This window comes from Asparagus officinalis, chromosome 6 (genome assembly GCF_001876935.1).
Source record: "Asparagus officinalis chromosome 6, Aspof.V1, whole genome shotgun sequence".
Taxonomy (NCBI): Eukaryota; Viridiplantae; Streptophyta; class Magnoliopsida; order Asparagales; family Asparagaceae; genus Asparagus; species Asparagus officinalis.
Window position 1 is genome coordinate 16,584,089 of NC_033799.1, and position 72,089 is coordinate 16,656,177.

At 38.5% G+C, this 72,089-nt stretch overlaps 1 protein-coding gene across 1 annotated transcript; it reads left to right on the forward strand.

Annotated features, from left to right (window-relative positions):
- On the forward strand, nucleotides 30,688-56,653 carry LOC109845808 (kinesin-like protein KIN-14K). Its single transcript, XM_020415075.1, is given in 24 exon segments — nucleotides 30,688-30,837; nucleotides 30,912-30,987; nucleotides 31,086-31,243; nucleotides 31,332-31,442; nucleotides 31,641-31,902; nucleotides 35,167-35,294; nucleotides 35,404-35,487; nucleotides 35,626-35,703; nucleotides 35,771-35,863; nucleotides 35,973-36,002; nucleotides 36,683-36,775; nucleotides 36,810-36,918; nucleotides 37,007-37,102; nucleotides 37,198-37,377; nucleotides 37,537-37,645; nucleotides 38,774-38,950; nucleotides 40,749-40,913; nucleotides 40,988-41,241; nucleotides 41,606-41,677; nucleotides 41,680-41,768; nucleotides 53,574-53,818; nucleotides 53,820-54,068; nucleotides 55,685-55,779; nucleotides 56,334-56,653. Coding segments are annotated over 23 exon segments (2,976 nt in total). The 5' UTR covers nucleotides 30,688-30,837; nucleotides 30,912-30,956; the 3' UTR covers nucleotides 56,402-56,653.

Here is a 72,089-nt window from a genome sequence, read left to right on the forward strand (position 1 = left end):
CATCGAGCACGTGCTATGTTCTAAGAACACACACGTAGATGTATTAGCGTTATTGGAGGCTAACCTGGCCCAGTCACTGGGGACAAGCCAACACGTCACCGTCGCAAGCCGATAACTCTACCAACCGGAGTATGCTCTAGAGGTGAACGCAACTCACCAAAATTTAGGTCAATTCGAATCAAGAGATTAATGCTTTTCGATCATCGACTACATCTTGTATGCTATACTACCTGAAGACGTCAAGGAGCAAGATTCTGTTCGTAGACGCGCAACAAGATTCTACTACGATGCAACCACAAAGGCATTGTATCATAGATCGTACGACAGCATGCTACTTCGATGTTTCTCAACGACGGAAGCATAGGAAGCCCGACGGGAAGCCCATGAGGGCACTTGCGGCGCTCACCAACCCGGACCCAAGCTCTAGGACCGCTTGCGAAGAATCTACTACTATTGGCCCAAAATGATCAACGACGTTGTGTTCGCGGTGAAAATCGTAGCTTTCTTCATTACTGATTCCATTGCAAATTCTTGTAATAGTTTATCGATTACAAAGATCCGGTCTTTTTTTAGATCCGGTTACAACGAAAATCAAATAAAAAAAGAAATAAAAATTACAACTTTCTCCTTGTTTGTCGAACGAATCGCAAGATCCTGTTTTGCGGTCTCTTGCTTGTGTGGGTTCTTTCCGACGCCGGGGTTAATCCGTGGACCACCGCGCGATCTAGATCCGGTCGGATCTACACGACTTGACGGGTATTATTCCGCGAAGGGAATAATAGCCGGGGAGGATTAGTTCACCAAGGAAATATGGGTTTGCTGTTTTCCGTCGTTTTGCGCTGTATCCGTTTCTCGGTTCTGTCCGTGATTCGGTTGACTTAGATTCTGATTTTGTTGATCTGATTTGGCAGTAAATCCGCTTCTGATTTGGCAGTAAGCCGAGCCACCTAGAGGTGGCTCGGTTTCGGCCGAGCCCTCTGGGTTTGCTGTTTTCCTTCGTTTTGTGCTGTATCCGTTTCTCGGTTCTGTCCGTGATTCGGTTGACTTAGATTCTGATTCGTTGATCTGATTTGGCAGTAAGTCGGATTCCTGATTTGGTAGTAAATCCACTTCTGAGTTCGAGTCCGAAACCGATCTTGATTCGGTCGTGATTCATCCGAGTTCTCTCTTGTTTGGATGAGTCGTTGACTCCCCGAACCGTTGGCTTGATTCCGCACGCAAATGGATGCATTCCGTTGCTCGCGTGCGATTCGTTGATCTCGTCGCCTCGTCATTCGATGATTCGTCGGTTTGTGCCGAATTGTGCTAAGGGACCTATAAGCAATTTTATATGCCTACAGATACCCCCTCCAAAGTATTTCAGCCTCGTTCTTTTATAGAAGAGTCTGGAATACTTTGGATATGATTGTCCCAACCTTCAGTTTCTGTTCTTGATTCCTTCAATCCTCCAGGCTATTCGGTGCTTTGTCGAATGTCTGTAAGAGTTCCGGTGCTGCATTTATTGTCTGACTGTTGTCGGAATTTTAAACTTGAAGTCGATTCCTGATTTTCTAATCTTCAGCTGACCATCGAGTCTTTATTTTGCGACGCGTTGTCCGGCGTAGTATTGTTGAGTTATCCTTAAGAATATTTATAAAAAATATTCTCCAGGAACTTCTCAATCAAAAATAGGGAATAGTTTATACTCATATACCTTATTGGAGTATTTTCTGTGCCCAAATGAACTGAACTGGTCTGACAATGACCCAAAAAAGATAGTAATTAGGCTCAAAAAATCCTCCGACTCTTCCGAATATATGGGAGAGGAATGAATAAATAAGGGACTAAATCGTCGGTCGATTTGAAGTTATTTCGACACTCGGTTCAGCTCCAATTTGAATTTTGGTCCAAATCTGGTTCAAACTGGTTCAGAACTATTGCATGCGAGGGTTATGATTATGATTTAGCGCCTCGAGCTTATCTTTCAGGGGGGTAGGATTGCAATAAAAAGAGGATTTTTTCTAGATCTGACCTCTTGATTTATTTTGTAGGTCATTATGTCGCGAGTCTCGAGAGGTCGTTCCCCTGCTGCATTGGCCGATGGTGCACCTCCCTCTTATGCCGGTGAGCTATTTTTGAAAATTTACAAATTAGTCCATTTTTTCTTAAAAATTTGCAAATCAGTCCATTTTAACCCCACGTTGTTCTCCTTGGTGAGGCAATCGGGAAGAGCCTTGATTCTCCTTGGCGAGGATCGACGCTTTAAAGATATGTTTTGCTTGGTCAAAACCATATCTCAAAATCAACAAAAAGGGGGCGTTTTGACGCTGCATTGTGCCTTATAAGGCAGGGATATATAGTCGATATACCCTATCTTATAAGTGCATAATGTGGCCAAATCGTCTCACCCTTTATAAGGCAGTGACTCTATCTTACCCATTCGTAGGATGAGTTCAACTTCCTTTTATAATTGAGGCTAACAACTATTTAAAATTTTTCTTTTAGTGGAATATCCTTCTGGAGCGTTTTCATCTCACGCAGTGTATGGGCGTCGAGGCGAGTATTATTCGACTTCCGACGATTTTCCCCTATCCCAGTCACTCCCCAGTTTGCTTCGGGCACGTCGACAGAGGTTGCCCAAGTGGTGAAGGAAGGTGGACATCGAGCTCTTCGCCAGTTGATCACAGATGCTCCCCTCGTGAAGCATGTCGGTTCGATTCAGCCTCTCAGGAAGACCGATTTTTTATTTGGCGACTCTGCCGAAGATCCGGATGCAGTATTTATTGATGCCGAGCAGTGGCTTCATAGAACCGGCGGTGGTTTCATATATTTGCCGAAGATTCCTCGGCATCGCTCGTTGACTGAGCTCAGGCATCAGGCTGTGACACGGGAGATGTCGTGGCGCTTGACGGAGGAGCATGAGAGCATTCACTGCGGTTACATTACTCATCAGGCAGCTCCTGGTTCGAGCAGGAGTCGCATCACTGGATTGCATCCTGGAGTATTGGGGCTGGATGCACCGCCGCGTAACGAGCTTCTCGCCACTGCTTCTACTTTGAAGAATCGCCTCGCTGCTTTAGGACGGGAGATGCCTGCAACTCGTCACAGATTTTATGGTTGGGTCCATTCTTTGGACAAGCTTTGGTGGACTCGCATGACGAAGTACGTCTTGAGCCGATGGAGCGAGGAGTTGCACGCTTGTGGTTTATATGCAGCCGTTCGTGCCACCATGCATGGTTTGCCTGTCAGCGCTAGGCATTTCTTCGCCTTGTGCGAGCTTTATAATCCAGATTCGAACACTTTTCTGACCCGGCAATGGGAGTTGGGTTTGGCTCTCCACGAGATGCACAGGATTTCTGGTTTGCCTATGGGGCAGATGCTATATCAGGAGTACTTCCCTTCCAACCATGAATTAAGTCAGCTGAAGGATCGCATGCCCGACCGCTACGAGACCTTATGGGACCTCACATGTCACTATCATATCACTTTGGCGCAGTCTGAGCCTTTAGCGAAGAGGGCTAAATCCCATGTGAGCCAGAAGCAGTTTGCGTCTTATTTGTTCAGGAATCTAGAGAGCACTTCTGGTGAGGCTATTTGTGAGCTGGCACCACTCACTCCTTCAGAGGTTAATCGTCTACTGAAGAAGATTGACGCTCATTCCCACACCATTAGCAGTCCTGAGAGTGGCTTTCCTGCAGGGACTAAGTTCATATCATTCTTGTGGCATGCGACCGCGCCGATTCGACCGATGACCCTTCTTGCCGGTTACCTCGCTATCTGGTTGAAGAAATGCGTGGTCTCGTATCAGTCCAGTGATATTCTTCCATTGGAAGTGCTCTATCCAGCGGTTCAACTTGCTTATAAGAAGGAACTTTCACTTCTTCCGGCGATGGTAGCTAACATTCATCGAGGGCTTCGTCAGATTTCTGGTGCTTTTAGACGGAAAGAAACTGATACGCCGGGTCAGATTCCCACTATTAAGGTGGAGCTTCCGTACACTTACTTGATGGCTTGGTTCGTCCTTCATCGTTCTGATATGATGTCGGTACCGAACGCCACAGACCACTCCGTTCCCCTATTACAGTTGCTTGAGAATGGTAGGTGGGAGGGACGAGGATTTATTGACATCAGACAGCAGTTACAGGTCCACAAGTGTTGGACGTTTTCCACCTGCTTTCCACAGTTCTCCGGCCGATATGGCGAGTGTCTGATTGATGAGGAGAGGCCGAGGGAGTATCGGACTCATTTGGACATCGGCTGCTTTAACTGGCTGGTGAACATCAGGCCGGGTTATCTGACTTTCCGGGTGAGGAATCAGTGTTTCATAGAGCCATACCTACCCTGCCGATTCGCTCATGATCAGCTTTATGTCGGGAATCCACGACAGCAGCTTCGGACCCGCGGCGGTTTGGTGGACGGTCTTCGTGCATGGTTGTGGACCGTGACAAGCTGTACTGATGTTAAGTTCAGCCTCCCGAGCACTGAGCGGCAGTTGAACCTCACCTTCTTGAGCTGCAAGTGGTTGTTAGCAGCTAACAAAACCGTCCATGTGAAGCCGATTGCAGAGCTAGAGGCTGAGGAAGCTTCTCGGGCTGATTCTCGTAGGATTTGGGAAAATGCTCGATCACAAAGGACACGGAGCAAGACTCGTCGGATTGACGAAGAGGGAAAGAAGATCCTTCGTTCTGCTGATGAGGCTTCAGGCGGAGATCCTGAAGATTACGAGGACTGTTCCGAGCGAGGTTAGTTACTTACTCTTCCTTTCTATCTTCCAGAATTATTAAACCTGACAATGGTTTGATGTTTCAGGGACCACAGCTGACCAGGATGACGAGTTCCGTCCTTCTCCCCAGGCGAGACCTTCGATTGTCGTCCCCGCTGTTAGGCGGAAGAGATTAGCCCGCAAGCCGCGTGCAGTTTCGCGAGCATCTGACATGGATTTGGCCGGTGACGATCCTGCTAGTGACGGCGGTAACATCTACCCTTTAGACTATCCTCTTGATCATTTAGAACTTCGACTCATGCTTTTCCATTTCTATATAGGAGAGCGTGATGAGAGAGAGATGAGTCCTGATCCTTCTTTTCATGATTTTGGATCTCCTGGTGAGCCTGACTCGCCGCACCAGGTGGAAAGGCCTGCAGAAGCTACTGACATTAGGGAGGATGTCAATGTAGGACCCGATTCAGCGAATCCAGGTACATCTACCATTGACAATATATCTTTTAGGTGGCACACAGAGGAGTCGAATGATTCAGAATTTGTGCATTCCTTAACTGTCTCTGTGCTTCTCGCTCTTTTAGATAATTTGCAGGAGGCAAGCGTGGATCTTGGGAATAGAGAGGCTAACGCACCTATCAGAGGTAACTCATTTCCATTGGTTGTAGTCTCTTTATTCTTCTTTCGTACTTATATTCTCCTGTGTCAGATTTCTCGATTGAAGATTTTGACGAGGAAGGCTTGCCTGTAGACACTCCTACGCTCCACTTTATGTATGACTCTTCTCAGATTGATGACCAATTGCCTGGAGATGCATTTCCTGAGTATATGATACCCGAGGATCCCGAGGATGGTTTTTCTGAAGGTACGTAGCTCTTCTCAAGTTAATTATAGGACTAGCCAATTTCTGACTTATGCAATTATAATGTGATGCATCTGAGAATTTTATTTTGCATCTGACAGGAGCTTTTGTCGAGACTGATCCTGTTGAGCCGGCTGTGGGACCAACTACACCAGTTGATACACCTGTTCGCGGGAAAAATCGTAGCTTTCTTCATTGTTGATATCATTGCTATCTCAGTTAACAACTTTATGCGTTACAAAGATCCGGTCTTTTTATAAGATCCGGTTACAATGAAAAATCAAAGAAAACAAAGTAAAGATTACAATTTTTACTTATTTGTCGAACTAATCGCGAGCTCCTGTTTTGCGGTCGCTCGCTTTGGTGGGTTCTTTGCCTGCGCCGGGGTTATTTGCCGTGGACCACCGCGTGATCTCGATCCGGTCGGATCTACACGATATGACGGGTAATATTCCACCAAGGGAATAATAGCCGGGAGGGATTGTTTCACCAAGGAAACAACCGCTCGAATCTCGGGATCTAAGAACCAAGCTTAGATCCGGAGTGTGATCGTGTAGATCTCAAATCCAATCCTCTCGAACTCCTGCCTTATTTGGCGTTGGTGATCGCCGAGCACCGGATCTGAAAGTCCAAGTCTCCAAGCCTTCAAAGTTGTGATCTTTTTTAGATCTGAGTCTTCAATCCAGCAGGGCTTCGCCTCTCTCCAAAATTTCCAACCTCTGAAACAAATGAGCACAAGGCCTATTTATAGGCACTCAGAACTGTGCCCGCGCACAGTTCTGAGCCTAGCCACCCATGGGTGGCTCGGCCTTGGCCGAGCCACCTCAGGGTGGCTCGGCCTTGGCCGAGCCACCCTGGGGTGGCTCGGCTTTGGCCGAGCCACCTCAGGGTGGCTCGGCCTTGGCCGAGCCACCCTGGGGTGGCTCGGCCACCGAGCCACCTCAGGGTGGCTCGGCTTGGGCCGAGCCACCCTGGGGTGGTTCGGTTTCGGCCGAGTCCCCGGGTGTTTGTCCGTTTCGTCCTTTGTTTCCGGTTCTGGTTCTCTTGTGTGGTTGATTGACTTGGCAACGACTTGTTGACTTGATTCCAGATATGGCAGTGAGTCGGGTTCCTGATATGGCAGTAAACCAACTTCTGAATTTGAGTCCGGAATTGATGTTGATTTGATCGTGATTCATCCGAGTTCGCTCTTGTTTAGATGACTCGGTGATTCACCTAAACATTGGTTTGATTCCGCGTGCGAGTGGATGCATTCCAATGCTTGGGTGCGATTTGTCGCCTCGTTAACCTGCTCCGTTGCGTATAGCTTGGCTTCAGCGTTGGCGAGCTAACGGTCTTGTTTGGATACGTCGCCCGGTGGTCCGTTTGTTAAATCGGCGTCGAGCTGTGCTAAGGGACCTATAGGCAATTTTATACGCCTACAGATACCCCCTCCAAAGTATTTCAGTCTCATTCTTTTATAGAAGAGTCTGGAATACTTTGGATGTGATTGTCCCAACCTTCAGTCGGTGTAACGGGACTCTGGAATGACTTCTGTTCTGGATTCCTTCAATTCCTTCAGGCTATTCAGTGCTTTGTAGAATGCCTGTAGGGGTTCCGGTGCTGCATTTATTGTCTGACCGTTGTTGGAATTTGAACTTGAAGTCGATTCTTGATTTCTTGACTTTTTGGCTCGAGTTTGCTGCTTCAACACAGAACTTATCATCGATTGACTGCGTTGAATCTTCATCTATAACGCGTTGTCTGGCGTTTGAGCTTCATTGCGACGCGTTGTCCGGCGTCCAGGCTTCATTATGATGCACTGTTCGGCATTTGACACAGTTTATACTCGTACGTCTGCTGGAGTACACACGGTTTAAGCTCTTAAGGAATTGGAGCATGGATCTTATCCCAAGGTCGTTGGATGCTCGAGTCACGAGACCAACTCATAAAGTTGATGCGTCAATGACTCGCATATTTATAGGATTTTTGGCAAATCCTCAGCCATCAACGGGTTTGATGCGCCTTTACCGACTACCGTTTGAGTCGGGCTAGCATGCGGATTGTTTTAAGTCCGTTCCGCATGTGACGTTATGCTAAAAGAGTTAACTCTTTTAGTGCTACGATATTGAATACGTAGACTTCGTCTTTCTCCTGTGAAAAGACTAAACAGCAACGTGTATCAGACGTTGACTTAGGATTTTTGGCAAATCCTCAGCCCTCAACGGATTTGTCATGCTTTTACCGATTACCGTTTGAATCGGGCTTACATGCGGATTGTCTTAAGTCCGTTCCGCATGTGACGTTGTGCTAAAGGAATGAACTCCCTTAGACTTGATGCTACGACTTCGAATACGTAGACTTCGTCTTTCTCACGGGAATAGACTACCCGGCGACGCGTGTTAGGCGCTGACTTTAGGATTTTTGGCTAACCCCAAGCCTTTAACGGATTTGATTAACCTTTACCGACTACCGTTTGAGTCGGGCTAGCATGCGAATTGTCTAAATCCGTTCCGCATGTAACGTTGTGCTTAGAGACTGAATCCTCTAAGACTTGTTGCTATGACTTTGAATACATAGACTTCGCCGTTGTCATGGGAATAGGCTACCCAGCAACGTGTATTAAACGTTGACTTATCCCTCCTTAGGCTTCGGGATAAAATACCCCAGAATCGAACTCTGGTGTCTTTTTCTACGGGGAAAGACTAAACCGGCGACGCGTGTTAGGCGTCGGCATATCCTTTCTTAGGATTCAGGATGAAATTCCCCATGCGTGTAAGGCATGGATTTTGGTGTTATTAATAACAACCTGTCACAATGTTGAATATGTGAACGGGTGTTCTTTTTAAACGGTTAAGAACTGACCGGCAGCGCGTGTCAGGCGCAGACTTATCCTTGCTTAGGTTTCAGGATAGAATACCCCAGAATCGAACTCTGGTGTCTTTTTGTGCAGAAAAAAGACTAAACCGGCAGCGCGTGTTAGGCGCAGACTTATCCCTGCTTAGGATTCGGGATAAACTTCCTAGGATGAATCCTGAATTCTTCGAAAAGGATTGGTATGGGGAAGGAAGAATTTTATATTCTATTCCCCGAACAAAGAAGGAAAGGAGACTCGAGGTGGGATCTCCACCCCCAGAATCCGGAAAGGTGAAACTAAGAGTGGGATCTCCACTCCGAGAATCAAAAAGATTCGGATAACCCTAACTGTCGGAAGGTTTGATTATCGAACTAAAGATGAATTTCTCGTTTATCGAGAATGAATCGTGGTTTTGGTCCTAACTGTAGGAAGGTTTGACCAAGTGGGAGGTTTGAGGTGACCCTAACTGTAGGAAGGTTTGATCACTCGATTTGAAAGTGGACCTCTCGTTCATTGGAGGAATCGAGAGGGGTTTTTGGTTTTGGTCCTAACTGTAGAAAGGTTTGACCGAATGGAAGGTTTAAGACGATCCTAACTGTAGGAAGGTTTGATCGCTTGATTTGTGGACCTCTCGTTCATTGGGAGAATCGAGAGGGGATTTTGACTGTGGTCCTAACTGTAAGAAGGTTTGACCAATCAGGAACTTTACGTCCAGACTCTAACAGAGAGAGTGTTGAGTGCACAGACACAGTGAGAACTTGAATGGGAGTCCTTATTCATTACATTGCTGTGGTTTTGGGAACTTCCCGTTACATAAATCGTCCACCCCCAGTTTCCTCTGCGGAACTGGTTCGGACATTATTATCAGTTAACTAACCGGGTTATCCTTAAGAATATTAGCTTAATATTCTCCAGGAACTTCCCGTCAAAAGTGGGGAAACAGTTTAGACTCATATACCTATTGGAGTATCAGGGAGTAGTTTAACCTCTTATACCGGTCGGAGGATTGAGAAACAGTTTATACTCGTATACTCTTTGGAGTGTCAGGAAGCAGTTTATACTCTTATACCGGTCGGAGTTTTGCCGTTTTTATTTGGCTTACCTTAGCGTTATAACGCCGGCTTCGACCAAGGTCTGAATGCTATTCCTGAGAGCAAAGCAATCCTTGGTGGGATGAACAACCCTTCTGTGGTATGCACAGTACTTTGGGTCCGTAGTGTTATCAGCTTCCTCCTGATTCGTGATAGGTGGTAGCTTGATCTTGTTGCCTTCGAGGAGCGATTCGAAGATGGTTGGAACGTCTTCGTCCTTGAAGGAATACTCTCTCTGGAGTCTCGGACCCGAAGTCTTCTGCTGCCTTCGGGATTGCTGTTGTGACGCTTGATTAGCACCACCAGCAGCTGCAGGTGCTTTGCCCTTACCACGGGAAGCGAAGTTTGAGTCCAGCAGATTAACCGTCGGTTGGTTCCTTTCGGCCTTCTTCCTTTTAAGGAAGCGTTCGGCTTGTTCACCGCGCACCTTCAGATCCTTCCAAGTGTCAGACGGTGCTGTCCCCATTGCCTCCAATACGTCCAATGCGAGGTTGTTGTGGCAAGTCTGGAGAATGAATTCCTCGGTGATCGGGTCCCGGCAATTCATCGCCTTGTTCCGGAACCTTTTGACGAAGGTGTCGACTAACTCCCCGTCTTTTTGTTTCTCGTCGAGCAACGATCCGATAGAGATCTCGGTGTCGTCGTCGAAGAAATTTGCAAGGAACTTCGTCTCCATGTCATCCCAGCTGTTCACGCTTCCTGGCTTGAGGCGACGATACCAATCGAAGGCAGCTCCGCGAAGAGTGCCGACGAATGACCGCACCATCAGAGGCTCGTTCCCAGAGATAGCACCCAGGTGCGATTTGAAATAAATCAAATGCTGGGTGGGGGAACCCCTTCCATCGAACGGCGTGAAGTTGATTAGACTAAACTTCGCCGGATAGGGGATTGATTCCCATTCCCTCGGGTATGGACAAGGAATGCCCGTTTTCTTTACCTCTTGAGCAGACAGCAACGTATTGATTTTACTCTCGAGGCTTTTGATCTTCAAGTCTTCACTTGTATCCCCGTTGGCATCCTCACTACCACCCCCTGCATTGATGGGAGGGTTATTGGCATTGTGAGCTTCATCCCCATCCGCGTGCTCCTTTTCCTGAGCAACCTGGTTACGGTGGCTTGGTTCACCTTGTTGGTTCCTGAATGCTTGGATTTGCTGTTCATGCATCTCTCTCATCTGCTGCATGGCCGTCTCCATCTCGAATTTAAAACTTTCTTTCTGCTTAGCCAAAGCGTCTTCAAGCATTTTGGCCATTTCTTCCGCGCCTATCATGAATGACTCGCGGGGTTGTCCTTCGCTGGACACTGTATTGTCCGATGCGACAGCAGAGCAGGAATCCGATTCTTCATCTTCCGAAGGCAATCTTATCCGAACCCTACCATAAGTTCCTCGTGCGATGGCTCCGGACTGCAGACGGGTTACACGCCGGGACGCTTCCAGAAACGATTTGAGATCAATCTGTGTCGATGTCTCTTTGCTGGTCATGTTGGCGGTGACCTTCGGAAATTCTCCATCCTTAACCACTGTTCTTCTTTGCCGGAAGCGCCTATGCCTTGGTTTTGGCGTTTCGGTGCCGAGCCTTTCGAACACTGAAATTCTCTCGGGGACTCCCTTGATGCAGTTGCATTGAGACAGTACTACCCGAATGAGCTTGGCACATGGGCACTGAGTTTCGAGCCCTTGAGGGCTTCTTTTTCTTGTTTTGTTCGTACCCCCAGCACGATAGTACAACTCGTCCATTTGATCGGAGTAACCTATCGCGTGTTGGCATGATTTCCCAGGTATAACGTTATCATCCTCGGATGACAACGTTTCCTTCTGAGAGCAAACTGCCTTATTTGGACTTCCGAGAGTCACTCGCCTCGAAACACGCCTTTGTAGACATGAATTCTCAGCGGGCTCCCGAACTTCGATGCGCAAGGTAGTGCGCTTGGGTGCCGTAAACTCTTTGTCATGTTGAGGGTTGTGTCGACCCCCAGCATGTTGATTAGTTCGGAGCCTCTTCATCGGGCCCGAGCGTTCATGGACTTCGTTGCGCTCGTCGGGAATTGGACCGAGGCGCTCCAAGATTGACCTCCTTCCTCGGGATGGTTCGGGAGGTTGAACTCGTTTTGAAGGCTGTAAAGGTCGATCCTCGGCCTGACTCACCACTTTGGACTTTGGCCTCCATATTTTGTGAGTTAGTGGTGATTTCTTGGCTACTCCATTCTGCCACCTTCTACGGGCTTCTTGAACTTGAGCTCGTGCTTGTGCTGAGAGTGCGCGGCGCTTCTGAATGCGATCCTCCAGCGTTGAACGGTTCCGTTTGACACGGATCCATTCGTTCGTTGGTGGCTTGGAGGAGTTGCCATTCATTGGTTGTTGAGGTCGTTCGCCTCTTCTGTTCTTCAGATCCGTGTTGTAACGGATCCCGTCCACAGATTCCATTGCCTTTGCGATTTGTTTCGCAAGGCGCTGACGTTGCCTTTGGCGGGCTCTCTTTGAGAGAGTCACTACGCCCTCGGCAACGGAAGATTCGGCCAGAGCAGATCTGACCTGGTTGGAAGGAGAGATCTCACCCGATGCAGCTTCGGCATCAAACGGGGCGAGATCTTCGTTGGCAGCTTCAACTTCTTCGTACCAACGAAGTTTTCTCTTGGAAGAGAGCTTTGGAGACTTGGACTTGCGAGGGGAGGTGGATTCGGACGAGGATGACAGATACTCCTCGAACTTTTGTTGGTCGAATTCGTACTCGACCTCCTCCTCGACCGGGATCGGGATCCGCGGCTGCGACGCGACAGCTTCGGCAGTAAAGCTGTTGGCTCCCACTGTGGTCGCCAGATTGTTCGCGGGAAAAATCGTAGCTTTCTTCATTGTTGATATCATTGCTATCTCAGTTAACAACTTTATGCGTTACAAAGATCCGGTCTTTTTATAAGATCCGGTTACAATGAAAAATCAAAGAAAACAAAGTAAAGATTACAATTTTCCTTATTTGTCGAACTAATCGCGAGCTCCTGTTTTGCGGTCGCTCGCTTTGGTGGGTTCTTTGCCTGCGCCGGGGTTATTTGCCGTGGACCACCGCGTGATCTCGATCCGGTCGGATCTACACGATATGACGGGTAATATTCCACCAAGGGAATAATAGCCGGGAGGGATTGTTTCACCAAGGAAACAACCGCTCGAATCTCGGGATCTAAGAACCAAGCTTAGATCCGGAGTGTGATCGTGTAGATCTCAAATCCAATCCTCTCGAACTCCTGCCTTATTTGGCGTTGGTGATCGCCGAGCACCGGATCTGAAAGTCCAAGTCTCCAAGCCTTCAAAGTTGTGATCTTTTTTAGATCTGAGTCTTCAATCCAGCAGGGCTTCGCCTCTCTCCAAAATTTCCAACCTCTGAAACAAATGAGCACAAGGCCTATTTATAGGCACTCAGAACTGTGCATTTGCACAGTTCTGAGCCTAGCCACCCATGGGTGGCTCGGCCTTGGCCGAGCCACCTCAGGGTGGCTCGGCCTTGGCCGAGCCACCCTGGGGTGGCTCGGCTTTGGCCGAGCCACCTCAGGGTGGCTCGGCCTTGGCCGAGCCACCCTGGGGTGGCTCGGCCACCGAGCCACCTCAGGGTGGCTCGGCTTGGGCCGAGCCACCCTGGGGTGGTTCGGTTTCGGCCGAGTCCCCGGGTGTTTGTCCGTTTCGTCCTTTGTTTCCGGTTCTGGTTCTCTTGTGTGGTTGATTGACTTGGCAACGACTTGTTGACTTGATTCCAGATATGGCAGTGAGTCGGGTTCCTGATATGGCAGTAAACCAACTTCTGAATTTGAGTCCGGAATTGATGTTGATTTGATCGTGATTCATCCGAGTTCACTCTTGTTTAGATGACTCGGTGATTCACCTAAACATTGGTTTGATTCCGCGTGCGAGTGGATGCATTCCAATGCTTGGGTGCGATTTGTCGCCTCGTTAACCTGCTCCGTTGCGTATAGCTTGGCTTCAGCGTTGGCGAGCTAACGGTCTTGTTTGGATACGTCGCCCGGTGGTCCGTTTGTTAAATCGGCATCGAGCTGTGCTAAGGGACCTATAGGCAATTTTATACGCCTACAACACCCCCAGCCGTTGCACCTCCACCACCCCCGGTGACTCAAGGGGAAGAAGGTATAGATTGAGCAACTGAGAAACGTCATTTATTTCTTCTTTTAAGGCTTTTGACAGTCCCTTTTTGCGTAGGGATTTCTTCTCGGCTTCATATCCTTGTGAGGGAGTTATTATCAGACGATGACCCTGAGAAGATTGTCATTTGCATAGAAGTCCGCTCCTTCTTCTCCTTCTTGAATGCCATGATTGGCACACTCTTCCACGGCGGAGTTTCCCTTCATCAATTTAAGCCTTTCCTTGATTCTAAGATCAGCTTGATAAGGGATGCAGGATACCCAGTTTCCCTTCATCAATTTAAGCCTTTCCTTGATTCTAAGATCAGCTTGATAAGGGATGCAGGATACCCAGATCTGGCGAAGGCTATAGTTGATGACCTTGATTGCCTAGAGCATGAGCTTCAGATGTTTCGCGAGCTCCGGGATGCAGGTGTCTCTTCATTTATTGCTGCCGAGTTAGACACTCGCTTACAGACATGGCGCGATACTCGGCTTTTTGTTGATTTCGAGATTCAGATGCAGCGGGATCGAGTGGACCGAGCCAAGGCCCACCTTGCTGCTAGATCATCTTCACTCACCGAGATTGACTCTTCTCTTGCCTCCTGTGCGACCGAGATAGACCAACTCAGAAGAGCACTCCGTGAAAAGGAGGAGACTTTTAGTATTCTTCAGATGGCGAAGGCACAGGATCAGCAAGCCCATGCTACTTTATCCGAGGAATTGACATCTTTGGAGCAGAAGCTGACTGAGACGGAGGAGGTTGATGCGGAGACTTTAGCCACCACCGAGGAGTCTATCAGAGCTGAGCTTAGACAAGCTTATGATGAGAAGCTGTCCAAGCTTAATCAGCAGATTTTTGGCCATGCACTTGATGTGTAATTTTATTCGTTGAATGTTTTGACTTTTGATCTTTTTAGTGGAACTGGTTTTCATTTTTGTCTTTATTATGATTTCTCATCCCGTTTGAGATGATTGACCATAATACTCTTAGGATTTTTGGCAAACCCTCAGCCATCAACGGGTTTGATAAGTCTTTACCGATTACCGTTTGAATCGGGCTAGCATGCGGATTGTCTAAATCCGTTCCGCATGTCACGTTGTGCTAAGAGAGTGAATTCTCTGAGACTTTGTGCTATGATGTCGAATACATAGACTTCGCCATTGTTACGGGAATAAGCTACCCGGCGACACGTGTTAGGTGTTGACTTTGGGATTTTTGGCGAACCCTCAGCCCTTAACGGATTTGATTAGCCTTTACCGACTACCGTTTGAGTCGGGATAGCATGCAGATTGTCTAAATCCGTTCCACATGTAACGTTGTGCTAAGAGAGTGAATTCTCTGAGACTTTTGTGCTATGATGTCGAATACATAGGCTTCACCATTGTTACGGGAATAGGCTACCCGACGACACGTGTTAGGTGTTGACTTTAGGATTTTTGGCCAACCCCCAGCCTTCAACGGATTTGATTAGCCTTTACCGACTACCGTTTGAGTCGGGCTAGCATGCGGATTATTTAACCGGCGACGCGTGTTAGGCATCAGCATATCCTTTCTTAGGATTCAGGATGAAATTCCCCATACGTGTAAGGCACGGATTCTGGTGTCATTAATAACAACCTGCCACAATGTTGAATATGCGGACGGGTGTTCTTTTTAACGGTTAAGAACTAACCGGCAACGCGGGTTAAGCGCAGACTTATCCTTGCTTAGGTTTCAGGATAGAATACCCCAGAATCGAACTCTGGTGTCTTTTTGTACAGAAAAAGACTAAACCGGCAGCGCGTGTTAGGCGCAGACTTATCCCTGCTTAGGATTCGGGATAAACTTCCTAGTATGAATCCTAAATTGATGATTTTGGAAAAGATCAATACGGGAAAGGAAGAATTTTATATTCTATTCCCCGGTCTTCTTTTAGGGTGAAGGCGAACCCGAAAAACAAGGAAGGAAGAATTTTATATTCTATTCCCTGATTCTGGAAAGGAAGAATTTTATATTCTATTTCCAGTGCAGAAGAAACTAGGAGTGGGATCTCCACTCCGAGAATCTGGAAGATCTAGATAAGCTTGCTGGTTATCTGATCGAAAGAGGAGTTCTTCGTTTATCGAAGTGGAATTTCAACGTCGGTTATAACCATGAGAAGGCTTAACCGAAGAGAAAAAGAATGGAGTTCTTTCGTTTATCGAAAGGGGACTCCGAACCGAAGGTGGACCTCTTGTTCATGGAAAGAGTCAAGAGGGCCAGAAAGACATTTTAAGTGGACCCACTGTCAATTAAAATTGATCAGTGAGGGATTTTGGTGGTGAAAAATTATTTCGGGTTATCCTCTAGAATATCAAATGTAATATTCTTCAAGGAACTTCCCGGTAAATGGGTTATCCCGAATGTACTAGGGATAGTAATTTTTCAAGAACTTCCCATTTATTGGCATTAATTGCCTGGTGCCTTCTTGTGTAATTAGGCGATATGCGCCATTTGAGTAGACTGTGTCTATTACAAATGGCCCTTCCCATTTGGGTTCGGATTTACCTTTCTTCTTGGAATTAAGGAGTATCGGTCGGCGAGCAGCGAGGACCAGATCTCCTTCCTTGAAGCTTCTCTGTCGGACTCTTTTGTTGAAAGCCCTGGATATTCTGGCTTGATAAAATTCTATGTGTTGTTGAGCCTCCAAGCGCTTTTCATCCAACCTCTCGAGTTCTTCGAGACGTTTCTGGTGCTGTTCTTCCGTCGTCATTTCAGTTGCGAGAGCGATCCGAAGTGACGGGATTTGAATCTCCAAAGGTAGCACAGCTTCACATCCATATACCAATGAATATGGGGTGGCCCCTGTAGGTGTGCGTATGGTGGTGCGATAAGCCCAGAGTGCTTCGCCGAGTTTATCGTCCCAGTCTCGTTTATTGGTCTTCACGAGCTTTGACAAGATCTTAATGATCGTCTTGTTGAACGCCTCAGCTAATCCATTCGCAGTGGGATAATAAGCCGTTGACGAAACATCTTCGATCTTGAACTTGTCACAAAACCTGATGAAGGCGTTGCTTATGAACTGTGGACCGTTGTCATGAATGATCCGTCTTGGCACGCCGTGTCGGTATATGACATGATGTTTAATAAAACTGATGACGTTGTTCGTCTTCACTTCTCTAAGCGGAATTGCTTCAGCCCACTTTGAAAAGTAATCTGTGATCGTAAGAATGAATCGGTCACCTTTGACTGAAGGGGGAAAAATAGGACCTACAATGTCCATACCCCATGTCTCGAATGGCCAGGACGTGGTTGACGTGTGCAACTGCTCTGGCGGTTGATGCATATAATTCGCATGTACCTGACAAGCGTGGCATTCTCGTGCGTATTCGATTGCGTCATGAACCATCGTTGGCCAGAAATATCCCATCCTCCTGATACGATCATACAGTTTGGGACCAGGCTGATGCGCACCACATTCTCCTTCGTATGCTTCCTTAAGAACCTCTTCTGCTTCTTTGTTCGAAAGGCATCGGAGTAATAAACCGTCGTACCCTCTACGGTATAACGTATGGGTCTCAGTATTGTAGAAGAATCTTGGCGCTCTTCGGCGGATTGACTCTCTTTCTTTTACGTCCTCCGGTAAAATACCATATTGGACGTAGTCAATGATGGGAAAACGCCAATCTCGGGACTCAGACCCAATTTGGGTTGAATTCACCTCCTTTGCGTTCGAGTTTCCATCATCTTCCTCTTCGTTGTCCATATCGTATATGGGTATGCAGAGTTGATGCGTCCTTACTGTGACTAGAAGTTCAATTTCGGGAGGCTGTGCCAGTGATACCGCTAGTGCTGCCAGTGCATCCGCATAAGCGTTCTGGAGACGAGGGATGTATTCAATAAAGAATTCCTCAAAAGATTCTGCCATTCTAATGGCTTCCTGGTGGTACGGGATCAGGTCTTGGTTCCTGACTTCATACTCTCCACGGACTTGGTTGACTATCAATTGAGAATCCCCAAAAGCTTCGAGATATTCAACCCCCAGCTCTTTGGCGAAACTGAGTCCAATAAGAAGCGCGTTGTACTCAGCTACGTTATTGGAACACGGACTCGTCAGTGAATAAGCCCGAGGCATCACATGCTTCCCTGGGGAAATTAAGACCACTCCAACCCCGGAGGAAACTGTAGACCCTCCTGGGATTATTACCCTATTAACTGCTCTTGAAGCACCATCGAAGTATAACTGCCATACTTGTTGGTGAGACGTAGTGTTCACCTCGTGGGTTTCATCCGGCAAGTCATCATATACTTCTGCCGTATCTGTTGTCGGATTTGCCGCCAGAAGATCACAAATCGCTTGTCCTTTGATCGACTTTTGCTGTTTGAAGTGCAAATCATATTGGGACAAGAGAAAAGCCCATTTCGCTAACCGCCAATTCATAGAGGCTGGTTGCGTCATAAACACCCGTACTGGGTTAACATTGGAAATGACGTAAATCGTCTGTCCAACCAAGTAATGCCGCATCTTTTGCATCGCGAATACCAATGCGAGGCATTCTCTCTCGATCATCGGATATCGAGACTCGGCGCCTATCAAGGTCCGACTTAGGTAATAAACTACCTGTTCGTGACCGTTATCGTCGTCTTGTGCTAGTAAAGCACTTATCGAATGGTTCATCGCCTTGATGTAAATCAAGAACGGTTTACCCGATTTCGGTGCAACGAGAACAGGAGGATTCATCAGATATGTTTTGATATCTTCGAATGCTTTTTGGCACGAGAACAGGAGGATTCATCAGATATGTTTTGATATCTTCGAATGCTTTTTGGCAAGCGTCGTCCCAGATGAATGACACCCCTTTCTTGTTTAATTTAGAGAACGGTTGGCACTTCCCCGAAAGATTTGAGATGAACCGCCGAATGTAAGCTAACCGCCCTTGCAGTCCTCTGAGCTCTCTCAGATTTCTAGGAGGTTGCAGCTCGTGTATCGCCTTCACCTTATCGGGATCAATATGTATACCTTTAGTGGTGACGACGAATCCAAGAAATTTTCCACTGGACATTCCAAGGAAGGATTTAGTGGGGTTCATCTTCAATTGATGGCTTCGCATGAGATCGAACATCGTCTTCAAGTCCTTGATGTGATCTTCTTTGTTGCGGCTTTTTACAACCAAATCATCAACGTAGCACTCGACTGTTTTCCTAAGATGTTCTTGGAAAATCTTAGTCATGGCTCGTTGGTATGTGGCGCCTGCATTCTTTAGACCGAATGGCATCACCGTGTAGCAGAAAACACCGAGGGGCGTTCTGAACGCTGTATGCTTCTCGTCGTCTGGGTGCATCTTGATTTGGTTATATCCTGAAAAACCATCCATAAAGGACATTCTCTCGAATCCGCACGTGTTGTCGATGATAACATCCGTGATCGGGAGAGGAAAGTCGTCTTTCGGACATGCTGTGTTCAGGTCCCTGAAGTCAATGCAAATCCTGATTTTACCGTTCTTCTTCATGACGGGAACAATATTGGCTAACCAGTCTGGATGTTGCTCCTCTCGGATAAATCCTGATTCGATTAATTTCTTAACCTCCGCCTCAATGGCTTCCATAATCTGCGGACGAAACCGTCTTTGCTGTTGTTTGACAGGTTTGGCATCCGGCTTGATATCGAGGCGGTGCATTGCCACGTTGGGATCGAGCCCTGGCATATCCTCGTAGTTCCACGCGAAGACGTCGATATATTCCCTGATGAGAGCAATTAATTCTTCCTTCTCATTTGGGGGGAGACTATCGCTGATGAATATAGGCTTTGGGTTGGCCTCATCGCCCATGTTAATTTGGACTATTTTATCCTCAGTGGGGGGTTCCTTCTGTTCGAACCTATCACCATACTACATGTTCAGGTGATGAACCTACGGGTCTTCCCATGTTAGCACTTGATCATCGTCTTCTATTGTAGATGGATCAGTCGTAGCCATGTTTACCATTAGGGCTTTGAATGCCTCCCCTATACTTGTATCTGAATCCCATTCTGAGGAATCTGGTGGGTATCCGTGATTAGTTTTGTTAGCAATTTGATCGATGATCTGCCAACCACATTCATCATCGGACGAGGAAACATAGCCTAAGCCTCGCCCGTATTTATAATAATCCTCAGATTTCCCTTTTGGTACATATACCGCTTTGGCTGGATTACGAGGACCTCGATCGAAGTATAGACCTTCTCCGAGTGTGAAATCGTACCCCTGCTTTTCCATGAGCTTGCGCGCTTCCGGACTATACTTAGATAAATGCCAACCAGGTTTGTCATCATCTTCATCTTCACTTAAGAAATGATCTGGTAACGGAGAGCCTTTTCCTTTACCATAAATTACTTCCTTTGCACCTCCTATCTTGTTCGGGATGATCATGGTTGTTCCGAAAGAATGCTGGAGGCGTTCCTTTGTTACATAAGACGATCGAAGCGGCATATACAAATCAGGATTATCGTACAATTCTTTTATCACATCATCGAGAGACAGGGAGTACTCTAAATCATTATTTATTTCATTAGTGGCAAGTTGCCAGTTACAACTGCCCTCTGACGTTTGATCATCGTCAAGGTTGATTACAAAGGGTACAATATCATTTAGAACATAACCGCCATTGTAATCAAATCCGGCTTCGGTATCAGCTTCTTCTCCACTGTCCGTGCCTTGGGTTACCATAAAGGAGAGAATCAGTGAAATAATTCTCATACCCTTTAAATGGTTGCTTATCCGCGACCACCGTTCTAACCCTATTATCAGTGTCGACATATTTCAAACACTGATGGAGAGTTGAGGGAATTATAACATTACTATGGATCCAAGGCCGACCCAATAGTAAGTTATATGACGTCTCAGCATCAATCACATAACATGTGACTTCTGTCTTCAAATCTCCCATTTGACACTTTATCCGGATTTTACCTAAAGGTCTTGACCCGCTGGTATTGAACCCGTAGATAACAGTGCCTGTGGACGCCAATTTGCTAACTGGAATACCAAGGAAGTGCATCAAGCGAAGCGGCATAATACTCACAGCAGAACCCGGATCCACTTGGATTCGGTTGACTTTGCTGGAGCCGATGTACCCGATGAAGTATAGCGGTCGATCGTGGTTCGAATTCTTCGTTTGCATGTCCTCTTTGGTGAAGGTAATGCAAGGAAGGTTTTTGGTTGCTATGTTGCACTGCTGGCTCAGTGGTTCTAGCTGTTCAGGCACTGGCTTGACTTGAGTCAGGAACACCTCTGAATTGGCCAACGCTTCTTGCAAAGCCTCCCTAGTTTCCTTGGACAACCGCAGCAGCTCATACAGCGTTATCCGTGCTGGAATATTGGCTAATTGAGCCATTATATCGAATACTTGCGGAGTCTTCGAGCTTTCCGATTTGTCTTTTCCAATCGGGCGACTGAAACGAGACTGCTTCGGATTCTGCACCTCTTGGGGATTCTTTTCTTTCGGTTTATTCACCGAAGGTCGTCGAGCCTCTTCACCCGGTGTAGGACTTGTAATTACCCCCATCTCCGTGAGAGTTTTGGCTGGTCCCCGTTTATTCACCCCCTGCTCACTAGGTGGTGGATAGTTGTAGTGATACTCATTTCCGCTTCGGGTTGCCAAAACTTCTTGCTCTTCTTCAGAGAGCGGAAAAGCTTGTATTCTCAAGACTTTCCTTTCCCTTTGGATTTCTTCTTGGATGACGACCCGGCCCATTGTTCATCTTCAATCAGGTCGGGGTGAACCCAGAGGATTTCGCCGTTTGGAGCTGTATGTGGCACAAGTCCTTTTTGGCGCTGTCCATGCGGGTCGTCGTTTATTGTTTTCATTCCCACTTGGTGATGCGCTTTGGTTCAAACCACGCCGTGGGCACTGATCCAAAACTGATTGAAACCGCGTTTGCTCCAACATTCTTGGACGGCTTCGGGGTTATGACGCCTACATCAATTAGCGCCTGGATCTTGTCCTTGAGGTGGTAGCATGACTTCGTAGGGTGATGGACCGTTCTGTGGTATGCACAATACCTCGGATCCGTCACTTTGTTAGCCCCTTCTTGATCCACAATCGCTGGCAGCTGAATTTTGTTGTTCTCCAACAAGTACTTAAAGATGCCAGGAACTTCGTCATCTTTGAAGGAATACACTTTAGGAAACCTCGGCTCTGAAGATTTCAGCTTCTGAGGCCGTTGTTGCCATTGCCCCCGAGCTTGTTGTGATGCTTGTTGCTGCTGCTGCTGTTGCTGAGGTTGCAATTGAAAGGTTTGATTAGCATCAACTGCATTAGCGTGTGCCTTACCTTTCCCCCGTGGGACGAAATTCTGTTGCGGAGCATTATTCGCCTGTTGGCCTCTCTCCGCCTTCTTTCTTCTGAGGAATCGCTCGGCTTGCTCTCCTCGGACCTTCAGATCCTTCCATGTCTTGGACGGTGCTGTCCCCATTGCTTCCAACATGGGTTCTTTGCCGACGCCGGGGTTAATCCGTGGACCACCGCGCGATCTAGATCCGGTCGGATCTACACGACTTGACGGGTATTATTCCGCGAAGGGAATAATATCCGGGGAGGATTAGTTCACCAAGGAAATAATCGTCCGAATCTCAGGATCAAAGGCCAAGCTTTGATCCGGAGTGTAGTTTTGTGTAGATCTCAGATCTGAATTTTACCTCTCTCGAGATCCTGCCTTTTGTGACGTGGACGCTCGCCGAGAATCAGATCTGAATCTTCAAGTCCTCAAGTCCTCGAAACTCTGTGCTTAGTCTTCAATCCGGCAGAGTAACGGCTCTCCAAGTTCCAACCCCCTTTGAAATGAACAAATGGGGGGCCTATTTATAGGCTACCCTCACTGTGCCTCGGGCACAGTGTGGGCCGAGCCACCCATGGGTGGCTCGGCTTTGGCCGAGCCCCCCTTGGGTTTTTGTCGTTTGTTCCGTGATTCCCGTTGTGCGGTTGATTTGTCTGATTTGGCAGTCGATCCGAATCCTGATTTGGCAGTAAGTCGGATTCCTGATTTGGCAGTAAATCCACTTCTGAGTTCGAGTCCGAAACCGATCTTGATTCGGTCGTGATTCATCTGAGTTCGCTCTTGTTTGGATGACTCGTTGACTCCCCGAACTGTTGGCTTGATTCCGCACGCAAATGGATGCATTCCGTTGCTCGCGTGCGATTCGTTGATCTCGTCGCCTCGTCATTCGATGATTCGTCGGTTTGTGCCGAATTGTGCTAAGGGACCTATAAGCAATTTTATATGCCTACACGTTGTCGCTTACGCCAAGAGTTACCACATGTGTCAAATCCATGCCAATTACATGCACAAACCACCCGAAGACTTGCATCCGACGACAACTTCGTGGCCGTTTGAGACACGGGGGACGGATATCGTCAGACCGATATCTCCTCCATCGACCAAAGATCATCCATTCATCCTTACGATAACCGACTACTTCTCCAAGTGGGCTGAAGTTATCCCCTTAAGAGAAGTCAAAATCAGCGATGTGGTCAAGTTCATCAAGCATCGCATCATCTACCGATACGGTGTCCCGAGGAGCATCTTTCATGACAACGGATCAAAATTCGTGAGTCATGCCTTCACTCGGTTCTGTGACAAATTCAGAATACAGAACTTGACATCCATGACTTATAATCCCTCAGCAAACGGATTAGCCAAGGGTTTTGACAAAACGATCATCAAGATCTTGACCAAGCTGACCTCTTCACGCCTCCTATTTGTTCAAGGCGGGTGGCGTGAACTCTGATTCGATCCGGGTATGCAATCCCGCCTGAGCGCTCTGCCCTAGGGAAGACGCACTGGAGAGATTCATCAAGCGCGACTAGGATGGGAAGCTAGGTGAAAGCTTATGGGCGTATCGGACCACAGTTCGTACGCTGACCGACGCCACACCTTACTCATTGGTATACGATTGTGAGGCCGTGTTGCCACTCGAAATTCAGATTTTGTCCCTACGCGTCGCGCTTGCAACGATGATGACGACTGAAGAAAGTCATCAACAAACAATACTCGATAAGTCTTTATTTAAATTTTAGAAAACAAGAGCAAAATGAATATGCACTCATACTTTTTAACAATACACGGAACAATAATATGAAAATTCTGGGATTTTAAAGATTTATGATAGTTACAATACCAAGCTATCCAAAACAACCCTTATGAGCCTTTGCGGTTATGACTAGAAATTTGAGCTATCATAAAAAATTTATTTTTAAAGAATGTCATAAGAATCAGTTCAAATAAAAAGAAGACTACGAGAAGAAAAGGTCAACAACAAGTTTGTTATATCATATTTAAGAAATTGAAAACTTATGTTTTTTAGCCACTCATTTAAATTTGGCCACACTTAATTTTTAAACTGGTTCAGTTTTAGAACAAACTCCCTCCTGATGCACAATTAAACCAGTTTAGAATCAAAATTGAACTAAAGCAAGTTGAGTTATTTCTGGCCTAGTTTTTGCTAATCAACAAAACACTAAAAAACTAAACTAGGGCCAAATCTAAATTCTATTTTAAAGAGTCGCCATACTAAGAGCATCTCCAACCATACTTTCCAAATTCCACTCTCCAAATTAGAATATTCTAGGAATATTCCAATTTGGAAGTGGAATTTGGAGAGTTGCTCCAACCCACACTCTCTAAATATTTTTCTTTTTATTTTTTGCAAAAAAGCCATATAAATTAATAATGTTGGACATAGTTTACATTAATAATTTTATTTTAAATAATTTATTCAGAAAAAATTTATAACATTAGAAATGTGTCGACAAGAGCTTTAAAATGAACCCAATATTAATAATGCAATACAACATATTAAAACAAATAAAATCTAAAATAACAGTGACAAATCATACATCGATAGAACAAGAAAGCAAACATAAACCTCTAATACAACATACCATAAGTCGCAAACATAACCTCAAACATAAAATATAATAACATGATTGTGGAGGATGAACGCGATGCGGAACCAGAGATTATTGTTCACGACGAATCTTCAAGACCCGAAGACATGGATATTGATGATGCCGAACGATTCCAACGATTCCTTGATCGACATAGGAAGATTCAAGATAGGGAAGCTCATTTTATGATTTGAAACGCGCTAATTGAACATTTATGGCAGATGCATGATAACGAAGGAATGTAATTTAAATATTGTAATTTATGCTTGTAGTTTCTTATAGGGCAAGTTAAATAGATCACTGTATTTAAAATTTAATGTCTAATACTTATTTATTTAATTTAAAAAATAATAATTTTATAAAATAATACTAAAATAAATTAATCTTAGTTTTATTTTAAAGATCTCAACGAGACCTTTCCAAATATATAATGATTTCAAATATTAGATTAATAATTTTTAACTATATTTATTTGAAATTAAATATCTAATTTAAATTGCTAAGAATGATGACAAATTGGTAAATTTTAAGAAATTAAATATTTAAAGTGGCAAAATTGTAAATAATAAAAGTTGAATAGTAATTTGGAGAGTCTCCAAATTTTAGCTTCACTCTCCAAATTTGGAGAGTGAAAATTGAAGATCTCCAAATTTGGAGAGTGATTGGAGAGAATTCACTCTCCAAATATGAATGGATCCCCATTTTGAAGAGTGATTGGAGATGTCCTAACTCTTTGTGAAGTTATTGTAATACTTAATTTTTTTTTTTAATTTAAAAAGAAATTTTTTATTTCTTAATAAAATATTACACAAGTGATGATGACAAGCGGGCAACAAGCTGCGCCGCTAATCCTTTCTGAATTGCAAATACTTAATAGTTTTTGTTCTTATAATCCATTTTTTAATTTGAAAATATATTCTCCCTCCTCAACAAGTAAGATCCCATTGCTCAATTTTTTTTGACTTTCCAGAAGCCACGCGTTCAAATTCTCGGGTCCAAAAGGCGGGAACATGTTCAAAAGAAGATGACGTCCGTCAACTCTAACGTCCACCGCTGCCTCCTCCCCAACAAAAAGACAATCTTTCCGTCATTGTCTTCTCTTTCAAAAGTTTAGCCTTCTTATATTTAAGCCCTCGAGAGTCATCAAATCTACAAAACTACCCTTCGGCGTCGCAGTAACCAAGCCCAGTGAATGGCATATTTGTAAATTCGTCCAGAAACTCTCAGTGTAGGAAAAATAAAAGGGTTTTTTATTTCTAGGCCCATTTGTTTACTCATCTTTACCTCTAAGCCCAATAACTATTCTTTGTATTCTTAAACCCAAGTTTCTTTTTGTTTTTGCCTTTAAACCTAATTTCTAAAATACTGTATACACAACACTGGTATTCATACCCAAACATGATAAAAACCCTAAAATACCCTTCAATACCCCCACTTAAACCAGACCCCCTCTCTCTCTCCTCATTTTCCTTCTTCCTCAGGTCTTCGTCTTCCTCCTTCCTCAAGGTTTAGTCTTCCTCCTCCGATCCCACCTCTCATGCCCCCTCCAAGAAATCGAAGAAGAAAGGAAGAAAGGCCCATGATTTTAGTGCTTGATGTCTTGAAAAGGCCCACGACGGATCTCGAGGCAGCCGGACACACCTCCACCCTCTCCAACGAGACACTACAATTCTTCAACGATCAACAAGATGCTTGATGATTTTGGCTTCGGGATCTCTTTCGATGACGAGGAGGAGTAATTTCGTGTGAAATGTCATTTTTATATACTCGATTAGGGTTAGGGTCGGGGTCGGGGTTGGGGGGTTAGGGTTAGTTCATTGATGTTCTTTTGTGCTATCCCTTTTTGTTGAACTAAATCTAATTGTAGAATTGGTTTTATCAATTTATGAATGTATCGTTTCTGTTGAACTAAATCTAATTTGTACACAATAGATTTGCAAAGCAAGAGGTGTGAAATCTGGAGAATCTGGAATTTTGTACCTGTAAATTTTGCTTATAAAGAGTTGGAGAGTATGGAGCTTGCTTTGAAGATTGTGAAAGAGAAATTGCTGGGTAGAGTTAATGGAGTCAGTTATGCTATATGTACATTTTGAAGATTTGTGCAATTTTGAAGATTTGTAACATTTTGTAAAGTCTGGAGCTTGCCTTGAATATAATATCAGTTATATTATGTACATTTTGAAGATTTGTAACATTTTTGAAAGCCTGGAGCTTGCCTTGAATATATGATCAGTTATGCTATGTTTTTTGTGAATATTTGTAACATTTTAAAAAGTCTAGAGCTTGCCTTGAATATATGATTAGTTATGCTAAGTATATTTTGAAGATTTGTGTAATTTTGGAGTTTGATTTGTAACATATTGTTTCAGAATGTAAGTTTTTGAAAGTAGATAATGAAAGTGTTGTTAGTGCAATATCGTTATTGTTTGTGCAATTTTGGAGTTTGTAAGGCTGGAATTTTGTGTAATTTTGTGAGTGCTATTTTGTGAAATTTTGTGGAATTTTGTGGAATTTTATGAGTGTTATTTTGTTCTTGTGCAATTTTGTGAGTGTAACCAAGTGTGATAAACTGCAGATCTCTTTGATTGTAAGTGTAGCGTGATAAATTCAAAGTGTAGCGTGATAACCTGTAAGTGTAGCGTGGTAGACTGTAAGTGTAGCGTGATAGACTGAAATTGTAGCGTGCTAGACTGTAAGTGTAGCGTGGTAGACTGTAAGTGTAGCATGGTAGACTGTACAGGATAACACGCTACACTTACAGGATAACCCGCTACACTTACAGGATAACCCGCTACACTTACAGTCTAACCCGCTACACTTACAGTCTAACCCGCTACACTTACAGCATAACACGCTACACTTACAGTCTAACACGCTACACTTACAGCATAACACGCTACACTTACAGTCTAACACGCTACACTTACAGAATAACCCGCTACACTTATAGCATAATACGCTACACTTACAGTCTAACACGCTACACTTACAGCATAACACGCTACACTTATAGTCTAACACGCTACACTTACAGAATAACCCGCAACACTTACAGAATAACCCGCTACACTTACAGTCTAACACGCTACACTTACAGCATAACACGCTACACTTACAGTCTAACACGCTATACTTATAGGATAACCCATTACACTTACAGCATAACACGCTACACTTACAGGATAACACGCTACACTTACAGGATAACCCGCTACACTTACAGCATAACACACTACACTTATAGTCTAACACGCTACACTTACAGCATAACACGCTACACTTACAGTCTAACACGCTACACTTACAGAATAACCCGCTACACTTACAGCATAACACGCTACACTTACAGTCTAACACGCTACACTTACAGAATAACCCGCTACACTTACAGAATAACCCGCTACACTTACAGAATAACCCGCTACACTTACAGAATAACCCGCTACACTTACAGAATAACCCGCTACACTTACAGAATAACCCGCTACACTTACAGCATAACGCGCTACACTTACAGGATAACCCGCTACACTTACAGCATAACGCGCTACACTTACAGGATAACACGCTACACTTACAGCATAGCACGCTACACTTACAGGATAACACGCTACACTTACAGCATAACACGCTATACTTACAGGATAACACGCTACACTTACAGGATAACCCGCTACACTTACAGTCTAACCCGCTACACTTACAGCATAACACGCTACACTTACGATCTAACCCGCTACACTTATAGCATAACACGCTATACTTACAGTCTAACCCGCTACACTTAAAGTCTAACCCGCTACACTTAAAGTCTAACCCGCTACACTTACAGGATAACCCGCTATACTTGCAGTGTAACACGCTACACTTACAGGATAATCCGTTATACTTACAAATAACCCGTTACACTTGCAGCGTAACACGCTACACTTACAGATAACCCGCTACATTTACAGATAACACGCTACACTTACAATCACAATCATAGATACGTTAGAAAACTTCCTCTACACTTAACACGATATATTTTCAATCACAAACAGTCACAAGCTGAAATATGCTACAAACTCACAACTACATTTTATGCTGTAAGTGTAGCGGGTTAGACTGTAAGTGTAGCGGGTTATCCTGTAAGTGTAGCGTGTTAGACTGTAAGTGTAGCGTGTTATCCTGTAAGTGTAGCGTGTTAGACTGTAAGTGTAGCGTATTATGCTATAAGTGTAGCGTGTTATCCTGTAAGTGTAGCGCGTTATGCTGTAAGTGTAGCGGGTTATCCTGTAAGTGTAGCGTGTTATGCTGTAAGTGTAGCGTGTTAGACTGTAAGTGTAGCGGGTTATTCTGTAAGTGTAGCGGGTTATTCTGTAAGTGTAGCGTGTTAGACTGTAAGTGTAGCGTGTTATGCTGTAAGTGTAGCGGGTTAGACCGTAAGTGTAGCGTGTTATGCTGTAAGTGTAACGGGTTATCCTATAAGTGTAGCGTGTTAGACTGTAAGTGTAGCGTGTTAGACTGTAAGTGTAGCGTGTTATGCTGTAAGTGTAGCGGGTTAGACCGTAAGTGTAGCGTGTTATGCTGTAAGTGTAGCGGGTTAGACTATAAGTGTAGCGGGTTATCTGTAAGTGTAGCGGGTTATCCTGTAAGTGTAGCGGGTTATCCTGTAAGTGTAGCGTGTTATCCTGTACAGTCTACCATGCTACACTTACAGTCTACCACGCTACACTTACAGTCTACCACGCTACAATTTCAGTCTATCACGCTACACTTACAGTCTACCACGCTACACTTACAGGTTATCACGCTACACTTTGAATTTATCACGCTACACTTACAATCAAAGAGATCTGCAGTTTATCACACTTGGTTGCACTCACAAAATTGCACAAGAACAAAATAACACTCATAAAATTACACAAAATTCCACAAAATTCCACAAAATAGCACTCACAAAATTGCACAAAATTCCAGTCTTACAAACTCCAAAATTGCACAAACAATAACGATATTGCACTAACAACACTTTCATTATCTACTTTCAAAAACTTACAATCTGAAACAATATGTTACAAATCAAACTCCAAAATTACACAAATCTTCAAAATATACTTAGCATAACTAATCATATATTCAAGGCAAGCTCTAGACTTTTTAAAATGTTACAAATCTTCACAAAAAACATAGCATAACTGATCATATATTCAAGGCAAGCTCCAGGCTTTCAAAAATGTTACAAATCTTCAAAATGTACATAATATAACTGATATTATATTCAAGGCAAGCTCCAGACTTTACAAAATGTTACAAATCTTCAAAATTGCACAAATCTTCAAAATGTACATATAGCATAACTGACTCCATTAACTCTACCCAGCAATTTCTCTTTCACAATCTTCAAAGCAAGCTCCATACTCTCCAACTCTTTATAAGCAAAATTTACAGGTACAAAATTCCAGATTCTTCAGATTTCACACCTCTTGCTTTGCAAATCTATTGTGTACAAATTAGATTTAGTTCAACAGAAACGATACATTCATAAATTGATAAAACCAATTCTACAATTAGATTTAGTTCAACAAAAAGGGATAGCACAAAAGAACATCAATGAACTAACCCTAACCCCCCAACCCCGACCCCGACCCTGACCCTAACCCTAATCGAGTATATAGAAATGAGATTTCACACGAAATCACTCCTCCTCGTCATCGAAAGAGATCCCGAAGCCAAAATCATCAAGCATCTTGTTGATCGTTGAAGAATTGTAGTGTCTCGTTGGAGAGGGTGGAGGGGTGTCCGGCTGCCTCGAGATCCGTCGTGGGCCTTTTCAAGACATCAAGCACTAAAATCATGGGCCTTTCTTCCTTTCTTCTTCGATTTCTTGGAGGGGGCATGAGAGGTGGGATCGGAGGAGGAAGACAAAGCCTTGAGGAAGGATGAAGACGAAGACCTGAGGAAGAAGGAAAATGAGGAGAGAGAGAGGGGGTCTGGTTTAAGTGGGGGTATTGAAGGGTATTTTAGGGTTTTTATCATGTTTGGGTATGAATACCAGTGTTGTATATACAGTATTTTAGAAATTGGGTTTAAAGGCAAAAACAAAAAGAAACTTGGGTTTAAAAATACAAAGAATAATTACCTCTAAAGATGAGTAAACAAATGGGCCTAGAAATAAAAAACCCAAAATAAAATCTCCTCCCTTTTAGCTTTCGAGATCCGCCATCGCTTTCTTTTATTATTTGGCCGGCCGTTGGGAAGTTTTAACCCACGAATTAAACGACACGGAGAAGTGAGAAAGAGATCTAAGATTCTACATTTGGCTAGGGTTTCAGCATTTCCCCCGATTTCGCCCCTTTTGATGTAAAATCTCACAAAATTTCTCACAAAGTTCTGATCTGTGCCCTAGGGTTTTTGATTTCCATGTAAACTTGTAGGAAAAATGCTGCGTTGAGGTAGAATCTAGGGCAGAAGAAAGAACAATGGGAAGCGTGGATGTGGAAGCTGAAGCCGGTTAGATTTTCGGCTCAGTTTTCTTCTTTTTTGTGTAGATTGTACATAATTTATCTTAATTTTTTTGATAAAAATGGCTCTTTTTTGTAATTGTTCAGCTAAGAAGCGATCAGATGTAGTTGAGTGGCTAAACTATTTATTTCCCGACTTTAACTTACCTCTGGAGGCATCTGATGAGGAATTAAGAGCACTTTTGCTTGATGGATTTGTGTTTTTTGGCATTCTGGGGAGGATAAATCCGGCTTATTCAGGAGAGGTGAAATTAAGGGTGATTTGATGTTATGAAGTTTATGGAAAAATGTGGGGGGTCTGTTGATGAATTTTGGTATTTGGATGGTTTACAGATTCAAGGTGGAGAATTTGTGCCCGAGAAGCGCTCGGATTATATAAGAGGGTTTGCTTCGGCTGTGGACCAAATGGGTTTACCCTGTTTTAAAATTTTGGACCTAGAGCAGGTATAGCTAGTCTACGATTTCTTCGCCTATGTTAAAGTAATCTGTCATTAACAAATTCTTTGGTGCATGGCTTGAGTCAATTTAAGGTTCTTACTCACTTTTTTTCCCTATCTTGTTTATATGTTGTGAAATGCGTAGATAACTTGAAGTTGCAGAGTTTGAGTCAGTTTTAGTACTGTATTCTTTGTTTGGTTTCAGGGATCCATGTCTTCAGTTGTAATGTGCCTTCTTTCAGTCCGAGATCACATAATCTCTAGCAATGGGAATGATGGGATTCAGAAATCACTTGTCAAATCTTGGAACCGGCCATCAGATAGCTGGAGATCTCTAGAAGCTGACAATTTGGAGGGTGTGGATATTCGACAGGATGAGCAGACTAATGGGGATCAAAACTCTAGTAGAGTGGAAGATGAGACGAATCAAAATGACTGGCAGTTGAAATTTCAACTTTCGATGCTGAGTACTATTACCTCAGCTATGACTGTACTTATTTAAAATAGAAGCATTTGAAATGCATATTCATGGTGACTCATGAAACTGGTAGTATGCATGCCATGTGTTTCCTAGAGTGGAAAGGTTTATATACCTATATTTAATAGGATCTAGTTATTCAGAAGGAAAATTTAGATTCTCTACCTATTTTCATAAGATATTGACTAGACTTGGCACATTGGAAAATTATGATCTATCGAGAACTTGTTCCAGATGTATCTGTTGAGATACGAAGCTAAAAATCCAGGATTCCAGGGCATGAAAGACTGGCACAAATCCATTTGTTTGGTTAATGCATTGCAGCATTTATATGACTTGCATAATTATTTAATGAAGAATTATGATTATGTTGTTAATTACTAACTTATAAAACTCGGATTTATTTTTATGTTATCTTAATTATTATTTTTTGGCTACTGCATCCTTATAACAACAGCAACAGCAGCAGCAGCAGCAGCTACTGAATTTTATTGTTCAATTAAGTTATGTTTAGTCCCTTTAGGGCTTTCACAGCAGCAGCAGCAGCAGCTACTGAATCCTATTGTTCAATTAAGTTATGTTTAGTCCCTTTAGGGCTTTCTCCTTTGTTAACCATTATCATATTCTTCTCAGTTGCTTCCAGGGAAGTTCTCTTCCATCTATTTAATTAGTGGGCATTTTTTGGCCTCCATTGCAAGGGGCAAAACAATATTGTTGTTTTATCCTCAGTAGGAGTAACCTTTAAAATCCTACAAATGGACTCATATCTCAGCCTGTCACTTAGCATATATCCACAACTCCATGCCATAGGCAATAACATTGTTAGCACAGAATTATAATCTATTCGTGTGACACTGCCAAGGTAATTTTTTAAGGTAAATGAACAATTTCTATTCATTGCCTGTAAGCATTATGTACATAGTTTCATCCCAGGCATTCCCAGGATTCTACAAGACCCTGATACACTCTAAACCACCTCAACATGAGGAGCAGAACAACATAATACCCAAACAACCCCAAGATTTGCAACCATTACGAAGAGTCAACCCAGCGTTTAAATTCAATAGGGACTAGACTACTATAGACAGCCACAATAGAGCAGGTCTTAATCCACTTAACAACAGCCTCAGTACTCCTTGATACACCTGAATGTAATCGTCCATTCCTCTCAAACAGAATTGCATAAATTATAGCTGCCAAATCACACTTCCTCACCAAACTAATATAACTTTCCCTCCTCAAGTGGATTGTAAACAATTCCTTTATATGATGCCACATACAGCTCCTGTACTTAAACCATAGCCAATTCATAGAATTCTACCATACTTCTGTAGAAAAATGTTCATGGCTTTCCACACCTAGTCGACATAATAAGCAGCAATTACTTGATATAATCTCCATTTTCATGAGCCTGTCTTGGGTAAGCAGTCTCCTTTGAATCATCAACCAAAATATGAATGCATGCTTTGGCATATTAAGAGAACTCCAAACCATTCTATACCATGGTACAATAGGAGATGACAAAACAATATCACCATAAGCTTCAGCCATCTTGAACTTCCCAGAAGAAGACCATTGTTTGAACTTAAGAAGCATATTCTCATAAGAAACCCATTTTGCCAAACATGTATTCCTCAATTTCCTTCCCGGAGTTGTTTCCATGCCCAGGAGTCGCTAGTTCTAGCTTGAACATGGCACATATCATGCCTTTTTAAATAATTGCCATGAACCCACTTGATCCATAGTAGATCTTTTTTATCATTAATGGCCCATAGCCACTTCAATGTAGCTACATCACTCCATCTCATAGCAAAAAAAAAGTTCCCAGACCAAGCAACAAGTGGAACTTTGTATGAATCATGTGTACTCCCCCAAATAAACTTCCTGCAAACAGCATCAACTTGTTTAAGAACACTCTTTGCTAATACAAAGTTACTAGACCAGTAGACTTGTACACCAACCAGGACACTCTTTACAAGTTGCATTCTACCAACATATGTGAGTTTCCTAGCCTGCCAACTTTGCACTGCCAATGTATTCATTTTCTAACTTTTTATGATTTGTTTTACCCGTCTATCTATATCATGTTCTACCCATACCACACAAGCTCAACATATCCTTCTTTGCATCCTCATCTCTCGAACTGCTTGTGATAAATGTACTGTGTTCTTGTAGTAGCCACTGTTGCGGAACTCTGTTATACTGATCCCAGAACATGGCCACTCTTTTTTCATGTAAAAATTCCTTTAAAATGCAGATCATGCTTTCATGAAACCTGAGGTGACCCCCTGAATGAAGTGTGTTGTAAAATTATTCTATCTGCTTCTTATCAGATAAGAACAGCCTGACCCTCTTTGCACTAAACCCATCTTGCTGAGAGTCTAAGATACTCCCCAACTTGCTCTTCTAGAGTACAGAAAAAGGCCATACTTCTTTGGACAACTTGTGGCTTCCACATTTAGGAACCAGTGGTGCTATGATTAAAAGAATCAAGGATCCTCTAGAATCCAGATCCATTTACTAGAGATTTGGCAAAAGGTTGTCTGGTAATTTATCTATCCCTTTACATCCTATTGGCCAAAAATGCTTATGAATTTTATTCCGGTGCAATTTGCTATTGCAAATCGTTTAGGAAACAAACTCAAGTGCCTCTGGAAACAAGGTCCTTAATATGTTATTTTGGGATTTCTATTTTTGTGCTGGGGAAGTGGCTTGATCCTAGATATGGATAGTTGGTGTCATGTATAGGAAAGTAAACATAATATAATTATGTAGTTTTCCAATTTGGGACTAAACAAATTTCTCTTAACTTCTCTAGTATACTTTCACTGTAGTACCTATGAACGTAGGAAGCTCAGATTGTGGGAACTTATCCTAACCTCTTGCATGAGCACTTATCAGGTTCTTTCCCCTATTCTTCTTTCTTCCTCTTTGGACCTAGGTATGCCTGTCAGTGTCTTGAGTCTTAGTTTTGTAACATTTGTCCTCTTGTTATTTTATAAGTTTGGCTCCTAACTAGTGTTTTGGCAATAACATGAAGTTGTTCTAATCTAGGTATCTTGTCTTTTGTTTATGTTAATAAGATTCTTCATTCTTGCAATAGGCTAAAGTTACGAAAAAGTCATATAGACCTCGCAGCCCCATATGTTACAGTTGGTTTGGAAGAATTTCCCTCGTTGTTTCATGAAGATCTTAAAAAAAAGGAAAAAAAGAAGGTGCATATCTAATTTAACCATTTTTAATTATTTTTTAGAGCCAACGACTCCTCTATCATCTAATGCTGTCGACAAGTTTCATGAGGTTTTCCAACTAAAACAAGGGCGCTATTCTGATCTTCCTGCATCAAAGATTTCAGAGATGATGAAGTCAAATAGTTTCGAAGTAAGCTTATGCACTTACCATACATGGTCTTCCTCTTACATCAAGTTTTATTCCCTTTTACATTACCGTTACATGAAGAGATCCTCATAATTGCATCTCTTGTCTGCAGAGTGCCCCAACACAGTCACTTTTGAGTGTTATGAATGGGATTCTTGATGAAAGTATTGAGAGGAAGAGTGGAGAAATACCTCAGGTATGCTATTAAGAGTTTACATCCTGTTGCTTTCATGCTCAAAGACATATAGATTTTGGTGCACTGATTCTGTACCTATATTACATCTTTTATCTGGCTATAGTTTATATCTTGAGCCAATTATGTCCTCTATTTCAGCGCGTAGCATGCTTATTGAAAAAAGTCGTGCAAGAGATTGAGCGGCGTATTTCAACTCAGGCAGAACATATACGAAAAGTAAGTTACAATTCTTCATGTTTATTATCTTAAAAATTATTTTTATCATTTCTTCATCCTCTTACAGCAAAACAATCTCATTAAAGCACGGGAAAGGAAGTTCCAGTCGAGGATCAGAGCACTTGAAACTCTAGCAAGCGGGTCAAGTGAAGAAGCGAAGGTACATTTGGACTATTAGATATAGTCGATGACATGAGGCCCTTGTGGTATTAAAGCTTCTCTAGTATCCGAGGTTTCATTGCTTCTGACACATATTTGCTTCTTTTCAGATTATCATGGACAAGCTCCAGTATGTCAAGGTTCATTTCTCTTTTGGAACGTACTATTCTAGTGATATACTTGTTACCTTTTCATTTCTTTTAACCTTTTTATGTTTAATTGGCATTTCTAATTCATTTAGGAAGCACACCATATGAAATGCTTTCTGTTTACCATGTGCATTTTATCATTTTACCTTTCCTTTTCTTCCTTTTGTAGCTTATCAAGGTTCATTTATCATTTCACCTTTCTTAGTTCTTCTTTTTCTGGTTAAATAACCTTTTTAATCTGTGTTATATGAAGGAAATACGTCCATATTTTACATTTATTTTCTGTGTACACCTGCACTTTTAGTGTTTATTTTTCTTTTTCTTTTTGTTTAAGTAGATGATATAATCATACCACTGTAACTATCTTTACCGAATATGATCTTGTTTGGTGAAAGCTAAACTGTTAGAGATCTATAAGTTGTTTAAACTTTAAAAGTTCTTCTACCTTCCTTTTCTTTAGGTATTTATTATTTAAGCATTGTAATAATTTGCATACATGTGATTAAAAAAAAGTCTTTATCTTTTTTGGAAGAACAGGTTATTTGAACCAGCTAGCTAGCTCCTATAATTTTTAGATTTTCCAATAATTCAAGATATTCAGCTTTAGCATACTCATTTGGTAGTAACTATCTATCCCATGTGATTTGTTTCTTTCTTCTCACTGGCAACAGACAGAAAAAAGCAAAATTGAAGAGAGCAAGAAACTTGGGGAACAAGACGTGCTTAGACCGATGGACGAGAATGAAGCTAGGAATCGAAAAATCTCAATAATATTGCAGTTTCTTTGTGGTACTTAAAAATCATGAGCTTAGATACCTACTGCAGGATCTGAAGGCATCTTCCGAGTCCATAAAAGACGAGGTTCTAAGTACAAAACAGAGATGGACAGAAGAGTTTTCTAGCTTAGGTAAGGCTGTCTATGCAACACTTTTATCATCTGAAAATGTAGGTAACTCCCTTTTTAATATGGTGTCTTCCACTTGTGCATTGTGAAGGAAAAAAACTGAAAGTATTGACTGATGCTGCTGAAAACTATCATGTAGTTCTTGCTGAAAACCGTAAACTATTTAATGAGGTTCAAGAATTAAAAGGTACCCCTTTAGCATTTTAATGTTGCTTTTTCTTTTAACCTGTTTGTTCTTTTCATATTATTTCCTTATTCAGTTTGCTTTAATTTTTTTATTAGGAAATATCCGAGTTTACTGTCGTATAAGACCATTCCTTTCTGGAGAAAACAGAAAATCAACAACAATAGATTATATTGGTGAGAATGGTGAACTTCTCTTGGTAAATCCTTTCAAACAGGGAAAGGATGGTAATCGCTCATTCAAGTTCAACAGGGTCTTTGGTCCAGCTGCTACTCAAGGTTCTATTTTATGGCTGTTAAATGTATATTTCTTATTACTTTATCAGGTGTTGTAAATTTTTATGTTTGTATACCTAGAAGTTGTACTCATAGGTCATAACTTTTGGTACTGCTAACCTATTTCTAATTGACATGTTCAATTTAATTGTTCAATTGCAGAGGAAATTTTCCTAGACATTCAGCCCTTAATACGGTCAGTTCTAGACGGGTATAATGTGTGCATTTTTGCATATGGTCAAACTGGATCGGGGAAAACCTCACGATGGTAATTCTTTGTGTTTTAATTATATCTATAGATCAAATTCTGTACTGCTCTATTCATATTGAACTTGTTACTTGTAATTTTCTAGACTGGACCTAATTTGTCAACTAAAGAGGATTGGGGTGTCAACTACCGAGCGCTGAATGACCTTTTTAACATTTCACGGAGTAGGAGAAATTCTATCATGTATGAAGTTGGCGTTCAGATGGTTGAGAACTTGAGATATATAATGAGAAAGTACAGGATCTCCTTGTAAATGATGCATCACAAAAGAAATATCCTTTCATCTATGCCCAATTCCACTAAGGTGGCGTTTGGTTGTTTGCAACTAGAGTTGCAATGCAAGTGTCACTTGCATGCAACTGAGACGTTGCAACTCTTCTTACATGCAACTACAGTTGTAATTGTTTGGTTTAAAATTTAAATTTTGCAACTTATAGTTGCAGTTGTTTGATTATGCTTATAACTTAACATATGCAACTCATAAAATATTTTTAAAAAATAATATTTTTTAAAAAGTAATATATTTTTATAAAATAATATATTTTTAAAAAATAATATAATTTTAAAAAATAATATAATTTTAAAAAATAATATATTTTTTAAAAAGAAATATAATATTTTAAAAATAATATAATATATCATTTAAAATATATATTATTTTTAGAAAATTATATTATTTTAAAAAGGTGAACTTCTCTTGGTAAATCCTTTCAAACAGGGAAAGGATGGTAATCACTCATTCAAGTTCAACAGGGTCTTTGGTCCAGCTGCTACTCAAGGTTCTATTTTATGGCTGTTAAATGTATATTTCTTATTACTTTATCAGGTGTTGTAAATTTTTATGTTTGTATACCTAGAAGTTGTACTCATAGGTCATGACTTTTGGTACTACTAACCTATTTCTAATTGACATGTTCAATTTAATTATTCAATTGCAGAGGAAATTTTCCTAGACATTCAGCCCTTAATACGGTCAGTTCTAGACGGGTATAATGTGTGCATTTTTGCATATGGTCAAACTGGATCGGGGAAAACCTCACGATGGTAATTCTTTGTGTTTTAATTATATCTATAGATCAAATTCTGTACTGTTCTATTCATATTGAACTTGTTACTTGTAATTTTCTAGACTGGACCTAATTTGTCAACTAAAGAGGATTGGGGTGTCAACTACCGAGCGCTGAATGACCTTTTTAACATTTCACGGAGTAGGAGAAATTCTATCATGTATGAAGTTGGCGTTCAGATGGTTGAGATATATAATGAGAAAGTACAGGATCTCCTTGTAAATGATGCATCACAAAAGAAATATCCTTTCATCTATGTATGCCCAATTCCACTAAATCTGCTTTTAAGTTCTATTGAGGCGGTGAAAGTTACTATATTGTGATATCTGTTTGCACAAATTTTACACTTAATTCACATGTTAAGCAATTTTGACCAGCCTACAAAGGAACACACTTATATAATAAGGATGTGCATTTATGACTGTGAATAAGATCATCAATGTATTTAAATATTAAGAGCTTAAACAATAATTTAAATTATTTAAGATGTTTTAGGGTGCAAATCTTGACAAATGTCTTACTTGGATATTAGCCATCTCGCAACCCCCTTCCTCAAGAATTTTATAATTAGATATAGGCCTTCACAATAGAGGCTCCTCTTATATAGAGTTCCTCTAGGTAATATTCGTCCTAAATGCGAAGAATGTTCCATTATTAACTAAAAGCCCTTGAATCATTTCACGGTGATGCCAACAACGCCCTTTGACCTCTTAACCGGTATAGATTAAAGGATAATAATAAAAAGTTGGTTTGACTTTAGGTTATGTAGGATGAATGGAAGAACATGGAACTGAACCTCAGAATATGTTAAAACTGCACTACGATGTGAAGAAGATGGGGAAAAACTAAGACTTAAGGAGAGCAAGGAGAGACCTTGACAACCAAAACTAAAACAAAGGCACACAATAATTGAACCTTGTCAATGTGATGACTTTCAAACTGCTGAAATTTGTCAACATGAAGAAAGGAGAGACGCAGAATATGACCTTTAACTTGGGTGGAACTGAGTTGAATCAAAATGAAGACTGAAGAATGTCATATTCTAATTCAAAATTTAACAGTACTTTTGAAATTGAATCCAATTCAATAAATTTTTTTATTTGAACTAGACCAGCTCATAGTAACACAGACCCAATAAGAATTATCTTCGAGTAGCATTTATGAAATTCCATAAGTCTGCTTTGTATGGGATGTATTCTTCATATTAATCTGTGCGTCCAAAATAGTTTAAAATTAGCATTCTAGAAATCTCAAAACTTTTTACCCATGCATAAAATGTTGTTGTTCTTCCTACTTCGAAGTGTTTTCGCAACTTAATTATGACACTTAAGGTCGTCTTAAATAATTTGACCCTCATTCTTAGGCTAATTTCGATTTATTGCACAAGAGGAACTGTGTGAATCATCTATATGATGGCCCATTATGAAGTTCTGACGAAAACACTCAGGATGGACATCTAGTTAATACATATGCATGTATGTATGTGTGTGTTTTACTTATGTTGTTTATCATGTCATAAAATGAATGAAAATAAAATATATGATGTGGGCTTTTTTCAAATTTATCCAATGATTCTAATTGTGCTAAAATAAGTTTTACAACCACTGGATGAATTAGTTGAAGATCTTCAGAGCATATGCTTTGTTTATGTACATTTTATGATATTTTAGATCAACGTGAACGGTATTGACCATCCATTAGGGTGACCCACCATTTTTTTTTGGTAAATGGAAATAGACTTCTAGTTGTTCTCAGGGAAGTTTAAAGTCTTACCCAGTATATTAAACATACACTGACACAGTACATATACATGTGCTGTGTGTGGTGTGTGCTTGCGTGATTCCTTACTCTGATTAATAAAAAAATTGTTCATGTAAAGTGACCCAAGTTATTTATATGCTCTATCCAAATTACTTGTACCATACAATGGTAAAACTTTGATAATGATTTTCTTCTAGTTTAGCATCATGCAATTTCACAAATGGATAGAGCTTGATGGATTTTTTCCCTTAGCATTTTTCCCTCCTTAACCTGAACACGCTTGGAGTCATGAATAGCTCTCAGCCTAATGGTCTTGCTGTTCCTGATGCAAGTTTACATCTTGTAAACTCTACCTCTGATGTGTTAGAATTGATGCAAATTGGATTGGCGAATAGGGCTGTCGGTGCCAAGGCTCTCAATGAAAGAAGTAGTCGGTCACACAGGTTTGCTTTATGATATATATGTGCGTCTCAGAAGATCATTTCTTGTTCATCTTTGACCAAATTTTATGTTACAACATTGTGACTGTTCATGTGAGAGGTGCTGATTTAAAGACCGGAGCCACACTTCGCAGTTCTCTTCATTTGGTCGATCTTGCTGTAAGTGAGAGAGTTGACCGCTCTGAAGTAACTGGATATAGGCTCAGGGAAGCACAACATATCAACAAGTCTTTATCTGCTCTGGGAGATGTGATATTTGCTCTTTCGCAAAAAAGTTCACATGTGCCATATAGGAACAGCAAGCTTACTCAAGTCTTGCAAAGTTCCTTAGGTACTGTATTAGTTTTGTTGCAATCTGTCAGATATTAGTTTTCTCTTTATCGTGTTTACCTGTTTATTTATATTGTCTTGCATATCTATTTTACATTTTTCATTTGTGTGTTATACAGGTGGACAAGCAAAAACACTTATGTGCCATATAGGAACAGCAAGCTTACTGTATTAGTTTTGTTGCAAAAAAGTTCACATGTGCCATATAGGAACAGCTAGCTTACTCAAGTCTTGCAAAGTTCCTTAGGTACTGTATTAGTTTTGTTGCAATCTGTCAGATATTAGTTTTCTCTTTATCGTGTTTACCTGTTTATTTATATTGTCTTGCATATCTATTTTACATTTTTCATTTCTGTGTTATACAGGTGGACAAGCAAAAACACTTATGTTCGTACAGATTAACCCAGATGTAAAATCATATTCAGAAACTTTTAGTACTTGAAGTTTGCTGAAAGGGTATCGGGAGTTGAGTTAGGTGCCGCACGGAGCAACAAAGAGAGCAAGGATATCAGAGACCTGATGGAACAGGTTCTAATGCCACCCTCTAAGCATTAGAATGTTTCATTATTATCTTTATTGAAATCAAATGTCATCTTTTCCATTACATGCTTATTATTCTTTGTTGGGTTATTTGCACTTTAAGACCTCAAAGTTTCACCTCATTTTAACTTGGTTACTTTGAAGTTCTATTTTACAATTTGATACCCCGAAGTGCCAAAATGTCGACTCTTGAATGTTAAATGGAACAGTGAATGAGGAACATATTTTCTTACCAAATTTTAGCTTTTCGAATTTGGGGGAAAGTAAGGAACAATTTTAGGGCTTTGGGGGTTATTTTCTTACCAAATTTTAGCTTTTCGAATTTGGGGGAAAGTAAGGAACAATTTTAGGGCTTTGGGGGTTTCAAATTGTCAAACTAACGTCAAGTCGAATTTGGGGGAAAGTAAGGAACAATTTTAGGGCTTTGGGGGTTTCAAATTGTCAAACTAACGTCAAGTTGAGAACTTTGGGGCATTAGTCAAAATAGAACTCTAGGATATCTAGCTTAAAAAGGGGTCAAACGTTGGGGCTTCGCATATAACCTTTCTTTATTTAAAGTAAAAAGGGCATAAAAGATGCAGTTATTTTCTCCTTTAGAAATACAACTTCTCTCTCTGCACGGCGTTTGTATATTTTCAGACCCTAATTGTTAGCTGACAACAATGTTTTTTAAAAAGCAGTCTACGCGTCAGCCTAGGTGCCCACCTAGGCCTAAGCAGTACTTAGGCCTCCTTGGTCTTGGAAGCGCCTAGAGGAGCATATGAGATGCTTATGTGGACTGCACCGCATCAAAAAGGGTATACTGCTCACTTAGGCATAGTAACGGTCTAACAAATGAAGAGGATCTAAGTCAAATAGACCAGATTGAAACTGTGTATCCATGTCCATCTTAGGTAAACGACAAAAATATGATTTTCGCATATTCAAAAAGAATCCTTCCTCGCTTGATGTTAAATGGACTAGGTTTCGCTTAAGCGCCCCCAAGGTGCCTAGACTCTAGGCACATGGTCCAGCGCCAAGAAGTGCCTACTGCCTAGGGGTTTCTAAAGCATTGTGTGACAGAAGTTTCCAGCTGAAGTTTTAGTTGAAGGGGAGTGAATCATCATTAGTAAGCGAGCCACTAGCCATTTCAACTTCAGTTTTAATCGGCTAACCTATTGTCCTAAGTAGTTCCTACAGTAGAATGTTATCTTTACAGGAATTGAAATCCAACGAAAAAAATCTTGAATGGCTGCTTTAGTTTAACACTTTCAACCTTTTGCCTTCATTACCCAATTTGTACAACTTGTGTGTGTTGAATATCTTATCTCCATGATAGTATTTTGATGATAACAATTTATACAATGTGTGTTATACAAATGCACTAACTCTTATATGCAGCTTTCAATATTAAAATATGAACAAGTGCAAGTTGAGATTCAAGGCATTATGAAGTGAAGAAGATGAAGAACATATGAGATAATGTATTTTAAATTTTCTTTACTTAGAATTATTGTACAAGCCTTGATCACTTACACACACACATAAATTAGAACACACTAACACAGGCTTATTGTGTTGGTTAACTATAGAAATCCCCTATGTTAACCATTAGAGTTATAATTAACAATAGAATGTCAAAACATTGAACTTATATCATTTTCTAACTCTTAGTAGTCGACTAATTAGAATAGTAGTCGACTACTCATGTTTATGTCTTAAATATATGTTTTTGTAATTTTATAGTATAGTCGACTAATATGGATAATAGTCGACTGCTCAAGTTTATGACAGAAACATAAGTTTCTGTTGTTTTACAGTATAGTCGACTACTTGTCATTATAGTCGACTACTGAAGGCAAAATTTATTTTCTAAGTTTCTGTCAAATTACAGTATAGTCGACTAATGAACTTTATAGTTGACTACTGAAAAATTTTCTGAATGAACAGAGTCTGTTTAATCTCATTGTAGTCGACTAATCAGTCTTGTAGTCGACTACAGATACAGTTTTTTCAGAATTCAAAGTTTGAATATATGACTATTTATAGCCGTTTTTAAACGTTTTTAAAGTTCAAAAACTTGTCTTTTCAAGGGCTATAAATAGGTTATTTGTTCAGAAAAAATGCATACATTGAGATACCCATAAGCTTTGATCTTTGTGCATTTTTTTCAAGTGGAAAATATTCAGATTTTGAGAAAAAGAAAAGTTTCAGAAATTGCCTTTGAACATCATTCAAATACTTATTGTTTAGGCAATTTACAGAAGTTAGAATCATTCCTAAACCACTACTACACTACAAATCAATGCTTATAGGAATTGAAATTGTTGCTTCAAAAAGTTCTCTCAAGTTGTGAGAGGTGTTAATCTCTTGGTTTAGAGATTGGTGTGCAAATTGGCAAGGTGTTTGTCAAATTGGTGTTGAATTTGCAGGGACTTGCAAATTGGTCAGGTTTTTTTTGATTTTGTAAGTTTATTCAAAATCATAGTGGAAACTCTCAAGCGGGATTTGCTTGGGGACTGAATATACACCGGATTGGTGGAACCAGTATAAATCCTTGTGTTTGTGATTGTGAATTTCTGAGATTGCCATTTTTCTTTGCAATTTATAATCTACTTTGCATAAATTATAATAGAACACTATTCACCCCCCCCCTTAGCGTTCTAGTGTATCTATTTCAGATCCTACAGAATGTTTAGGCCAGCTCTTCCTCCTACTTTATGCCCGATTCTAAGCGCGCGGGGTGGACTGATAGCCTGTACATACAAGAATCATAGCAATACGAGGCTAGTTTCTCTCGTGGTACCTCCAATTGTCAAATCAGTTGATGAACTTGGGGAGGGTTCTGTTCTTGTGCACAGATTTGAATTGTTCAAGATGAAGGAAAATGAGACTATTGGAGAAATGTTCACAAGATTCATCGACATCACAAATTCTCTCATTGGTCTTGGAAAAACATATACACAAGTGGAGATGATAAGAAAAATACTTCGATCACTTACTCCACAATGGGAAAAGAAAGTTACCGTTATCGAAGAAGCTAATGATTTGTCAACTCTTACGGTTAAAAATCTTATCGGAAATCTTATGGCATATGAAGTTTAAATTGAAGATAGAAAGAATGATGAAGAATCAAAGAACGAAAAAGTTCTTGCATTCAATACTATGTCCGATAAAGAAGATTCAGATAATGATGATGAAGAAATGGGCATGTTTGCACGAAAATTTCGAAAATTTATAAAACGAGGTAATTTTAAATCTAAGAGTTCTATTTCAAATAACCCTCTTTGTTTTAAGTGTAATAAACCAGGTCATATGAAGAAAGATTGTCCAATGTTGAAGAATAAGCAAAAATCAAGTTATTTTAACAACTTCAACAACATTCAAAATAACAAAAAAAGGAAAGCAATGGCAGTCACTTGGGATGATAGTGATGAGTCATCTTCAGATGAAGAAATTGAAGAAAAGAAAAGTGCTCACACGTGTTTTATGGCACAGGAAGAAGTAAGTGACAATGAAGAACTTTTAGATGCTTTCAATGAATTATATGAAACTTTTGTGAGATTAAAAACTTCACATAATTTTCTTAAAGGTGAAAATAAAAGATTACTTGAAGAAATTCCTGATTTAAATTCTTCTACTTTTTCTAATTCTCAAGTAATTGAATTGAAAGAAGAAAACTATTCTTTGCTTAAAGAAAATGAATGTAGTGATTTAAAAATTCGCATTAATAGTTTAGCTAAATATATTTCTTCTTTTAAATCAAAATATGAGGATATATGTTTGAATGTAAGCAAATTCAATAAAGGTAAAGAAAGTCTTAATAATATACTTTCTTTTCAAAAAGAATCACAAAAGACAAAAGGATTAGGATTTAATTTTAATAAAAATAAATCAAAGAAAACAACTTTTGTAAAACCTTCTTATGATCTGTATGAATATAGAAATGAAAATTTGTGTAAAAAGAAATCAAAATTCTTCTCTATTTGGGTTCCAAAAGAATTATCTTCTTTACATAAGAACTTTTATATTTCTGATTTTATTAAAAATATTTGTTTATCAACTAACTATTTAGGCAAATCAAACTCTTCATTATTTGTTTATCAACTAACTATTTAGGCAAATCAAACTCTTCATGGGTTTGGTTTCCTAAAGGCTAATTTAAAAAACTCTTCATGGGTTTGGTTTCCTAAAGGCTAATTTAAAGGACCCAACATAGTATGAGTACCAAAAATATAAATGTTTATTATTTCAGGTATCCAAGAAAGATAGGTGGATTTTGGATAGTGGTTGTTCCAAACATATGACTGGAAACATATAATTGTTGTCATCTTTTCAAAACAAGGATGGTGGTACCGTTATTTTTGAAGATAACAACAAAGGAAAATTTATTGGTATTGGATCTGTCGGTAATCCAAATAAACCTATCATTGATAATGTTCTATTAGTTGATGGTCTTAAACGTAATTTACTTAGTATTAGTCAAATTTGTGATAAAGGTTTTAAAATTATTTTTGAAAAAGAATCTTGCTTAATTTATGATATTGATTTAATTACTATTATTTTTAAAGGTCATAGAAAGAATAACATATATGTTTTATCTATGAAAAATATTTCAAATGAACATTGTCTTATTGCATCATCTAATGATTCTATTTTATGGCATAAACGTTTTGGACATGTTAACTTTAAACACATGTCTAAGATTTCTAAAAATGATTTAGTAAATGGTTTACCTAAGATGTCTTTTAAAAACAATTTTTGTGATGCATGTCAACAAGGAAAAATGCACAAATCATCTTTCAAATCTAAAAATGCAATATCTACAAGTAGACCATTAGAATTAATTCACATAGATCTTTTTGGTCCTTCTTAGCCTCTTTAAATGGAAGTAGATATGCATTTGTTCTTGTTGATGATTTTTCTAGATTTATATGGGTAATTTTTCTTAAACATAAAAATGATGCTTTGGAGTTTTCTATTTTTTGCAAAAGAATTCAAAATCAAAAATCAACTTCTATTATCTCTATACGTAGTGATCATGGAGGTGAATTTAAAAATGAATTATTTACAAATTTTTGTGATAAACATGGTATATCATATACTTTTTCTTTTCCTCGAGCTGCTCCACAAAATGAAGTTATAGAAAGAAAAAATAGAACTTTACAAGAATGTGCTAGAACCATGTTGTGTGATAGTAATTTACCAAAAAATAGAACTTTACAAGAATGTGCTAGAACCATGTTGTGTGATAGTAATTTACCAAAATATTTTTAGGCAGAAGCTGTATCAACAAGAATGTGCTAGAACCATGTTGTGTGATAGTAATTTACCAAAATATTTTTAGGCAGAAGCTGTATCTACAGCTTGTTATGTATTAAACAGAGGTTTGTTAAGACATATTTTAAAGAAAACATCTTATGAATTATTTTATAACAAAATTCCTAAAGTATCTTATTTTAAAGTTTTTGGTTGTAAATGTTTTATTTTAAACACAAAGGATAACTTAGATAAATTTGATTCTAAATCTGATGAAAGAATTTTTGTTGGATATTCTAATCACAGTAAAGCATATAGAATATATAACAAAAGAACACTAGTTATTGAAGAATCTTTACATGTTTCATTTGATGAAAAATTTTCAAAATCACCTATTATTTTAAATAATGATGATGATATAATTGATATTATTCATGATACTCTAATGATAGATATTACAAAAGATGATAATTTACAAAATGATTTACCTAAAGATTTTGTAGAAGTTAAAAATCATCCACATGATTTAGTTATTGGAAATATTTCTGATAAAGTAACTATTAGATCTCATTTTAATTTGATTGCTCATACTGCTTTTATTTCAACTATTGAACCTAAAAATATAAAAGAAGCACTTCTTGATGATTCATGGATAATTGCTATGCAAGATGAACTTAATCAATTTACTAGAAATAATGTTTGGGATCTTATACCTAGACCTCAAAATAAATCCATTATTGGAACAAAATGGATTTTTAGAAACAAATTAGATGAATTTGGTCAAGTTGTTAGAAACAAAGCTAGATTAGTTGCTCAAGGTTATAATCAAGAAGAAGGAATTGATTATGATGAAACTTATGCACCAGTTGCACGATTAGAATCAATTAGGATTTTACTTGCATTTGCATGCTTTATGAATTTTAAATTATTTCAAATGGATGTTAAATGTGCATTTCTAAATGGTTTTATAAAAGAAGAAGTTTTTGTAGAACAACCTCCAGGTTTTGAACATGAAAATTTTTCAAATCATGTTTTTAAACTTAGGAAAGCTTTATATGGTCTTAAATAAGCACCTCGTGCATGGTATGATAGATTAAAGAAGTTTCTTTTAACTTCAGGTTTTGAAATTGGAAAAGTTGATTCAACATTATTTATTAAGAAAATAAATAAAGATATTTTACTAATCCAAATATATGTAGATGATATTATTTTTGGATCTACTAACAACAATCTTTGTCAAGAGTTTGCTAAGACTATGCAGGATGAATTTGAAATGAGTCACATGGGTGAACTGAATTTCTTCCTTGGACTACAAATTAAACAATTAAAAGAAAAAATTTTCATCAATCAAAGCAAGTATGCAAAAGATTTACTCAAACGTTTTGGAATGGAAAATACAACAAGCAAACCAACACCAATGAGTACTACTACATCACTTGACAAAGATGAAAATGGTAAGAATGTTGATCAAAAGCTTTATCGAGGTATGATTGGATCACTTCTTTACATTACTGCAAGTAGACCTGATATTATGTTTAGTGTATGTTTATGTGCTAGATTTCAATCTAATCCTAAAGAATCACATCTTAAAGCAGTAAAAAGAATTTTTAGATATATTAAAGATACTACAAATTTTGGTTTGTTTTATCCAAAACATAGTTTATTTCATTTAATTTCATTTAGTGATGCGGATTTTGCCGGATGTAAATCCGATAGAAAAAGTACAAGTAGAACATGTCATTTCTTAGGACATTCACTCGTATCTTGGTTTAGTAAAAAGCAAAATTCAGTATCATTACCAACAACTGAAGCTGAATATATTGCTGCAAGTCTTGCATGTGCTCAAATTTTATGGATGAAACAAACATTATCTGATTATGGCATAATTTGTCCAATATCATCCATAATGTGTGACAATTCTAGTGTAATTAATTTATCTAAAAATCCTATTCAACATTCACGAACAAAACACATTGATATTAGACATCATTTTTTACGTGATCATATGCTTAAAGGTGACATTTCATTAGAATTTATATCTACTGATAAACAAATAGCAGATATATTAACAAAACCATTAAAAGAAGAAATTTATGTTAAATTAAGAAGGGAACTAGGTATATGTTCAATTGAAGATTTAAATTAATTTTTTTTAAAAAACAAACACATATGCATACATACCCTTAATAGTCGACTAATATAGCCTATAGTCGACTACATGCACAAGTATTGCATATAAGTTTTTTTATCATTTACAGTGTAGTCGACTAATTTCATTTATAGTCGACTATTCTGAGTCAAAAACTGAAAAATAACTTTCTGTCGATTACAGTGTAGTCGACTACTTTTCTTATTAGTCGACTACTAATACTGAATTCACAGTTTTACTTTTTTAAAGCTTATTGGATTTTTTTTAAACAAACCCAAAACCCAAAATCCAATACCCGTTTCATTTAAGTAAAATTCATCTCAACCATAGATTCTTAACTCTATCAATCCTAGCCATATATCTAAGAAAAAATCTTCACCTTACATTTATTTTACAGTCAAATCTGGACCATACAATGAAATTCTTTTAAAAAGAAAAAAATAAAAACCTAAAAACTACCCACTAACTCATCTCAAAACCGAATCCTCTTATTCCTCTCTTCAGAACACACAGATTCCAGGTTAGGGCTTCTTAGTTCCTCTTAAATTTTCATCAAGTTCTTCATTTTCCTGCAATCTGTCAAGTTCAGTAGTCGACTACACCACGTACTAGTCGACTAATCTAGGGTTTCAACAGTTTGTGGTAAAATTATTAACTTGATCTTTGAATCTTCTGTTATTTCTTTGATTAATCATGTCTAGATCTAAGAAAGCTAAGCAAATCCATACTTCTGTTAACGATGAAATCATCATTTACTTGAAAAATCCTGATTTATTAGAAGAATTTAAAAAAATATCAACTTTTGAAGTTCTTCCAGGACGATTTGTGAAATTTGATGATTTCATTCCCTGGAACTTTGGATCATATTTTGAAAATGTGGGATTGCTTGAATTATTCTCTGCTGAAAATAGAAAACTCACATATCCTTTTCTTGTTCAATTGTTCTACACTAATATAGAACGTGTTGGAACTATTGGTGGTTCTGAAAAACTTAAAATTCTTGTTAAAGGAATAGAGATTAACTTGACTACAAAGTCAATTGGAAAAATTTTCAATATTCCTTATCAAGGAGTTTCTCTTAGGTCAGTTAGGATGAATGATTCAGATCTTTTATCTAATCATATATTTCTTCCTGGACATGGTAAACCTTTAAATAACTCAAACAAACTTCGTCTAATTCTTAGATTCATTGCACGAATCTTAGCATATAACTTGTTTTCAAAAGCTGGGAGTTTTCATTTCATTTCCCTGGACTTAGCAAAAGCTCTATATGCTATAATGGGAAATATTCAAGTTAATTGGGCTGAAGTTTACTTTAACAATCTTCTGACAATTCCAAGAGGATTTCTTCCATATGGTGCTTTTCTAACAAAAATCTTTGACAAATTTCATGTGGATCTTCAATCTGAAAATTCTGTTGTTCGTTCTATTGAATTTTTTGATTCCAATGCCCTAACTAGGATGATGTTAACCAATTTTGAAATTCAAGCACAAAATCCTCAAGATGAACCTCATCCACATCAAGAAGAAATTCCACAAAATATTCCACAATCTTTAACTCAAGCTGGAACTTCTTCTAGTCAACCACCACCACCATTTCCTACAGAAGCTTCATGTTTTTTAGACGTGCAATACAACACTCTAAGTGCACGTATTCTTGAACTTGAAAATGGTCAGAGAGCTCTATATTCTCAGAATTCCTATATCATTAGTAATCAAGAAGAGCTAATCAAGAAGTTTGAAGACTTGGACACAAAGCTTAATGCATACTTTAAAGGACAGCAACCTCCTCCAGCACCTTAGAAGTTTATGCATGCATCATTTTATATTTGGATGTTTTAGTTTCAAAACAATTATGTTATTTTGATTATCTATGGTTAAGTATTAAAAACTATGTAGTTGTGGGTTGTTATTAAGACATGTAATATGGTATGTTGCTACAATGTCTAGTATGTTGATTGTGTGTTTACTTTACTATGATGTTGTTTGGATAGTTAATATATGTGCTACATATTTTAAACAAATCATGGTGATGAACATTGTGGAACTTTTGATCTTTATGGCAAGTCTTTGCCTACCTATTTGGATGGGTGAAGTTATGGACTATGTTCATAATCTAGATGATTTGTTTGAAGTATTAGGTCATGTTGAAGAAATAATGTCCCATTTAGTTTAATTGTTTATTTCTTTTTGTTGATAACAAAGGGGGAGAAATGGTTGGTTATGTATTGTTGTTATAGACTCTAATTTGCTTATATGCAGGGGGAGTAAATATAGTTATTTCATAATGTTTAAACCTTGTTATAAAATACATACTTATGCATAAATTATTTGTTATCATCAAAAAGGGGGAGAATGTTGAATATCATATCTCCATGATAGTATTTTGATGATAACAATTTATACAATGTGTGTTATACAAATGCACTAACTCTTATATGCAGCTTTCAATATTAAAATATGAACAAGTGCAAGTTGAGATTCGAGACATTATGAAGTGAAGAAGAAGAAGAAGAACATATGAGATAATGTATTTTACATTTTCTTTACTTAGAATTATTGTACAAGCCTTGATCACTTACACACACATAAATATTAGAACACACTAACACAGGCTTAGTGTGTTGGTTAACTATTGAAATCCCCTATGTTAACCATTAGAGTTATAATTAACAATAGAATGTCAAAACATTGAACTTATATCATTTTTAACTCTTAGTAGTCGACTAATTAGAATAGTAGTCGACTACTCATGTTTATGTCTTAAATATATGTTTCTGTAATTTTACAGTATAGTCGACTAATATGGATAATAGTCAACTACTCAAGTTTATGACAGAAACATAAGTTTCTGTTGTTTTACAGTATAGTCGACTAATTGTCATTATAGTCGACTACTGAAGGCAAAATTTATTTTCTAAGTTTCTGTCAAATTACAGTATAGTCGACTAATGAACTTTATAGTCGACTACTGAGAAATTTTCTGAATAAACAGAGTCTGTTTAATCTCAGTGCAGTCGACTAATCAGTCTTGTAGTCGACTACAGATACAGTTTTTCCAGAATTCAAAGTTTGAATATATGATTGTTTATAGCTGTTTTTAAACGTTTTTAAAGTTCAAAAACTTGTCTTTTCAAGGGCTATAAATAGGTTATTTGTTCAGAAAAAATACATACATTGAGATACCCATAAGCTTTGATCTTTGTGCATTTTTTTCAAGTGAAAAATATTCAGATTTTGAGAAAAAGAAAAGTTTCAGAAATTGCCTTTGAACATCATTCAAATACTTATTGTTTAGGCAATTTACAGAAGTTAGAATCATTCCTAAACCACTACTACACTACACTGCAAATCAAGGCTTATAGGAATTGAAATTGTTGCTTCAAAAAGTTCTCTCAAGTTGTGAGAGGTGTTAATCTCTTGGTTTAGAGATTGGTGTGCAAATTGGCAAGGTGTTTGTCAAATTGGTGTTGCAATTTGCAGGGACTTGCAAATTGGTCAGGTTTTTTTTGATTTTGTAAGTTTATTCAAAATCATAGTGGAAACTCTCAAGCGGGATTTGCTTGGGGACTGGATGTACACCGGATTGGTGGAACCAGTATAAAACTTTGTGTTTGTGATTGTGAATTTCTGAGATTGCCATTTTTTTTTGCAATTTATAATCTACTTTGCATAAATTTTAAAAGAACACTATTCACCCCCCCTCTAGTGTTCTAGTGTATCTATTTCAGATCCTACAGTGTGTTCTCTTAACCCTATTATCTAACAGGATATCCAAGGTCTAAAATGTCAGCCAAAACTATCAACTTGACCATTTGAAATTACTTTCAGTCAAAAGCTAGCTAGATTAAAGCCCTTACTTATGATCTTCTTGAGGATTATCTAATCTATAATTTTTATCTCAGAAAACCCCCTCTTTTGGTGATCTCCTCGAGGGTATAAATTCCGGAAATGCCTTAATACATTGAAAACTCAAAGAAAACACCCTTGCACTTGGAAAAATCAACAGAAGTGCCCTCATGCTTGGAAAAGATAATGGAAACGCGCGTGGTGCCTCACCTTTGAAAAAGCAACTGAAATGCCCTCACACTTGGTAAATTCCAAACAACCTAATAATCCATCCTTTCTCTTGACAATTAGACTTCACCACTCCCCCTCATTATGTGTCATACGTGCATCGCATGCACCGGAAGGCTGGGTATACTACAAAGAAGGCCGGGAAGGTGAACAGGTGAGAGATAAGGGGGTAACGTGGTTAAAAGCCTGTTGCGTCTTACTCTCAGCTTGTAGCAACATGCCCTTTGGGCATTGTTCTCAACTGCAATACCTCTTTACTATCTATGGCTTGGGCTATCATTAAGTTTCTGACTCGTTTTGTATCATGTTGATGGTATTTGTCAATGCAGGTGGCTTCACTTAAGGGAAAAATGGCAAGGAAAGATGAGGAAATTGAACGTTTGCAATTGCTTAAAGATATGGGAAATCAGTCTCCTGGTGTCAGCAAAAGACATGGGAGCAACTCGTTGAGGCTATCGTCCTCCTCTCCTGGACTTTCACTGCTAGATTTTGCCACCCAACACAAGCGAAGATCGTCTAGCCGAAGGGCAGCGGTTCCTATTCAAAGGTCTGCTTCAGATCCTGGGAATTCCTCATAACAGTGACAGTCATTCTGAGGCTAGTCCACGACAGTCTATGGATGAAAATGAAATTTCAGAACTAAAGAAGCTGTATGGAGGGGACTTTGGTCGAAACTTTTCTGCAGAATTTGATTCAGATGAAAGATTAAGTGACGTATCAGATATTTGTTTATCCGTAGGAGCAGAAAATGAGAGCTTAATGAACAATTCTGTGGAGCTCCCCTTGTTCACAGAGCATTGCAGAGATGTCACAAAGGAGAAGATGTAAGTAGCTTGGAATTTCAGCTGATCTGTTATATTTTCTTTCATGAATGTTGGTTTTTTTTCAATATGCAAGTCCTCCAAATCTTTCTTATTTGGAAGTTATTCCCCCAAATCTTCATATTTTAAAATAATTCTCCCTAATCTTTTAGTATTTTGAAGTTAGTCCCCCAAATCTTCTTAGTGTTTTGATATTAGTTACTCTAGTTAGCACCAGATTGAAAGATGTGGGGGACTAATTTCAAAACATTTAACATATTCGGGGGACTAATGTTAAAATAGGAAGATTTAAATAAAAAAACCCTATCTAATATGCCTTTTCAGTGGGAGGAAATGCTCAGCAACTCCTGGTACATTTTCAGTTAGTAGTTTGGCAGTTGATAGGTGTTTTCTTCTTGATTTTAAGTTCATCACTTGTGTTTGTGTTTTTACGTGTGTTCTTCTGGGTCGTGATTTGGGAGTTTGAGCTGCATTGTTCAGCCATAGGGTATGAAATGGAAAGTATCCTGTTGACCTAGGCCATGGCATTAATTTTGCACCAAGGAATATCAACCCTTGGATCATTGCTCCCCAAATCTAGTGATTCAAGGCAATGTTTTAAATGTCAGGTGTCGGGTTTATGTCGGATAGCGGAAATCGGTGATATATCGGGGGACATGAAAAAATATCGGATTGCCATATCGGATGATATGCATGTGTAATATAAATATCATAAATAAAATCTAAACAGACTTAAAAAATTCTATTGTCTAAACATATGAAAGAGTAAATAACTTATGATGTTAGGGTTGATGTTGAAGGAAAGAGGTGAAAAAGAGGACTCCGATATTAACGGTTAAGAAAAAGAAGATCACTCGATATTGATGTCGAAGGAATGGCTCGGAGAAGAGACCGATGAGATGTCGAAGGAGAGAGAGAAGATGAGTGATGGATATTACTTCGGTCTTTTTTCCATTTCCCTTGACTTATCGGTTTTTGTCTTTGAAAGTAATATTAAGACAATCAAGAATTTAAACTCAAACCTGATTAGATAAATATAATAAAAAAATAATAAAATCAGCCAAATTTTCAAACTGAAAAATCGGCCGACATAACTGATATATCACCTGACATATTCGCCCGATATATCTGACATAAACTCTGAAAACGCAATACGCATTGAAAAGCTCCATATCGTATCGGTTGGCCCCTAAATCCGACATGTCGGCTAACATTTCCGACATGTCGGCCGACATTTAAAACACTGATTCAAGGGTTGATTTCCCTTTGATGTACCATTAATGCCATGGATTAGGAATGCTGGGCACTTTCTCGGGAAAATGAGGATGAAAGTCCTAGTTAGTCTGTTTCTATTTTACGGTTTTTACCTTACATGACTGAACATAAAGAGTTAAACTAATTTTTGGCTTATGGCATCCCTTTCTCTAATAGTACAAAGGTGTAGAACTTATTGTCTATTTTGTGCAACTTAATTTGCAATATTAGTTGATTTTTTACAAGTATAATAAAAATAGCTTATTTGCATAGGACTGTAATTTAACAATACATTTTTCTTTGTTCTGTATGGTTTTCCCATCTCTTTCTTATAGGTTAACCTTTGTAACACTGCATAAATGCAGGTTTGTCCCATCTCAAGTACCAAGACCAACACCAAAAAGCGCTGTGCAAACAACATCGATGAGGATCAGGGAGAAGGAAAGCATGAGGAGTTCAAGTGCGTATTTTTTGCTTGCTAGTTTAATTCTGCACCATACTTATTTTAGGCTTGTGGTGGTTACTTTTTTTCTAGCATTTGAATCATGCTCATGTGGCAAACCTCTATATGCTTGAGAGACAGTAATCTCTCCGGTGATTGGTAGGCGTCGAAACAAAATGCAGTAGCCTGAGTGGATATAATTCGTCACAACATTGATAATTTTGTTGTTTAGGGAAAAACCTAACTGGAGAAAAGGGCATTTCTCTTTAAATTGCCCATCTATGCATGGTATTCCTTAAATTGACAATTTACGCATACTATGTGGCTCAAACATAACAAGTGCCTCTTCTCTTTGCTTAAGTTTCACAAAACTATCATGAACTTTTGGCTGTTTTGCACAAAACTACCATAATATTTTTAATCTGGGAAAACTACCATATACCATTTTCAATAGTCTTATCATACCTGATAATGTTTTGTTACTTTTGTACAGAGTGAAAGTAACGAGTTCATGATTTATCTCTTTAATCTTCAAATTCATAATTTCTCATGAAATCTCTTGCAAATTCCAGGTATTAGGAGAAGCACCACTAATCAAGCAACACCATCTTCCACGAAATATGGAAAGCGTTGGCAGTAGAGAGGAAGAGTTTTAGTAGGAACGTTATATTATCCCTGACCACTTCTGTAAGTTATTAGCCGGTTAACTTAAACTGATTGAATGCTTATTGAAATGGCTCAGGTTTCAGAGATAGAACTCTTTTTTCCATGGCTCCTTGCTCATAGCCATGTATTATTAGGTGGTTCCAGTTCCACGTGTAATTTCGTTTCATTATAAATATCATCATCAGGTTCATTAATATCGTAACCAGGTGATTCTTCATATTTTCTATTTGATGGTACTAGTAAAATTCCACGTTGTTCAGTAAAATTCAATGTCATTTCGTGAATTTTAACTCCAAATATTGTTCTAGGCTATTATTAGTCTTCTGGTTTGCAGGATTGGAACATCACCAGTTCAGGAGAGCTGTTGATAGTTGTTAGGATTAATTGCAGTTATGGCCTCTGTACTATAAGGGGTTCTCTGTATTATGAGGGTGTAATTATTTACTAATTACTTAATAGCATTCAGGCTCTTGATTCTGAAATAAAGTTCTCTCTCAACGGGGATGTACGTTAACCACCTTTACGCAATCTGTCCGTGACACACTGTGTAAGCGGATCTCTCTGTAATACATTGACATCACATAGACATCACGTGACACCCACGAGACAAGTAGAGATGCTAAAGAAAATTCCATTAGGACATCAAATGGCCCAAGTGTTAAATAAAATTCAAGAATAATAAGCGTCTAAATGCCTATATTACAGAGGCTGTGTATCCACGATTAACCCTGTATTTTAATACCTATTAAGAGACCAATTTAATGGGTTTATTAGAAAGAAGCAGATCAAGAATCTTAACAGATGCAGTCTTTGATCAACTGTGTTTCTGGTTGAATCTCATTTGAATTGAAATCATAGTTTTTAAGTATCGTAGCGAATCTCACAAGTGCTAACTCTAAAAATATCGTTTTCGTTGCTATTTATGACCTTGTGTAAAAACAGGTATTTGTCACGGACAGATATCATACTTTTTTATTAGCTGTCCACTTGGCGAAGTCTCCAAGCGCTTGTGAATTTTCAACTGCATCATCTTTCATTTTGAATAGTACAATTCCGTTTTTCCTTATTATGTGGAAAAAACAGGACACCCCTCTTCTAATATGGCTGCTACCGATTTGGGTGTCTAAGGCTCCGTTTGCATGGATTCGGATCCTCTCCACTGTAAAAAAAATAATGGAGGGACCACTACATAATCACAGCCATTGATTATCTAGTTGATGGTTATGATTTTTTCTTTTAGTACAAATTAGGAATGAGTACAATATACGGGGGGTATGGTAAGTGTTAGATTTAGATTGTATCATAACCGCCTATTAAATAATCAACGCTTGAGATTAAAAGTAGTGGTCTCTCCACTACTTTTTTGTAGTGGAGAGGATCCATATCCCCGTTTGGATACCATGACGTTTATCAAAAATAAAACATCATGTGTTTGGAAATCATGATTTTTTTGAGCTAAATCATCTTTAAACCATAACACAACACTTATTTCAAAACACATTGTAGGTGTTTTAAATTTGAAGTTTTGGTTTTAAGGTATTAGAGGCAATTAATACATAGTTATTATTGACATGCTTATTATATTATATTACATTATACTATACTATATTATAGTTAATCTAATATACTAAAAGTATTTATTAAATAATATAAAAATATAATAATTAAGATATTTTATATAATAATATAATAAAATATTAAATACTAGTATTTAATATGTTGATAATGTAATAATAAATAATAATAAATACAAAAAACTAATAAAAAAAAATTATAATAAATAATACAATACTAATGATATAATAATATAATATAAAATATTAACTTTTTAATAAAAAAATTGTGATAAATTAATAATTATAAAATATTATATAATAGTAATATATTTAATAGAAAAATAATAATATATTGCATAGTAAATGTAGTATAATATATAAAATTTTAATATGTATTATATAATAAATAATATAACATATTATAAATTAAAATAAATTTTAATACGAAAATAATTTATTGCTAAAAAATCTGTGTAAAAGTAATATATTCATAATATAATAATATTTATTTATATCATAAATTGTTAATATATTATTAAAGTATTATTAATAAACTCTAACATATTAGAAACCATAATATATTATAGTTTTAGAATATTTATAATATATTAGTTTATTAATAGTATACTAGTAATAACATAATATTAACATTATTAATAATATTATATTATATTAATAATAGTATAATATTATATTTATTTATAATATATTTTATTATAATTAATATATAATATATTAATAATATGTTTAATACTAATGTTGTTACGGGTCAAACCAGTGTTGACAAAAAAACACTCAACATGGTGTTTTGAAAACATTTGAAGGAAAAAACACAATGTCATGGTTTTTTTTACAAAAACACAACAAGAAAAACACTATGTTATGCAAACAAAGCCTAAGCCATTTGGTTTTGGTTTATATCAAAAAGCATTTAGCATACCTTATTCCATCTTGATATTAGGGTTAGGCGAAGGCCGAGTTGACCAGCGGGCTGACCGACCCAACCCGACATGGTCCGACCTGGTTTTGTGATATACGCGGGCATCGGGTCCGGCTAGGGTCTAGCTCTACACTCAGGAAACAATTAAATCGACCCGACCCACCTTGAACCCGACCCGCTCGGCCCGACCCAACCCCGCTCGGCCCGGCCTGACCGAAAAATTTAATTTTTATTTTTTTTAAAATATAAATAATAATATACATAAATAAGAACAACAGTAAGAAGGCCAGCAACTGGCCAGCAAGCCAGTAACTGCCCTGCTGGCAAGCGGCCTAGAAGGCCAGTGGCCTAGTAGGCCATCAACAAAATTGTTGCTGGCCTTCTGGACACAACATAATTTTCTAGTCCAGTTAAAACTTTTTAGCCTGTTAAATTTTTTTTAAGCTTACTAAAAAGATCTTAGCCTGCTAAAAGATCAGGCTAAAAAGATTATCCTTTTAGCAAACTAAAAATAGGATTAGCAGGCTAAAAAGAGAATCTTTTTAGCCTTAGCATGTTAAGGCTAAAAAGAGCAGACTAAAAAGATGCTCTTTTTAGCCTGCTAAGGCTAAAAAGAGAGAGCCAATGGCTCTTTCTTTTGAGCAGTCAATAACATCACTATTGCTGATTGCTAAAAAGAGAGAGCCAACGGCTCTCTCTTTTGATTTTTTGATTTTTTTTAAAATAAAGGTGAGTCCAAGGAATATCTTCCCTCTGCTATAAACAGGACTCGTTCATTCTCATATCTCATAACTTCTATAAATATATCTCATTCTAATTACAAAAAACCTCCTATACACTCTGCCAAAGTTTTCTTAGAAAAAAATCAGATGGATCCCTACTCATCTTCTTCACAATATTCTCCCTACTCATCCTCCTCACAATACTGTTCCTCTTCTCCACCCATTACAAGTGGAAGTGGCTACACACCTTTTTCATATTCTCAACACTATTCACATGAAGTCGGTGGTAGTAGTAGTGTCAAATGTATAATGCACCTTACAATTCTTACTATCCTTTTGCTCCCGCCGGGTATATTATTGATCCCATCGGTACTGTTCCCTTTACATATCCTGAAGTAACCACAAGTAATGTTCCTCTAGACTCTACTTCTAGGCACTCTATTTCACTTTCTCCAATGGAATGACAACAATCGTGTAGACCGCTACCACCCGATTCTGTGGTGGCAAGATATTCTATCTCTTCTTATCCTCCACCTTGACCTCCTCGACGTCCTTCTCTGACTCCTTCTCGATATCTGTCACCAACTTCTCAATCTTCAGATACTGAAGTTCTAGAGACACAAATTGAAGAAGTAACTGAAACGGAACCTGCTTCCAATAAACGAAAAAAAATTAGAAGATTCTTCATGGGTTTGGCCTTTTTTGAAAAATTTCTAGATCCAAATGGTAATAGATCGACACGTTGTTTAGCATGACAAATCGTCTACAGATTTGGGAAGAATTGTGGAACATGATCACTATATAGGCCTCTGAAAAAAAAACACGGAGACCTTCTAGATGGTGAAAAAGAAAAAATCAATCGCAGATTGTTAGAGGTATAGGTGGGTTATCGACATTCAGGTATAAACCCGAACTCGCTAAGAAAAACTTAGCTGAGTTTATTGTGCAAGCTGAGCTTTCTTTTAATATTACTGAAAATGAAATTTTTAAACAAAAATATTAAAAGTTTTTTTGTCCAAAATATCAAAAAATTAGCAGAAAAATAATTACAAGAAATTAAATGTCTCTTATGTACTAAAAAATTTATCATGCAAGCTGCTCTGTCTGCTGTATCCACTAAAATAGCTTTGACTCTGATGTTTGGGAGTCTCTCGATCACAATCATTATATTTGTGTTACTTCGCTTTATATTGATGAAAATTGGATCTTACAGAAATGAATTTTGTCATTCAGGAGCTTTGAATATCTGCATAATGCACAAGGCGTTTGTGATGCAATTTCACAAACTTGTCGTGACTATGGGATAGAGAGGAAATTTTTTTCTATATCTTTTGACAATGCTTCAGAAAATACATCGACAATTTTAAAATTAAAAGAAATTCTAAATCCGATAATGAAGGGTAAATTTTTCCATATTAGATGTGTTTCTCATATCATTAACCTATGTGTGCAGGATGGAATGAAATATCTTGATCAGTATTTACAAAAACTAAAATGGTTTATCACTTTTATGAGAGGCAGTGGTCCAAGAAAACAGTCCTTTAAGGAGTGTTGTGATGTTTACGGCTTGAGGAGAAAAGTTCTTCAGATTGATGTTAAGACAAGATGGAACTCTACTTACAATATGCTTAGTGATGCCACCCCCTACCAAAAAACTGTTGATGCATTTATTGAACATGAACATCTATCTGATCTTTCCATAACATTTAGCGAGTGGAATATTTATGAAGTTTTCTGTCACTTTCTTGAGAAGTTTGTGGCAGCAACTAGAACACTTTCTGGAGTTCGCTATTCTACTATTCATTTAGTGCTTTATCATCTTGATAATATTGCTAAATTATTTGCAGAATATAGAACTCATGACTTTCTTGCAGGTTGCATAAGGGAGATGGAGCATAAGTTTAAAAACTATTTTGAAAATATGCCATTTATTTTTTATTTAGCAACTATTATGGATCCTAGAATTAAACTTGATAATTTATCTGAAATTCTTAAGGATTTTTCTGACAAGATATAGTAGATACCATAAAAGAGATTAAGAAAACTCTAGATAAATTATACTCTTTGTATAGAGATGTTATGTGTCCATCACAGGTTTCAGAAGAAGGACGCACGTCAAACTCATCCAATAGTAGTTCTATTTCGATGCCAACATGGATGAAGAAAACGGTTAGCAAATCAGAACAAAAACAAGTCTCAAATGTAGGTTTGACTGAAGTCCGAATGAATCTAGAAAGCACAATATTGCCTGCATTCTAAGAAAGTCCATGAGAGTCTTTTAATGTACTTGAATATTGGAAGAAAGAAGTCTACGACTACCATGTTCTATCAACAGTGGCTAAAGATATATTAACTCCTCCTGCTTCCACGGTTGCATTAGAAAGTGTCTTTTTAGTAGGTGGGAGAGTCATTTCCGAATGGAGAACACAACTTACAGCAGCACACACGGAGATGTGTGTATGCTTAAAGGACTGGCTCGATGTAGAAGAACGGTCACAAGGATAGCAAACAAGATTTTTCCTTAAAGAAATTGACGAATATAACTTGGAGGAATTCGGCTCCTTAAATATTAATGGTTAACGTTTTTTTTCCTCTTATGTTTGTAATTTAAATTTAAACTAAAGAAAAGTTATTAACTTACGATGGATGTAGGTCTTCCGTCGAAGTTCGAACCACGTATATTTTTGTGTTTGTGATGTTTTATCTTTGTTCAATGTGTGTCACTATGTGTGTATGTGTGTGTATATTTGTATTATTTTAAATAAAGAGTAAAATAGAAAAAATAATTTAAATATAATTTAATAGTTACAAATATAAAGTTAATATAGTTTATAAATTTAAAAAATTTAAAAAACTCATGGGCCGACCCATGACCCGTGGGTCGTGGGCGGGGCTCAACCCGCCCCCAAAACGGCCCGCCCATAGGCGGGTCATGGGCCGGGCCGCCGTCCAATCCCAGAAACCAGGTCATTAGACATATTGGCCCGACCCACTCTAATCTGAGGTGCGGCTGGTCGCGGCATCTGGGCCCGACCTTTGAATCCGGCGGGCGCGGTCAGCGGGCTTTGAACTGGCCCGGCCCACACCCACCCCTACTTAATATTGTGTCTGTTTTCTTTGTAATTTATAGTGCTTATTTCTTTATTTTCCTACTGCTTAAAATTTTATATGTTTGATAAAAGTAAAATCGAGTATTTCAACAGTTTGTCCTCAGTTGGAAGACAGGATGCCTCCATTTCAGGCAAATGGATGTCTGGATGTTGGTGTTTTAGAGTTGAAAGTGTATTTATGATATTACAAAGTTTTAGTTTCTATTGTTAAAACAGTTTTTGTGGTTTAAATGTAATATTAGTAATTCTTCTATTTTTAATGTTTTTGCTTCTGTGTGTTAAAATTTGGATGTAGTAAACAGGTGGTGTTTTATGCTATGTTTTTGTTGGTAATAGTGTATTGTAGTGGGTTTTAGTCCCATATTGCTTGGGAGAACAAACCTCACACTCCTCTACTTGTATAAATATATGTGCACACTCAATATTCAACTCAAGGGAAATTTACCCAAGATTCTCTCTCTCTCTCTCTCTCTTACTTTAACATGGTATCAGAGCTAGGGCTATTTCCCTTCCAATAAATTTTTTAACGCTTCTGCGTTCTTTTGCCAAATCTTGGCCTTGTTGCTTTGCAGCCGTTTAATGTTTTTTTTCAGCGTTCATCTGCCAGATATTTTGGCCTTGTCGCTTTGCGGCCTCTTAATGCGTTTCGTGTTCTTGTTTAACCTTCGAGTTTCATTCTAACATTCGGGTTCTATTTTAAACCTTCGGGTTCTATTTTAAACCTTCGGGTTTCATTCTAACCTTCGGGTTCTTTTTTAACGGCATTGCCGTTTTAAGACCGTCTCTCGGTCTCAAATTAACGGCATCGTTGTTTCAAACAGTCTCTCGGCCTCAAACGTACGGCATTGCGGTTTCGCAATCAGTAACGGCATCTCGACGTCTTAACGTCTCAACATTGCTGTTATGGCTCCTTTAGAGAAGATTCTCAAACCCCCTTTGCCCCTCAATGATCAAAGTGACTGGACAGGGTGGTCCACCATTGTCACCAATGCCTTGCGTGGCGCTGGTTTGCTTGATCATCTCACCAGTACGGGACCAGTTCCACCGTTCATCAGCACTGTTGCTTCATCCAGTACTATTGCCTTTGGCAGTGGTAATGTTGATCTTCAGACTACTCGTGCTCTCTATGTCAAGGAGAGTTCAGAGTGGCAATTGCAGGAATTTTGTGTCATGGATTATCTCACTCGCTATGTTGGCTCTGGTCTCACTGTCGAGATTGGCTCGCTTCCCTTTGCTCGGGCCATGTGGACTCGTCTCACTGAGCGTTTCACTGAGTGCTCAGGTGCACTGGAGGCATATCTTCTGCAACACACTGCTCTACAATGCAAAGGTAGTTCATCTCTGTAGTCCCATTTTGGACAAATGCAAGCTTTTTGGACAGAGTTACGCTCCATGCTTCCTGGACGTAATTCCACATATGAAGACTGGCTAGCCTGGTACGAACGGCATGAGGTGCATCAACTGTTTCAGTCCCTTCCTGAATATTCAACTATGGCTGATCAACTACTTCATCAGTCTCAATTTCCGACTTTGGCCTCTGCTTATGAGACCCGGCAGCAGACATCACGACTCAATTTGTCAACAGACACTCCTACCTCTTCACTCGACACTGTTTTGTCTGTACCTGTCACTGCTCCTGTTATGAATCATACTTCTCCACAGGCTCCCTCTCCACAGGCTCGATCTAAGCTCTCTTGCAAATATTGCAAGAAGGAAGGACATCGCATTGAGACATGCTTCAAACTTCATCCTGAGTTACGTTCCTCAGGTACTGGTCATGGTCGGCGACCCCTCAGTCTCAACCCTCTCGTACACCAGGATTGTTGACCAATGCTATACCTTCTACTACTTCAGAATCTACTATTCAAGCTATTGAAAGTCTTCATCGTCAACTTGATGCTTTTCAACATATCACCTCTACATCCGCCGCACAACTCTCTGGTATGCATTTTGCTGGTTCTTCAGCTAATCCTTCGGTCTCTTGTATGAATGATCTCTGGATTTTTGACTCTGGTTGTTTCTTTCATATGACTTGTAATGCCTCACTTTTATCCTCTGTCTTTACTTCATCCTCTCTTCCTCCTATCTACACAGCTGCTGGACAACCATTGTCCATTACTCAGTATGGCTCTATTACCCCACAAAATGATCTATCTGGTCGTCTAACACTTGGTCTCGTCTATGTGGCTCCACAGTTGTGCTTGAATTTAATTTCTATTAGCTCTTTATGCATGGCAGGCCTGTTTGTCTCATTTTCTTCTGATACTTGTATTGTGCAGGATCCACAAATACAAATTGTATTTTCTGGAATATCTTCACCTTCCAGAGTCCATACGTCCACGTTCTCTTGTTGCTTCTCTTTGTTCGTCAAAACCCTCTACATCGCTTCCTGCTAATTTATGGCATAGACGACTTGGTCATGTGTCTAATAAAAGGCTGGAGAGTCTTATTCAGTCTGGAGTACTTGGTCCTGTATCATCTAGTTCTAGTATTGAGTCATGTACTGGTTGCAAATTGGCTAAATTCACTTCTTTATCATTTAAAATAAGTACATCCGTATCCACTTCCTTATTTGATTTAGTACATTCTGATATTTGGGGGCCAGCTCCTTTGCCTTCTTCATCTGGCTATTTATATTATGTTAGCTTTATTGACGATTTCTCTCGTTTTACATGGGTTTACCTACTTAAGAATCGCTCTGACGTACTTACTACTTATCAAGCCTTCACTGCTATGATTTTCACTTAATGGCAATCTCGTATTAAAGTTTTTCGTTCTGATTGTGTCAAAGAGTACCTATCCTCTACCATGCGCTCTATCATGTCCTCTCATTGGACTATCTTTCAACAGTCATGTCCCTACACTCATGAGCAAAATGGTGTTGCTGAACGCAAATATCGTCATATCCTCGATACTGCTCGATCAATGCTCATTTCTTACTCTGTTCCTCATCATTTCTGGGCTAAGGCTATTCTCACCGCGACTCATGCCATTAATATCACTCCATCTAGCTCTCTTTCCGGTGCTACTCCTTATAGTCGTGTTTATACTCATCCTCCCCGTTATGATCTAGTTCGCATTTTTGGTTGTCGATGTTTTGTTTTTCTGCCATCTCACGAACGTGATAAATTGTCTCCCAGAGCAGTTTCTTGTGTTTATTTAGGAATTAGTTCAGAACATCGAGGTTATCGTTGTTATGATCCCGCAACTCGTCGAGTTCATATATCTCGTCATGTTCAGCCTACATCTTCTAATCTTGTTTTGATGATTACAAACAATTCCTAATATTGTTTGTCTAGTGTTTATGTTTCTTATTAGGTATTCTAGACAAACAATATGTTGGAGGATGGATGGAATTGCGCATTCACGATGATATCCAATGGAGGTTGGCGGAATGTCGGGTTGAAGCATTGCATTCATGTTAAAGATCCAAGTCAAGCTTCATCCGCAAGTGTACCAAGATAGAGCTTCGTTGAAGATCATCAAGCTTGGGTAATTTAGTTTAGGTTTTATATTATGTGTGTTAGTACTTTAAGCTCAATTATATACACACATACACGTTTTGGTTTTTGCATATATATAGTTATATATACATATATATGTTTTTGGTTTGATTTTGTAGAGATGAAACAAATATATATTCATATATATGTTCATATGTTTCATATTCTATCATATTTGAAAATATATTGTGTTCTTGGTTTATGGACTTGATAATATGTTTTCATAAACTGTTGTGCAGTTTGCATTTTACTTCTGTTGAGTCGACTCACAAATTTTATGAGTCGACCCGACAGGTTGAGTCGACCCATGACTGTCATGAGTCGACTGATGAAGTGTTGCAGAGTTATGTATTTTTGACCAGTTTACAAAATAAATTATTTCTCTCAAATGGGAAGTGAATGCATCTTGTTTAGGCTATGATTCTAGTGTTGCTCCTAGATTAGACAATTTCCCCTATGCCCAATGGTGTGTTAGATTTAAACTATTTGTTAGATCTAAACATTTTGATTTATGGGAAATTATAGATGATGCTTATATTGTGCCCATTTTGGAGAAATCCAAGTGGAACAGAAATGATCATCGCATGTTTACCATGAACAACATTTTGTTAGAATATTTGTTAAATGCTTTTAACTCATCTATGTCTAACAAGTTTGTTCATTTTGATAGTGCTTACACCTTATGGATATTTATAGAAGCACATCAAGGGGACTTGGAGGCGATCCAACAAGTTTTGGCGGATCCGGCTTCAAGTTCATGTGGAGCGTCATGCACACGTGCACTAGGCGATAGCCCTAGTGAGGTTTGCGAGTTCGAACCCGATAATGATTTATCTAGTGATGAACTTGCTTGTGCTAGTGAAAAATTATTACATGCCTTTAACAAATTGCAAAATGATTTCATTAATTTACAAAGCAAGCATGAAATTTTGAAATCCGATCATGAGTTGTTAGCATCTAAGTTTGAAACTATTTCTAATGAAAATGTGATCCTTAAAGAAAACAATGAAAAATTAAAATTGGATCATGTTTCTTTAACTTCAAACGTTGCTAGTTTAACTCATGAAAGAGATAATGCCATGTTAGAAGTAAAGAACATACAAAATAATACTGCTTCTTTTATAAATAATTATTTATGTTCTACTTCTAAAAATGCATATGTGCCTAAAAATGAAGATTTGAATCTTATGAAAAATAGTATTTCATCTTTAGATTCAACTTTGAAAATATGCATTGATAACCATAAGAAACTTATGGACAAGTGTGCTAAGTCTAGTAAATCACCCACATACTATGCACACTTGTATAGCAAAGTTTACAAGTGCTCCATTTGTGGTCGTAAAGGCCATTTAGCTAAATTTTGCTATGATGCACAAAAACATAAGAATATTAATCCTTCTTGTGCATCTCATCAAGTTTCTTCATCACATGTACACACACATGCACATGCATCTATTTCTCATCATAAGCATGCTAATGTGTATAAATGTGATCTATGTGGTCGGTTTGGCCATTTGGCAAAGTTTTGCTTTGATTTGAAAAAGAATTCTAGTTTGCCAAATGTTTCTAGTAGACCACATGTTTTTAAATGCGATGTTTGTGGTAGGGTTGGACATCTTGCTAAATTTTGTTTTGATATACAAAAAGCTTCTAAATTGCAATATGTTCCAAATAAACCATTGTTTAATGATGTTTCTCATTTGCAAAATAAATTAAAAAGACTATCTTTATTTGCAAATGTTCCTCGTGCACATCCACGTGGTCAACATAACCAAATGCATCCTCTTCATTGTACTTATTGCAATCGAATGGGTCATTTGCATAATCATTGTTATGACCGGACCCGTGCACCATATGTGCCCAAGAGGGTTCATAACCCTAGGGCTTTGAGCTTTATTAATAGGGGTCATGTCCCTAACCAATTCGGCACCAAGAATTCTTGGGTGCCAAAATGATTTTTTGAACCAAGAATTTTCGTACTTTTACTTTTTCTTTTTCTTGGTTTTGAAAATTATGTTTTAAAATCTTCTTGTTATGAAAATAATTTTTCTTTTATCAAATCTTTTGTTTTCATAACTATTAAGTCTTGATTTTGATGAGAGGTTTATGTTTATGTAACCCTCCGGGTTTAATTGGGTGTTTATTCCCAAATCTCGTTTACCGGATGCAAAAATGTTTATATGGGTTAATACTAGCTCAAGAGCTAGATATAGTTGCCTCTCTTGATTTTTAAAAATCAAAAATGATTTTTAGTTTTTAAAATCCATAGTTCATAATTCTTATGTGTTTTATAATCCATCTTTGAACTATGAGAAATTTGTTTTTGAATTGTTCTTTCGGATTCATTATAAATCACTTCTATGATGATATTAATATGATTGTGCTTATGGATCATCTACTTGTGTTTTATAATGTATTCTATATGTGGTTTGATCATGTCTTACAAAGAAATTTTTTTTGATCAAACATCATTTTTGGTTTAAATGGTTGATTTATGATTTCATTTGGTAGATTTGTTTTCATTCGAAAACTCTTTTTGCATGATTCTCATGTTTTCTCTCTTTTGATTTCATAAATCTATTTTTACATGGTTTTCATTTTTTTGTATTAATGAGACACTATTTTTCATAATGACATATCATTATATGTGTTCTCATTGTCTTTTTGTATGTGAGTTGTGTCCAGCATAATTTCATCTATGCTTGCTCACATTTGTTTGCCATGTTCATAATTGCATATTTTCCATAAGGCATTTTGATAGGGGGAGCCATTCCCTATATTTGTTTTATACTCACTCATGCTTATAGGTAGGGGGAGCTTTCGCTCTCTTATTCTTTTGTTTCCCCATTTTGATGTTGCCAAAGGGGGAGAAACAAGTGAATTGTGAGTATATTTTAAGAGTATTATGCTTTATTGTATAATTTATATACTCTTTGTGTAGATTGTTTGTCATCATCAAAAAGGGGGAGATTGTTAGGTCTCATGTTATGAGCCTACATCTTCTAATCTTGTTTTGATGATTACAAACAATTCCTAATATTGTTTGTCTAGTGTTTATGTTTCTTATTAGGTATTCTAGACAAACAATATGTTGGAGGATGGATGGAATTGCGCATTCACGATCATATCCAATGGAGGTTGGCGGAGTAGTGGTTGAAGCCTTGCAATTCATGTTAAAGATCCAAGTCAAGCTTCATCCGCAAGTGTACCAAGATAGAGCTTCGTTGAAGATCATCAAGCTTGGGTAATTTAGTTTAGGTTTTATATTATGTGTGTTAGTACTTTAAGCTCAATTATATACACACATACACGTTTTGTTTTTTTGTATATATATATTCATGTTTTTGAACATATTTGAAAAATGATGAGTTTTCACTATTGGGGAATGCAATTCTAAAAATTCTTTTTGTAACATGTTTATTATCATGTTTATAAACATTTCCCAAAGTTTCATAATTTTTGGAATTTATTTGCTATTTTTAAAGAGCCTTTAAAAAATCAGATTTTCAGCATAAACAGTGCCTGTGCATGTTTATAGGTCGACTTATCAGAGTTGACGAGTCGACTCATAAACTGCTCTAGAATGTGCATTTTCTTTCTGCTGAGTCGACTCATAAATTCCATGAGTCGACCCGACAGGTTGAGTCGACTCATGCCTGTCATAAGTCGACTCATAAACTGTGCTGGTTTTTGTGTTTTGGTTCTGCTGAGTCGACCCATACTTAATGAGTCGACTCATGAATGATGAGTCGACTCATATATTTTTTCAGTCGACTCATAAGCTGTTTTTTACACTGTAACGGCTACTTATGAGTCGACTCATAAAAAGTACGAGTCGACTCATAACACTGTAACGGCTAGTTTTCCAGACTGTTTTATTTTTGGGTTTTTGGTCTTTTTGCCTTGTTTTCTCTTGGCTTTGGGGTTCCTATATATACCCCCACATATCCTCAGTTCTAATCACTGAAGAGAAAAGTTTTTTTAACAAGGGTTTAAAGTTTGATTAAGTTTGTTTGAGGTGTTTAAAGCCTTGTTTTAAGAGTTTCGGTTTTGTGAAGCTAATTTCACAAGAGCAAGTGGAGATCATCCTTTGGTGTTTGAGCATTCACTCTTCTCCTACTCTCTTGTCATCTTTAGAGAAGTGTTTCTAAACTCATCTAGCAATTTATTATCTTGATTATAATTTCTATAAGCTAGATTTATATTGAGTTTAGTTTAATTGATTTTATTTATCTCTTTGTACACACACAACCATTGAGCTTATTGTATTTTCATACATTTCATGAAAAAGAAAATGCCATGCTAGAAGTAGAGACTATTAGAAATGAATTTCTATCATTTAAAAATGATCATGTTTGCTCTACTTCTTATGACAATGCACACATATCTCATAGTGATGATTTGAATCTTGTTAAGGAACGCATTTCATCTTTAGATTCAACTCTTAACACATGCATTGTTAATAACAAGAAACTTATGGACTTATGTGCAAAGTCTCGTGCTAACTCTTCAAAACCAAGCACTCACTATGCACATATGTATAGCAAAGTTTACAAATGCTCAATTTGCGGTCGTAAAGGCCACATTGCTAAATTTTGCTATGATGCACACAAATCTTCTAAGACTAATGCTTCTTGTGCATCTCATAAGGCTTCTTCATCATACACACATGTACATGCACTTAATGTTCATCATAAGCATGCTAGTGTGTATCATTGTGATCTTTGTGGTCGGTTTGGCCATTTGGCAAAGTTTTGCTTTGATTTGAAAAAGAATTCTAGTTTGCCAAATGTTTCTAGTAGACCACATGTTTTTGAATGTGATATTTGTGGTAGATTTGGTCACTTGGCCAAATTTTGTTTTGATTTAAAGAGAGTTTCACATTTGCAAAATAATTTTAAAAGATCATCCATGTTTGCAAATGTTTCTTCCTCGTCGTTTCTGGGCTGAGGCTATTCTCACCGCGACTCATGCCATTAATATCACTCCATCTAGCTCTCTTTCCGGTGCTACTCCTTATAGTCGTGTTTATACTCATCCTCCCCGTTATGATCTAGTTCGCATTTTTGGTTGTCAATGTTTTGTTCTTCTGCCATCTCACGAACGTGATAAATTGTCTCCCAGAGCTGTTTCTTGTGTTTATTTAGGAATTAGTTCAGAACATCGAGGTTATCGTTGTTATGATCTAGCAACTCGTCGAGTTTGTTAGGTCTCATGTTATGAGCCTACATCTTCTAATCTTGTTTTGATGATTACAAACAATTCCTAATATTGTTTGTCTAGTGTTTATGTTTCTTATTAGGTATTCTAGACAAACAATATGTTGGAGGATGGATGGAATTGCGCATTCACGATGATATCCAATGGAGGTTGGCGGAATGTCGGGTTGAAGCATTGCATTCATGTTAAAGATCCAAGTCAAGCTTCATCCGCATGTTTACCAAGAAGAGCTTTCATGAAGATCAAGATCATAGCTTGGGTAACAATAGTTTAGGTTTTATATTATGTGTGTTAAATACTTCAAGCTCAATTATATACACACATACACGTTTTGGTTTTTGCATATATATAGTTATATATACATATATATGTTTTTGGTTTGATTTTGTAGAGATGAAACAAATATATATTCATATATATGTTCATATGTTTCATATTCTATCATATTTGAAAATATATTATGTTCTTGGTTTATGGACTTGATAATATGTTTTTATATCTTTTCCTAAGTCTATAAAGCCATACAAAAGTTTTCAAAAGTTTGTTTAAGTCAAATGTCAAAAACATGTATGTTTCGTTTTCATGTTTTTGAACATATTTGAAAAATGATG